Here is a 72,089-nt window from a genome sequence, read left to right as displayed (position 1 = left end):
ACACTACTATCACGGACTGTTTCCATATCGATATTATCAGCAACCTTGTTTCCAGTGATTAACAGACACGTCTGGAGGGACTGCGAGCGAGCAGAGCTGCTGCTCTGTTTATATAACGTTATTGGTCTCACAGTAATGTTACTAGTAGTTGTGACTTATAGAGAACTGGGACGTTTATTACAATTTCGGGAGAGTCTGCTGCCTTAACTTACCTTCTAAACCTTCTTCATCTCTCTCTGCTCTCTGTGCTTTGCACCACCTACATTCCAACTTTGAGAAGAGTTTTTGTTCATCAGATCTTCATCAATACAGTAATGTGCTCTTTCCTCACACTCTGGTTTTCCTGTGACTTTGCAGTAGACATTATTTTCTGTCTTCACCTCTTTATTGAAAGTGAGGAGTAATATTCACTATCTCTCCATTGCCACAGACAGTTTTAGTTGTTGTTTCTGCAACAGATCAGCTGCTGCACAGAGAATCATTTTGACTCATGTTTCTTTTAGATCTCGTTCAACTTATCTTGTGCTGTTAGACCTTAAATCCACAGAGTCCTGCTGTATGTTGGTCTCTTCTCTGCATCACACTGAGATAACAGTTACACCTGTCACCTGAATCAAGTAGGAAGCTGATGGTGAAAGTTAAAGCTGACACTATATCATCATGTTCTGGGAGTAGAAGCTGTAAAATAACCAGGCTGGATGGAAGGAGGAAGCATTTTTTTCCTCCAACAAACCAATGTTTAGAAAAATCAACACATAATATTGACACCAGCAGCCCTTTGATAAACAGCAATTATGTCCAATGGAGCCTCCATATTCAATCTGTTCTTCACCAGAAAGAAAATAATTCTTCATCAATCTTCAATAAAAACACTGTGGAGCTGAAATATGAATTTGATCTTTTTGTCCCAGCAACATAGGTGCAAAGTAGATGTCATTCATTTATCATTCTGCTCTCAGGTGTATAACCACAGATGGTTATTATACAAACAATCAGCTGGCTTTCTCTTCAGAGATTACCATTAGTTTTTCTTTGTTCAGACTCTGTACCAACACTTCTAATTGTTTCGCAGTTATCAGACCTGCTTTCACAATTATTTATTTCAGGCTAAGAGAGAAACTAAGAATCTTGTAAAAGCTGCAGGCACAAGAAGTGAATAATACAAACAAAGCTACTGCTTTGTTTTTCCTCCACACACCCTCCACAGTGTGTTCCTCTATAACCATAGCTGTGAAACTGTGTGTGTGTGTGTGTGTGTTTGTCCTTTGATGCCTTTGATGTATCAACATTCTACAGTCTGATGTCACAGGCTGCAGTAAGTGGACACACAGCCAGAGACAAGTTCAGAAGTCAAACAGGAGCAGAAACAGTTGGACTGGACAGGACTTGCTCATGATTTAGGAAGAAAGAAGCACTCAGATATTTCTGCACAATTATTGACAAGGAAGGGAGGAGCTACTGCTGTTACAAGGACAAGAGGAAACTACAGGAAAGTCCTCCAAGGTTTTCAGTAAGTCAGTACATGTTAGTTGTTCATGTCAGTGTTTAGTTTAGTTCATTTTGTGGGATGTTTTGTTCAGATGTTTGTTAACTTGATGTGATATGTTTTAAATATCTTCATATTACCAGAAAAAAATGAGATAAAACAGAAAGACAAGTTGTTGGTAAACAAGAGAACATTTTTTCTTTTTCTCCTCTGAATCTTCTAAAACACTGGACTGAACATCTTATATCAGTTGTGTCAAATGTGTGAACACTGTTACTAAAATAGAAGAAATATAGACTGTGTAACTGAGAAGTATTTCCTGCAAATGAACATCATCAGATGAGGAGCTGGGAAATGGAGGAACATGACAGATGATGTTTGAAAAATATACTGTTGTAGGAAACAAAGGAAACAAGAGAAGAAACCTTTACAAAAACAAGCTGATTTTACTGTTCATGCTGATGCTGATGTGCATTTTCACTTTGCAAACACACACACATCTCTCCTCTCTACTTTTACTACTCTGGGTTTCAGAATATGAGGCTGATGCTCTGATTTAACAGGAATCCACTGTGGCTGCTGAATGAATTTGCCATGGTCACTTGTTGTTTTAATGAAATGCTCGACTGATAACTGAGGAAATATATGACACACAAGTCTCTCTGATAGATGTTGGTATCAGTAAATGGTAAGAAATATTTTCAGCAGTCAGTGTGTGTCTGTTTAAGTATTTGTGTCTAACACATGACTGTCAGAGAGAGAGAGAGAGAGACTGCAGGTGAGGCAGAGATGAAACATAATGAGAAAGTACAAAAAAAAAACGGTCTACTTTCTGAAGTCACTGTATGTGAACAAACCATATTTGAGAACGATGAGCTGAGATTATTATTCCACATGTAAAGACTTTAATGTCATGAACTTTCTTGTCTCACAGAAAAATTTTAATGAGACAAACTAAATGCTTCATTTGGTTCTGAGCTGCTTTTACTCTTTTGGATTAATGTTCATTAGAAGGCAAATGAAGTGTGGCAGGGAGATTAGAAGAAGCCCCTCCTCCAGGCATCACCACCTCCTAATAATCTGACCAAATGCTAAAGTATCTCAGTGAATATTAGTTTGAATCATGAGATTGTTTATTTATTTATTTTAACTTTCAGAATGGTTTTTAAATCTCATATTCAGTATAAGTCTTTTTAAAGTTATTGACAATATAAATCTTAAGAAATTGATAATATTTCAAACATTTATAGTTGTGGGAAGTATATTGTAAATCTTTTCATCCTCCATGTTGGATGTTTATGTCTGTATCGGGAGTGATGATCTTTTTGAATCTGAAGAGCTTTGTTGGAATCAGCTTATGCTAAAAGTATATGTGGCAGATCTATATTGATTTGTTTCCTTTCATATTTTCAGATGGTCAGGATTTTATTTTATTTTAAGAAAGAAAAAAGTAAGAAAGTTATAACAGAAAGGAGATAATGACAGTGGTCAGCATCCTGAGGACAAAGGATTGAAGGCTTGGTTAACTCCACTTGACAGAGATTCATCTCTGTACTTCAGAGGGTCAGATTCAGAACTGATTTTCTTGACTCCATGTTTCCAAAGGAATAACTCTCTGACAGAATAAATCATTTCCTGAAGTACATGACACCATAGATGATCTGATACACAGAGAAGACTGTGAGATCCTCTGGTTAATGCACCTGTTCACATTTTTATCTCCCTTATCAATAAAATCTCTGCCTGAGATCATCTCTCCTCCATATGTCAGATCTGCTGCCGTCAGTCAGGAGAGATTCTGATATTTTTTTTTGTGCCAAACCTCATCCTACCTCCGATGCTTTAACCTCCAAATGATATTGAACTGCTTTATTCTCAAATGCAACCCTTTTAGTTTATCAGGCTCAGCACTGAACCACATTACCTTCATTATTTTCTCTGGTTTCTGTGAACAAGTGAAGGGTCATCAGATGTGACAGGTTCAGTGTGACTCCTGCTGCAGGAGGTTGTTAAAAGGACGAGATAGAGAGAGAAAAACCAAAGCTAATATCAGAGTGTGAAAGTACAAAGATGGTGTGAAACTGTTTGGAGCTGCTCGTGTTTTCTTCTCTGACATGTCAGTTTTTTAGAACAGCCTGCTCCAGACAGACATACATCATTCACCATGTCACACTCCTTCCATTTCATAGTGATTGGTTTAATTGTTCTTCAAGGGAAGTTCAGTGACTTGGAAATTCTCTTGTATCCAGCCACTGATTTCTGCTTTTCAATCCCATTTTCTCAGAGACAGTGTTGTTCTGTCTTCATGGTGGAGAGTTTCTCTGCTCACTCAGCAAAAGCTGGATCCTCCAGATGCAGGTGTATTTATACTACAATCACCTGAAAGCCCTTGGCTGCACACAGGTGATCTCCATTTATCTAATTATGTGACTTTCAAACCAGTTGGCTTCACCACTGATGATTTAGATGTGTCCTGAGTGTTTTGTGTTTTATATTAATAATGAATTCAGATCAATGTATTGAGATCTGTTTAACTTTGTCATTAAAGGGACTTTTTCTGTTTGCGAGTGTTAAAAGAAATTAAATTAAATAAAATTCCCTTTGATTCAATGTTATGTTGTTGTACAACATTGAATCAAAGGGAATTTAATTTAATTTCCAAGCAGGTGAAACGCCTGCACTTTAAATCAACAGCTACACAATGACATAAACATTTAACAGAAAAAAAGAAGAAGAAAAGTATTCATCCATTTAGATAAATGATAGATTTTAGTGACACTTTCCAAAGTAAGCGAGTTGTTCTCTCTCACACACTCCTCCTCTCTCTGTTCTTGCCTCTTAAATAAAGCTTGATAAGCAGTGGCAGTTATTTCTATGCTAATTCACCAAAGAAACACATCACACATACTTAGGTCATGAAGCTGGAAATCAGATTTCTGGCCATGAACAGGGCTCAGTAAACTAGACTTTATGTCTGGTTCAGTGTAGCTGCCTGACAAACTCTCCACTTGTTAAATGAAGTGATTCAGTTACACTGACATTAAACAGCTGTGAGCTTCAGCCAGTGGGATGTGAAGAGGAAGCAGCAGATGAAACACTGCTCTTAAGGCGAGTGACATACAGTGGCTACAGGAAGTATTCAGACTCCTTCAGTTTTTGCAGACTTCACTGTTGTAGATTTAATTTTAAATAGATAAAATGAGCATTTTGTTAATCAGTCAGTATAGATTGAAAATGGGCCTGATTCACATTTGGTTAATTATTTATTTGAAATTTATTTGCTTTTGTCACTTAACAATAGGATGAAAAAATACAGCACAGAAACTTCTCTTCACCATCTTTTAGTGGAGAGCGTGGTACAAAGTCATGTTAGGAGCCGACAATCTCTCCCTCCTTCCTCGTGTTTCTTGGAGAACCTCCCTAGTGTTTCTTGTTTGTCCCCTGTTTGTCTGTGTTCTTGTCTGTGTGTGTGTAGGCCTGGGTGTGGCTGACTTACTTTGGGTTTCCCTCCAGAGCTCCTGCTCACCTGTCTGCAATCACCTCATCAGCCACACCCTCAGCCTGCAGTGTATTAACACCACTTCTTCTCTCCACACCATGTTGTCAGTTCACAGTAGTGTTAATACTCCTGTTAATGATAATGTTTGATGTGTGCAGGTGGATAAAGCTCAGTGTTGATTAAATGGAGAAGCCGAATTCTCCCTCCACCTGCGTCTGTGACACAGAGTCTGACACTTCACATTCTACTAGTGAAGACAATATACAGTGTGTCCCACTGCTGATCACTATAAACCTCCATTTCTGTCAGGAGGACTGACACCGCCTTGGTGTCAGTCACACGTTATAGTGAATGAAGGCTTTGGGATGTTTGATCCCTCTCTGCTGGTGGACAGAGGGATCCAAGGAAACTCCATCAGGTCATACCGACACACCAAAACAACTCTGAGATCCATTGCAGGTCACTGTCCTGTTTCTGCAGTGAGCCACAAACGTGTGAGTGTTTCAGCCCAACCATATTCCAGTTGACTGCCAACACACCCAGGGTACAGGTTGAGGATGATGGTCCTATACCAATACAAAAGAGGAAAGGTCCTTTGGCAATGTTGATGGAGGAAATGGAACAGGAGGGAAGTGAGCAAAGAGAAAATGGAATGGGAGGAAAGTGAGCAAAGAGAAAATGGAATGGGAGGAAAGTGAGCAAGAGCCAATGGTGCAAAAGCCACTGACCAAGAGTGGTCCTGACGGGACTGTGACAGATCTATCTGCTGATGTAGTTCAGTGTGGAGATTGGCTTGTGGTCATTTATGACCTACACTGGTGGTTAGCAAAGGCTCTCACTGTGGACGCTCATCATCAAGATGTGGAAGTGGAATTTTTCCAACCTCATGGGCCCAACACACGATTCCATCCAAAAGGAGGTGGAAAGGATACAGTATGTGCTTCATACCATTTGACCATATTCTGGTCAAACTTGTGGGACCATCATCACCAGGTCGTTCAAGCAGGACCTATCTATTTATATAGAATGCTTTCTGTATTTTGAGACATTTCAGTTTATGGAAAAGAGACTGTAAGACGTAGCTATTCATTTATCTGTCCAATATACAGTTTAGTCTAGTTTACAGAAGAATATGATCTACATTATTTTATGAGTGGGAGTTTTATTGATAGAACTGCTAATGATTTCTTTTTTTACTTATGCTGATTATTAAGGGGTACTTTTATTAATGATAGCCTATTACTAATTTAATAATAATTTGATATTTGACGTTATGGGAGTGGGGTACTTTTAAAAATGATATTGCTTAAATGTACCTTACACATATATTCCGCAGTGCTCAGGATTGTTTTTTTTTTTTTTTTTCTTAAGCAAGAAGCCATTGACTTGAGTGGTATAAATTTTGGAATTGTATGTTGTAATGAGGCCACTGTCACGGATTAAGTGGTAGAAAATGAATGAATGGTCTCTTTTTTTTTTTTTAATTAATTAAAAAAAATATGTTTGTTAAATAAAAAAAACATTACTTTTCCTAATTTGCTTAAAGTAGACGATGTATACGATGTTAGATCTTTTGGAAGAGTATATGTGCAACATTCAGTCATTCATTTTCTACCGCTTAATCCGTCAGGGTCGCAGGCGAGCTGGAGCCTATCCCAGCTGACTATGGGCAAGAGGCAGGGTACACCCTGGACTGGTCGCCAGTCAATCGCTGGGCTGACACACAAAGACAGACAACCACACACGCACACACTCTCACCTACAGGCAAAACCCATGCATGTTTTTGGGGAGAGAACCCACGCAGGCACAGGGAGAACATGCAAACTCCACACAGAAGAGCCCAGGCCGGGGTTCGAACCTGGAACCCTCTTGCTGTGGCGACAGTGCTAACCACTGCACCACCGTGTCGCCTATATGTACAACAGTTTAAAAATTTGAATATTCAACATTTAACAGCATAAATGTGTACTAAGGATGCCAAATAATGGTTTCAAAATTCTAAATACGTATTAGAGCAAATAAAGAATAATTTGCCTTTTATTGTCTCTGATGGAGGTTGTACCGATACATTTCTGAACAGCCAAGACCTTGGTCTATAATGATAGACCTTCAGATTTTGTAAATTAAGTAACTTTTTTATTTTCAGAATTAAAACCTGTTTTATCCAAATTCCCAAGAATCAGTGGTATATATCACCATGAATGCATTTTGGTTTCAAAAGGGAACATATTGCTTGGGGTGTAGTGAACTTGACTGGGGCCACAAGAGACAAGAAGGCGTGGCTTCCAAAACCACAGTGCAAGCTTTCCAAACAAATATGCCAGAAGGTGAGTGGGCTGGAAATGTGACATCTAAAATCAATATACTCCTCATTCTAACAAATAGCGTTTTCCATTGTGGAGGTGTACTCACATTAAGCCATGCTGTGAACAGCCACTGTCAATAAAGCTGTGCTGGAATGGTGCAAGTGTTTCTTCCACTTCACTGCACAGCAAACTGGTTTGTTCATCTGAACCACTAATAGCGACTAGTAGCAACTGCAGACACAGCTAAAGGGAGGAGAATGTCATAGGTTGGCAATGGTCAGCTCTGCTACCAAGCAGGACCAACACAGTGCAATGTGGCACAGCTACCCTGCTAACTCCTGTGAGGCTGTAATGGAAATGCATGCCATCACAGCTTATGTGCTAATGGAAAAAAACCATAATATGCTACTTTTCAGGGCACCTCTGTAACAACCTTAAGTTTCTGAACAACTACCACAACATCCCTAATTCAGTTTCCACTGGATTCAGATTCAGATTCAGAGAACTTTATTGTCATTCCTTCTACTTTCAGGTACGTATTAGAAACGAGATTACGTTGCACCAGCTCAGAAGATCAATAATAGAGCTAGAGAAGGGAAAAACCACAATAAGGTACAGAAAAATAAATTACCATAAAAATAAGGATAAAAATAACATAAAAAATACACAAAGTATTTACAAATAAAGTATTTTCAGTATTTATATATACACTGATATATCTATATCTTTCCAAATATATACATTTTTTAAATATATATTTATTTATATATACATACAGCCATTAATATTAATAGTAATGTTATTATTATTATTATTATTATTATTATTATTTTTAATTAAGTTTAAAAGTGTAAATAAATAGCCATGGTTATGGTATACATGGTATACAGTATATACAGAAAATGCAAAGATATATATATATATATGCCGCACCACACAGAGATACAGTTTGTGAGTACACTCTCTATGGTACTTCTGTAGAAGGTGGTGAGGATGGGAGGGGGGAGGTGTGATCTCCTCATCCTGCGGAGGAAGTGTAAACGCTGCTGTGCTCGTTTCACCAGAGACACGGTGTTGTCAGACCAGGTTAGTTTATTTGTTAGGTGTACACCCAAGAACTTGGTACTCCCCACCACCTCCGCAGCTGTGTTGTCGATTTGCAGTGGGGAGTGACATGGCTGGTTCTTCCGAAAGTCCACAATCATCTCCTTTGTTTTATCAACGTTGAGGATTAGACTGTTACTTCTGCACCAGTCCACCAGCTGCTCCACCTCCTGTCTGTACGCTTTGTCATCATTGTTTTGGATGAGGCCCACTACCGTTGTATCATCCGCATACTTGATGATGTGGTTGGTAGTGGATCTGGAGACGCAGTCGTGGGTCATCAGAGTGAAGAGCAAAGGGCTCAGGACGCAGCCCTGAGGGAAGCCAGTGCTCAGCCTGATGACCGAGGAGGTGTTCTTCCCCACCCGGACAGACTGGGGGCGGTTGGTGAGGAAGTCAAGCAGCCAGTTGCAGAGGGTGGTGTTAAATCCAAGTGTCATCAGTTTGCTCACCATGTTCTGGGGGATGATTGTGTTGAATGCTGAGCTGAAGTCCACAAACAGCATTCTCACATGGGTGGGTGTGAGAACAGAGGAGATGGCGTCCTCTGTTGAGCGGTTAGGGCGGTAAGCAAACTGACAAGGGTCGAAATTGGGAGGGATTTTGGTGACCGTGTGCCTGATGAGCCTCTCGAAGCACTTCATCATGATGGGGGTGAGTGCAACGGGGCGGTAATCATTAAACATTGATGCCTCTGCCTCCACCTGATTTCCTGTCATCTCTCTATTGTCCATAATAAAGACATAAAAAACCCAAACCACTTAAAGATATACTCACATTCCCGTTTACACATTCAAAGCACTGGTGTTTGATCTAATTCTTCTTGCTGTAAAATCCACAGTCCTATTTCTGTGCAAATAGTAATTCCAAAATTCATCACCATTGTTAAACAAAATCAAGTGGGAATCTTCAAATGTTTGTCTTTTAGTGCAGAATTTCCTCTCTGTGTTTCCATCTCTCCACCACAGCTTTGCAAGGAAACATTAGGTGTAGAAACACAAAGAGGAGAATTTTGGACTAAAAATACCTGGAAGATAGAAACTTGATCTACTCAGACTGTTGAAGCCTCATGTTTGCTTCTTTTCAACTCTGGAAGTCAACTTTTCCACAGGACAGGGACTGTGGATTTTATGCTCCATCATTTACATTGGAATTTCTTTAGAAAGGATCTTGTTGCAGACAGTACAGACTTCCTAGAAATCCTTTCCTTTAACACAAACTACAGTGCATCGCACCAAAAAAAAGTCGGTGCTATTTTAGCAGCACAATCTTGTATTTTTCATTTTCTTTAATGAATTTACGTTCCTCTAAATTAGAGACTTAGGCCGCTGTATTAAAGTTAAAGTTTAAACCTTTTATTTGGATGCTCAATGAATCAAAACATGTTTCTTTGAAAAATGCATCAAAATCAGCATTAGGCCCAACAGGCACCATCTTTTCAAATGTGAGGATTCTAATTAATAATAATAGTGGCACAATGTTTTTTTTAGCTTGTAAATGAAATAAAATTAGAAGAGATTAGTTATGATTAGAGAGCAGAATATAGTAAACAAACTTACAACAAACTAAACTTTAACAAAATGAGTCCAATATCACAAAAACACTAAACTGAATGTTGTTTTGTTAAGAACAATGTAAGGATAGAATTTAACGTGTAGTGAGAACAAGATTAATGGATGTCAGCATATTTTAAATCGAAACCTTAAACTTTGTTCTTGAGAGCTGTGATTCGATTCTTGACATAGATCTTTATAGCCAACCAATTTCTGTCTTTAAGTGTTACTTTTTCTGCTTGAAGGCACTTATCGCAATCGCTTTTCCCAGGAACTCGACATGAAGTGATGAAGGACATCGTGTGCTTTTCCACAGTAATGATTTCCGCTTTCTCCCACATTCTCCTCTTGAAAGGCTGGCGACCTGTAAAACAATTATGATGAATAAATATTTCTGTTTCTCAATGGAAGTGCTACAGAAATATTACTTTAGGAGCAAAAGACTGTGCCTACACTGTCTGTGACAGTGCAGCACCATAAAAAAACACTGACACTCAAGCATTATTTCATCCATAGAGATAAAGCAAACAATTACAAATTTTAAAGCTTTACCTCTTCCCCTTTTTGGTGATTGGCCGTGGCATGGTCCTGGAGGGGTCGTAGTGCCTTGCTGTGGTGCTTCATCAATATAGCTCACATCTGACATTGTGGGCTCATTCTCTTCTCTCTGACTGGATGTGATCTGACTTTCTGAAAACCAGAAAGCAAATTTAAAAAAACATCATTTAAGAACTATTAATCATACCACAGTAAAAAAGACATGTTCCAAGCTGAACCCAAGAGCTACTATTCTGGCCAACGTGGATTGGTATTGGCTAATGTAACTCTGATCCTCTCTTTATTGTATATTGTGCTTTTCCCACCCAAGATATTTAAACATCTTAAGAAAGAAGTAATTAGTACCCTCAGGATCAATGCTGATGTCATCAAGGGTCTTGCCCTTGAATTCTGCCAGACGTACCTTTTCCAGAGCCATGAGAACTTGCTAATTTTAGCAAGTTGGAGAGTGCCCTCAGGAAGTCTGTAGAACTGCCGATGCACTCTTATATCATGGCCAAGAAAATCAGCTAACTGATCCAGTTCTGTGTTACTGAGGTTAAGAACTTGAGACAAAGTTCCTGTTTGTTTGTGTAGTTTTGTAGAAGTGAGGCTTTCAGGACTTTTTGCACCACAGACCTTGGCAAAGTGTCGAAGGCAATCTGAACCACGGTAGCAGGTAAAGGCTGATGGTCTTGCAACTAAGTATGTGTTCTCTTGAGGAACTCCACATTCCTGCCGTTTGCTGACAAGCAGATCCAATGCTTTCTGCATTCCTGGCGTTAAAAGCACAGGAACTTTTCTTCCCCTTTTTCCTCTTATCTCTATCCTCCTGAAGTGTTGACAGAGTTTCTTCTCCAGGTCTGAGAGTGCAACATTTGCATCTTCTTAAGGGTCTGATGGGTTTTGAGACAAATATGCAGAGAGGGGCATTTTGGACACCTCCCCTGCTCTTCATCGGTTGAACAAAATGACTTGTGTCAAAGTGATCTTGGTCAGCTGTCTCCATGTCTGAGGGCATGTCTCTGTGGACAGTTTACTTAGGATATTTTGTTGTTGCTCATCTAAATAAGAATGGAGAGCCTGGACATCTTTTGTGAATGGAAGCAACAGAGGGGCATTCCACTTGGATTCCTGGAGTGTTCTCAGTGATGCAGCTGATATCTGTTCATTCCATCTGGATTCATATACTCTACGGAATGTACGAGCATCCTTTGCTGCAGCGTGGTTGTTCTGCACATTTGCACGGCTTTCAACAAGCAGTGACATTTTTGTCAAGCTATGTCCAATTTTGAGAGCGAGACTTGGGCACTTGTACTTACTGGTTTCACTGTCAAAGCCTGCCACTTGTTTCACTGCTTGCACAACATGCATGAAATTTGCAGGTTTGACGTGGTATTCAATGGTCTTAAAGGGAGTAGTTTTCCTTGAGCATACCAGAAGCCTTCCCAACTCTCTCAGTTTCTGCCGAATGTATTCATGTTTCCCAACATCATATCCAAGCCGGTTATTCAGATGCTCACCATATTCCAAGATACAGGTATCAGATTTGACAGCAAAATAAACTTCATCTTGAACCGTGCTGTTTAACATCTTCCAAAATTCAACTTTGACACCAGGTGGTGGAGGTGCAGCAAATGCACAGAGAGCCTGGACACGGGTTTTACCAGGTTTCTGTGGACCACCAGGCTTGAACTTGCAGATCATCATGTGCTGCCAAAGGAGTTTCTTGGTGAAATAGCCATGACAATATACACAATGCAGGAAATTCTGTGCTTGAGAATCCTGTTTTGGCTTCTTACGAGGAACAAGGTCTCCAGCACCAGCATTTAATACATTATGTGCAAAGTTGCCCGTATTTCTCAAATGTTCCAGATGCATTCTTCTTTCTTTGGAGCCTTTTGGGAAGGATACAGCCTGGGCAACCTCTGGCTTATTGTGATGAGCACGCTTCAAATGTCTTGATATTTTTATGACTCCTAACTTACAGTACAAACAATATTGCTTCTTGTTATACATTCTTGACCCATTCTCCTTTTTGCAGACAGCAGATATGGAAAGTGAACTGTCAGCCATATCGTTAAGTGGGGAAGAGGTACCATCTGGAAGATTTTCTAACACATCTCCAGTCTCACCAATTCCACTCTGCTTTGAAGAGTGACCAGTTCTGGATTGTGCTGCTGGACCGGATACACTGCTTGAAATTTGCCTTTTACATTTCCTACTAGAAGTGGTTTCTTTTCTTGACGGTGAGCGTCCTCTGTTAAGCTCCAGTTCTGAAGAGCCACTGTTCAGTTCTGTTGGTGAGGGACATCCATCTCTGATGTTAACTCTGAAACAGAGTTAACTTGAACTGTGTTAAAATACTCAGCCCTCGCTGAGTGTGACTTTAAAATTTAGTTAATTTCGATATAAACTCTTCTCCAGTGTTGACACCTCACACTCAAAATGTTTTATTTACACTTTTTACAAAGGGGAATTAAAATTTATTCATGATTATATTATTTAGTTTTATGGTAAAATGACCACCAAACACCACCCTGTTGATTTTTTTTTTGCTTTTATTTGTGCAAATACATTTAAAAATTAAGTACATGACACTTTGAATTAATTGCTGCCTTAAAACTGTAAAATTTAACAGCACACAGGCAGCAAATAATGCCAATGAAAACATTTGTGAAGTTGTACAAAACACTGTAAACAACACATTACTGCATAATAAAATGTCTGCAAATGTATAAAAAACACATTTCTCTGTGGTGCATTGTGTAACTTGAGGCAGACTACTACTCACTTTACAGTTCAAGTATAAAACAGTAAGAGAACTCATTCAATTCAGATTAGAAATCAGATTATGCAACTGTCTGATACAACATAACATTATGAATCACAACCATATGACATCTGAGCATCAAACCATTTGTAATATCTTAATCTCTCCCTTTCTAGAATCAGTTCACTCTGTGTAGTGTCACTCACTTGGAAAGCATGGAAGTGATCATGGAAACAAGTTTCATGCTCAATCAAAGCAAAAAACACTTTGTGCAAAATGATTGATGTTATTTTGCTGAACAATGGTTCATGTTTTCATCAGTACCAGTGCACACAAAGAGTCCAACACGATACTCAGCTCCACAGCATTTCACCCACTGTGTGACACAGACGATGGCTTCAGAATCAAGGTGAAGAGATGCTGTTATATCTTCAGAAAAATCCAGTGTTTCAACTGAACACATTTTAACTGGACCAGACTCAACTGTTTTTAAGGACAGGCATTCCCAGTGATAGCTGCTTGATAACCTGCTTGACAGATTCCTCTAAATTTTCAGTTGTATAAAGAACTACAGTATTTGGTTCACCACTCCCCAAAAGCTTGGCTATAACTGAAGCACACGTCTTTGTTGTGAGTAGAACCTGAAGGAGCTGCTTCAGTATTTTGGAAATGAGATGAAGTGTTTCATCAGTTACAGACTGAGAATTGTTTACTGTCTCTGTGTCGTTGTTGAAAGGGATCTGGTTAGACACACTTGTGTTATCAATGGAGCTGTGGATCTTAATGAGATGTCTCCTGAATCCACAATAACTAGAGAGACTTTTACCTGGATACATGGCATGAATTCATTTGAGGTTCCTGAACAAAAGCAACACTGAACCAAAGGATGAATTACAGAGGAAACATCTCAACATTTTGGCTAAATAAGCTACTTATGGTTTGTTTAACAGCTTTGCTCTGAGCTCTTTTAATCTGGGAGATTCTTCAGTTGTATCAATATTGTACAGAGCTGTCTGCAAAAATGTGTACAGGCTGGAGAGAGTGTCATCATACTTCACACCGAAAACAAAATGTGACTTGAACAGCTCATCAAAAGCACCAAAGGATGTACATGACTGACATGACAGAAGCTTTTTGTCCAAGACAATATAAAAGGTGAAAACCTGGGTCTTTGAAGTTCCTGTGGTAAGAAGATATGGCTGATGGGTTCCTTCAGTGGTCAGGAGATGATCCTCAAGGCTTTGGGATGACTGAAACAAGAGAAACATGTTTACAAAAATGTGTTTATAAAACTCAGCAACATCTACAGTATTTGGAAGTTTTGACAAACCTTCTGAAATTTTAACAGATGATCCATTGTCTCTCCGACACTGATCTTTGTGGGACGCTTTCTTCCAGCTGGTTGTGGAGTGAGAAGATGAAGCAGCAGCAGAAGAGAAGCCATGTTGCTGTCCCACTCTGGGGACAGAGTGAAAAGTACTTTTACACTCATTATATATATTAAGTAGTGTGTTTATGATATTGCTCTGTGCATTGTTCTAATGGTTTTACTATGATCTTAAACATATACACATATAACAACTATTAATGGCCCAGTCATTATAAATCTGTGCTGGAGAGCAAAGCAATGTTCAGCCCTCACACTGAATCTTAACTGCAGACTTAAGTGGCCTATTTAGACTCAGAGATGCTTTTGTAAAATAAATCAATAAAAACACAATAAACTGATGACTGTTGGACGACTCACATAACTGCATTACTATTCTGATGATAACTGTACCTGCTTCATCAGCAGTGTCATATCCTTCATTCAGGGCAGCTTTCAGTTGTTGTTTTAAGAGAGACGTCTCTTTCAGGTTCCTGCCTCCTTGATAACTTTATCTTTAAAACTGCTGTTCCATTTTTCAAGGAACCTTGAAGCAACCTCTGCTCCAAACAGCAGTGAGAAGTCTTGCAAAATCTAAATAAAAAGAGAAAAACAACATTTTCAAACGTTTAAAATAAACCAATATTTTTACTTAAAAAAATATATATTTAATACTAACCAGTCCCATGACATCCATGAAACGCAGAAACGTGTGTAATACATCAGCTGACCGCTGTGGGTCATGAAGAATCTGCTGACGGCAGTAGAAGGTTTCTCTCATCCTCTGGAAAACTAAGTCAGTATCAGCTGTGTGGTGAAGGAGGGATATGGCTTCCATGCATTCATCTCTGATTGGCTGATCATCGTATGTTCTGGATGATGTGGGACCTCCTTTTAGCTCCACTTTTGGATTTCCGTTGCACAGTCTTCATGCACCACTCAAGAAAGGGTTAGGGCCTTTGTTGCTTTGAATATCATAGAAATGTTCCTGAAAGAAAAAAAAGGTGTCTCAAGAACAAATACTGTATGTTGCTTATATGCAAACAAGGGAGTTAAACTTACATATCATTTTTGGAGTATGGGTCTTTCAAAGATGGGAAAAGTGAAACAATCCTGAGGGCATGGAACTCTTTTGTTGCTTTACTAACAGCTCTCCTGCAAGTGAGAAAAAAGCCTCTTACCATTTTTAATTTTTTTTTTATATACATATTTTTTTATAAAAGGATACAGGATTAAGTTGAAGCCTCTTACCCTTCTTTTCCATGCATGTGAGCGACAATAATATTAACCAGTAACCGTGTGGTGGAATATTTCAAACTTCCAGTCTCTTCATTCTCTTTAATCACAGTCATCTCTGCTGGTTTTGAATTTGCTCCACATTCTAAAAAAGAAAACATTATAAACATATTTACAACTACACTTAGATCTATGTTGTAAGTAAATACATTCATCTAATACCTGTACATATTACTTGCATTTTTTAGGAATTATGTCTAATAAATAATGATTAAAATCTAGTTGTATACAAGTTGGAAAACAATTACATTTTCTGCAAGAACACTGTCCATCAAAGGCTGGCATCCAGAATCACTTGTGTCTCTGCTTAAAGTGCTTGAGACTGACAGTGTATCTGTCAGACTTGGAGAGGAGGAGCCTTCACATCCTTGCTGCAGGACACTTAGATCTGAAGATCACACACACACAAGTATAAGGCAAATAAAATCTAAAGTCCAGCACATTAAAACTATATCACATACCTGGCTGGATATTACCTGTCTCAAGACAAAACATTACCATTACCTATAACTCTGCTTACCACAAGTAGTGAGGGTCACATATTCTGTCATGTCTGAACGATCAGCCAGGTTCATAGATGCTTCAGTAGATGGGAGGTCTGAAATGCAGACAACACATACAGCTTAATATGAACTGATTAAATACTGTACTTTGGAATTCTTATCATCCACTTCTCACAATCACATATTTTTGTCTGTGTCAAGATACAAATCTCTCAAAATATAAGTGCAGCAAAATATGAATTTTTAAATGTCCTACCATCATCACTGTAGATGAAAAACACAGATCTTTGAAACATCCTCATCCACCTCTGCTCCCTGTTGATCTGTGACTTTCAGTGTTGTAGTCTCTGGGATAAGAAACTTCTGCTGGACTATACCATAACAACTCCACGTTACAACATGTTTACATCTTTATTAATTTAATACTAAACATCTGACTTGAGCCGGAAATTATTCTCTTAAAACACCGACATGCGGTTGCATTGTTGGATGGTTATTTCCAAAACAGTATTAATTACCTTCAAGATGCGCGTCGTCATGAATTTGTGAAGCTTATCAAACAGTTTGTCATTACCGTCATACAGACACATCACACGCCACAGACAGTATGGCCGACATTAACGTTTGAGTGAAAGCTAACAGCTCCACAATGGCAGCTAAGGACAGTTAGCTAACTAATGCTGCGGGAGCTACTTGCTCTAAATAATGGAGTAAAAGCAATGGGGTTACGTTCAACATCAAGTTCGCAGTCATTAGCGGTACTATGTAAGTAGATAAAGTGAGAACAATGACAAAATATCACACATTTAAAGTACTTTCTGATAAAAATCATGCTCTTACCAGCCTTGTGACGACGTTCCTTGTGCTGCTCATGCCGCGATAAAATGCGTCGTGAACTCCAGGGACAGAGTTAAAACCAGATCCTGAACACCAGGGAATAAACTCCAAAATTCAACTCGGCCTGGGTGTACACCTTAACACAAACTGTAGTCAGAGTTATAAAATAAACTCCAGAAATGTAACTCTTAAACACTTTTTTGCCTGACTCCAGATTTTAGTACTTTGTGAATTTGCTGTGTGTTAGTACATGTAGTTGTGTACAGTTCAGCTGCTGCTGTCCTTGGTGCTGAATTCACCAACCCAGCTGAATGGTCCTGAGTGCTTATTGTTGTAATTCATTTGGTATTTTTGAGAAGAATGAATATCATTAGTATGGGTTATGTTTTGGTTAGTGTTAGGCTTTCAGTTATGATGTGTCCTCATAACTATATTAAGACAAGAATCTGTGTGTGTTTGTGTGTGTGTGTTTGTCCTTTGATGCCTTTGATGTATCAACATTCTACAGCCTGATGTCACAGGCTGCAGTAAGTGGACACACAGCCAGAGACAAGTTCAGAAGTCAAACAGGAGCAGAAACAGTTGGACTGGACAGGACTTGCTCATGATTTAGGAAGAAAGAAGCACTCAGATATTTCTGCACAATTATTGACAAGGAAGGGAGGAGCTACTGCTGTTACAAGGACAAGAGGAAACTACAGGAAAGTCCAGATCAGCTCCAAGGTTTTCAGTAAGTCAAAACCTTTTTTAGTTCATGTCAGTGTTTCAGTTCAGTGGGATGTGTTTGTTAAATTGGCATGATGTCTAATCACACAAGAACTTCAGCCCAAAGGTTTCAGTACATGTTCAGTTTATGCTGATTGTATCTGTGAGATTTTCCTATTGTCAACTTAGGTTTCCATTTTTTGGTTCAAAGCATTATGGTTTGTGTTAAAGGAAAGGTGCCTATTTTTTCAAGTTTGTCTTTTGAACTTAAAATGTTCAAAAACATTCACAGGCTTTTATGTAAATTGAAATCATTTGTGGTTGTTGCTTTGGATCCTCCTAAATGATGGAGCATAAAATCCACAGTCCATGAGGCAAACATGAGGCTTCAGCAGTCTGACTTATATAGTTGAAACAGGCGTCTTTTTTATCATTTAAGTTGAAGATCAACCACCAGTGCTTTGCATGTGGAAAAGTAGTTTGCCTGCAGCCACAGATCCAGACTCTGCAGTTAGTAACATACATTAATGGGATATGAATGTGTACAGATGGAGTGTGAGAGGAGGAGAGAGGAAATCAGTGCATCATGGGAAGTCTTCCAGCAGTGTAGACCTATAGCAGCATAACTAGTGGCTCATTCAGGAAAGCCTTACTCAGCTCTGACTATAAGCTTCATCAAAAGGGAAAGTTTGAAGCCTCCTCTTAAACATGGAGAGGGCGTCTGCCTCCAAGACCCAAACTAGTAGATGGTTCCACAGTAGAGGAGCCTGATATCTGAGGGCTCTGCCTCCCATTCTCTCTATTGGAGACTTTAGGAACCACAAGTAAACCTGCATTCTGGGAGCACAATGTTCCAGGGTAGTAGGGGATGGCTGCACTGCTGCTGTGACCCAGCTTGGTAACACAGCCAGCCATTGCCAACTCTTAACATTCTCCTCTCCTTAGCTGTGTCTTCAGTAGCTAAACTTGTGTATCTATGCTGAAGATTAGAGAGAAAGCTCTGTTCTAAAACGTCTCTCTGTTTTCAGCTCTCAGGACTTTTGCAGCTTCTACCTCAGTCTCTACAGTTTGGAGTTTAGTCTCACTCCTGTGCTCCTGTTTGTACTTTGGGATATCAGCCTTATGTCACTGTTTACTGATCAATTATAGCCATATCAGAGCTGTGTTATGTTACTGATAATGCAAACCAAACTTTTCCTGCTTAACTGGGAAGAAGTTAATTCAAAGAACAGTGAAATATCACATTCAGTGTGCAGCTCACACTGTTGGTGGTTGGCGTCTTCAGACTCCCTGAAAGCTGATACAGTATTAGTTGAAGAAGGTAGTATTTTTATTTTGGATGAAACACATCCAGGTGTATCACTGTCCCTGTATAGTGTGCTGACTTTCTAAATGTACCTCGGACATGTTTTAAGACTCAGGAAGATTGTGCTTTCCAGTTTGCAGCCTCTAAACTTTGGAATAATCTCCCAGTAAGTCTGAGGTGTGTGGACTCTGTGGACTCTTTCACAAAGCAGATACAAATCCATCTGTTCAGACAGGTTTTTAGGTAACGAAGTATTTTATGTTTACACTTGTGTTCTATATCTGCTCCTCTCTTGTATTTTATCTGCTGTTCTTATTGTTTTATTTATTTGTTTCTCTCTCTTTGACTGTGAAGCAGTGTGTGACTAGATTAGAGCCTTTGTGGAGGCAGAGTGATGAGTCTGTGCTTTAAATGAAAACTGGGATTGTGGAAAAAATCTTCTTACCTAAAAATACAAACCGTTCATCCTGCTTCATCCTGTGTCCTCGACAGATTTGATCATGAGCTCACAAAGAAACTAATCTCACTTAAGGTCTCACTGTTCTGCCAGTTTACTTCTGCAGTTGAGACCAAACCTCATAACTCAAAGTGAATCTCTGAGCAGAGACATGTTCAAATATACACACTGCATATGAAGTTCAATAAGGAAAACATTTACAGTGACACTGAGGCAATAAATTCAAATTTTATACCATCAGCCTGTAAAAGAAACAGGCTGTTCTCCTGTTGGCTTTTTAATTAGCTATTGAATTTAATGTTTTATCAGTGATATGATTGTCAGTTGTTAATGTGAATCATAGTATGTTGCCTCTTAAATACAGTCACAGCAGTGTTTGTCCTTCAGAGCTGTGCAGAGGCTGAACTGGGCTGTGTCTCTTTTGTCAGAGTGAGGTGTAAAGGTGCTCTCATGAGTGTTTGTCTGCTGACTGCTGGTAGAAATGACTGGAAAGTGTCTTTCTGTCTCCTGTCAGTCCATAATAAGTCCTCCTTCAATCATTTTGACTCATGTTTCTTTTAGATCTTGTTCAACTTGTCTTGTGTTGTTAGACCTTAAATCCACAGTTTCCTGCTGTATGTTGGTCTCTTCTCTGCATCACACTGAGATAACAGTTACACCTGTCACCTGAATCAAGTAGGAAGCTGATGGTGAAAGTTAAATGACTTATTTTTATGCTGGTGTGAGAGTTTACATGCAAGTGTGTTTGTTAACTGTGAATCACATTGTGGTTAAGTTTGTGTTTGGGAGATTTCCTCCATGTGTTTATGGAAACAGATGAAGGTATCAGGTCATTCCATTATTTGATGATCTCTACCTGTTAAACCATCCAAAGCAGCTCTGCAGTGTTTCCATCTGTGTTCATGTTGCTGTTTGAGGGTTAAGACTTGGTTTCAGGGTTAAAATTGAGTTTCGGTTAGAGTTAGGGTAAGAGATAGGGAATGCATTATGTCAGCAAGTGTCCTCACAAATACATAGGTACCAGTATGTGTGTGTGTGAGTGTGTGTGTGTGTGTGTGTGTGTGTGTGTGTGTGTGTGTGTGTGTGTTTGTCCTTTGATGCCTTTGATGTATCAACATTCTACAGTCTGATGTCACAGGCTGCAGTAAGTGGACACACAGCCAGAGACAAGTTCAGAAGTCAAACAGGAGCAGAAACAGTTGGACTGGACAGGACTTGCTCATGATTTAGGAAGAAAGAAGCACTCAGATATTTCTGCACAATTATTGACAAGGAAGGGAGGAGCTACTGCTGTTACAAGGACAAGAGGAAACTACAGGAAAGTCCTGATCACCTCCAAGGTTTTCAGTAAGTCAGTACATGTTAGTAGTTCATGTCAGTATCTAGTTTATAAGTTAATGTTTTCAAATGTTTTGTCCAAATGATATGTTTGTGAAATTGGGACGACAAGTAATCCATACCCATAAGCCCAGTGGTTTGATTGTGTGCTTATCATTCATGGACAATATTGAGTTTTTTTTTAATGCTGATCATGACTGTGAGATATTCTCATGGTTGCTCATCTTCTTAACTTTTTTTTGGTGTGATGCTCTGTAGTTTGTGTTAAAGGAAAGGATTTCTAGGAAGTCTGTACTGTCTGCAACAAGATCCTTTCTAAAGAAATTCTAATGGAAATGATGGAGCATAAAATCCACAGTCCCTGTCCTGTGGAAAAGTTGACTTCCAGAGTTGAAAAGAAGCAAACATGAGGCTTCAACAGTCTGAGTAGATCAAGTTTCTATCTTCCAGGTATTTTTAGTCCAAAATTCCCCTCTTTGTGTTTCTACACCTAATGTTTCCTTGCAAAGCTGTGGTGGAGAGATGGAAACACAGAGAGGAAATTCTGCACTAAAAGACACTAAAAGGTGTTCAGAAGCTTAAGGTTGTTACAGAGGTGTCCTGAAAAATAGCATATTATGGGGTTTTTCCATTAGCACATAAGCTGTGATGGCATGCATTTCCAGCCTCACAGGAGTTAGCAGGGTAGCTGTGCCAAATTGCACTGTGTTGGTCCTGCTTGGTAGCAGAGCTGACCATTGCCAATCTACAACATTCTCCTCCCTTTAGCTGTGTCTGCAGTCACTACACTCCTGTGTGTCTATGCTGTAGACTAGAGAGAAAGCTCTATTCTTAATTCTCTCTGTTTTCAGCTCTCAAGACTTTTGCAGCTTCTACCTGAACCTCTGTGATCTGGGGTTTACTTTCACTCCTCTGTTCCAGTTTGTACTGTCAGATATCAGCCTTATTTCACTGTTTACTGATCATTTTCAGCCACATCACAGCTGTTATGTTACTACTAATGCAAAGCAAACTTTTTGCTGTTTCTTTTAAACTACGTAGATTGTTAGAAAATAAAATGTGTTTATCAGTGAGTTAGTATCACTTTATTAGTGGTTCAGATCAGTGGCGGTTTTTGGCATGGACGAACTGGGCAGCCAGCCAGGGCGGCATCACATGGGGGGGCGGCACAACCACGTGAAAAAAAAAAAAAATCTGCACGGCTAAGCGGTTTTCTATTATCTATCATATTACTTTGTGGGGAATGAGCAAATTGGTGCCCCCTGCAGCTGCAGGCGCCCTTGCCTGCTCAGAAGGTGCCATGCTCAGAAGCTGTGTGAGGAGGGCAGTTCACCTCTGGGTTTCTGCCAAATGGAATGGACAAGGCGGGAGGGGGGGGGGGGGGGGAGGGGGGGGGTAATTCAATGTACAACCACCACTGGTTCAGATGAACAAATCTGTTTGCTGTGCAATAAAGTGGAAGAAACACTTGCAGCGTTCCAGCACAGCTTTAGTGACAGTGGCTGTTCACAGCTTGGCTTAATGTGAGTACACATCCACATTGGAAACCACTATTAGAACGAGGAGTATATTGATTTTAGATGTCACATTTCCAGGCCACTCACCTTCCCAGTTTAGTATAAGGAAGCTGGTATATTTGTTTGGAAAGCTTGCACTGTGGTTTTGGAAGCCACGCCTCCTTGTCTCTTGTGGCCCCAGTCAAGTTCACTACATCCTAAACAATATTTTCCCTTCTGAAACCAAAATAAAAGTTTTGCGTTCATGGTGATATATACATTGACAATTGGAAGTTATTACCAATCATCGTAACTTATTTGGAAACTTTTGTGTAAGTACATAGGGTCATTGGTAAATCTTTGGTCTGGGCCTGCTGCTTTCCGTGAGTGTGTTTTCCGCAGAGCAGCCCGCACCTCCACTGATGTCACAGAGAGCAGTGTGTCCTGTGTCCCCTCTGTGGCCACAGCTCCTCTCTTTGAGCGTTGTTGAGCTCATCAGGGAGTGTGCTGTGGGTGGAGATGTTCATCAGGTTTTTCTCTCTGTAGTCTGTGATGCTGATGTAACCAGTAACTGCTGCAGCATTCTCCTCTCAGTCCACAGTAGACTCCTCTCTTTGAGACACCTCCCAGTCTGTGTTGTTAAAGCAGTCCTGAAGCATCTGTTCTGATTCTGCATTCCATACTTTAACAGTTCTGCAGACAGGTAGTGCTTGAGGAGCTTACAAACAAAGAACCAGAGAACAGCAAGAAATCAGGCCTCAGGTTCCAATAAAGATATTCAAACTGGCTGCAAGTGTCAGTGAAGGAAGTCAGTAGCGACACTATAGGTAAATGAACTTGATACATAAACTTGGTTCATGTCTAAGCAGAATTTTTAGGCCCTGTTTGAATTTGCTACCATGGATAGATGTCTGTTACCCTTCCTGTCTAATTTAGATGAAGTTTTGGTATTTGTCACTTTAACCATTAATATTTATTTCATTTCTTTTTCAGTCTATTTACACAAAATTATCTAATCAACTCAAAGGTTCACAGACTGAAAAGGTCCTGAGAAGTTCTCATGAAAAATGGATCCTAAATTTAACTCTAACAAATTGCACAGTCCTGAAGCACTAATCAAGTATTTGATTGGTGTGTTGGAGTAAAGTGAGACACACACACATCTTGTTTAGATGTAACAGAGCCCACAGCCATTCTGAAGAATGACACAATCAGAAAATCCATTTGGCCTTTGAGGAATTTAATTGTGTGCCTGCTCCAAATGCACACATTATGTTTCTGTTTGTTTTCTATGAAACTGTGAATATTATTAGCTGACTGGATGAATAGAACACAAGAGATATTTGTTTGTGCAGATAGATGAGACCTTAATGTGTCGACTAACCCTTATTTTAAGATGCACACTTCTGCAAGTAGTTATAGTTTGTTATGTCAGAGCAGCATCAGGTAAAACAATGAAGATTTATAATTTTATTATTATAACCACAATTACACCACGTCATTTACAGGCTCTGTGTTTCCAGTTCACCATTCACCACAATGATGTACTTTATTTCTTCATGATGACTCTTGAAAGTTTTTGAAGAGAGGAGAGAAAATTTCTTCTGTCATTTTTACCTTTTTTTCCTCACAAAACTCGTTTTATAGATTTTCATGATTCGAAGAAAAACACATTTTCTTGGTGGTCGGAGAAAATGACAAACCATCATTCCATCCATGTTCCATCATTTATCCAGAAGTTTCTATAGTAATGTGATCATTATTCTGTGACTGTGACAGGAGGAGTTCAGTGAATTGATGTGACTCGTCTGTGCTCTTTCACTGCTCATTTTAATGAAGTATATATTCCCTGTGTGTATTATGATATTGGATTGTAACTCAGCTTTACCACAACACTGTCATTGTACACCTGTATGTTTTGTTCACCGTGTTGATCCATCTGTCTTCCTGTATTCATTCTCTCACTCCCTCGCTCACTACAACCACATACACTAAATACACTAAACTGTAGTAAACTGTGGAAAAGCAAATCCATTATGTGTGAAACATAATGTGGCTGGATGATGTTCAGAGGAAACAGATTTTCTGAATGAATGAGGTAATGAAGTTTATTAACAGCAGTGGAGGTGGGAGACTGGGGTTTGTATCCAGAGTCCACTCTGTGGTTAGGTTTGGTATTTACAGCTATTGAACAATACACACAAGCTAACTTGCATACGGCCTAATACAAATGTCACACACACACATTTCATCAGAGAGACCAGCTCTCAGACTTCTAAATATTTGTATTCCTGGAACATGTGACTCAAATATATCTCAGATATGAGAGACACAGGGTGGCCTCAAGAAAACACACGTACAGATCAGACCACAAAGAGAATCAGAAAAAGCAACATAAGAGAAAACACTGTGGGATTTCAGGAAACATACACTATTACTTCCTCACCCTGTCTGTGCTCTCAGTTTTTTAAATCTTTGAAAAACCTTCACTAAAAAATTGTTTCAGTTTTAGAAAAAAGGCTCAGTAATGTAATAAAATATCTGGACATTGTAGTTTTCTTTTAGTGAAACAAACTCAAACAGGAGAAGGTTTATTTGTTTGGGACGATATTCTCGTGCAGATTTCTACACATTTTGTTAGTGAGCCAGTGTTTATGGCAGCAGGACCGTGTATGTGGATTGGACTCAAAATGAACTAGACTCCTCACATTCAAAGTAATAAAGGAACATGTACATTGCAACAGTGATGCTCACTGATGTGTTTTAATAGTATTTGGACAACAACTGAGCTCAATGACACAGAGGAATAAGTCATATCAGGCTTTGGCTTCACAGGAAATGTGTGTTAGTGAGATCAGTTCATTGTTGGTTTTGATCTTTTCATAGGAAAAAAGTACAACATCATCAGCCTTATCCTTTACAGCAAAGCACAGCAGTGGATTTTGCTGAGTAATAAAATGTCGATGTGTAATGATCAGCTGGGCTGTGATGACCAAATAGTTTCATATATTATGTTTGCATCATTTCAAAGTGGTGTTTTAAGGCTGGTTTGACACTTTATTCCTCATTGAACAACAGGATATTGGATCAAAGCGTCAAACTCTTACTGGAGTTAAAAAACTAACTGAAACTAAAGAATAACATTGTCTTCTTTTGTTCAAAGGTGCTGTTTGAAACATCCATCTATAATGGAGTTCTGCAGATCTGCTGGCAGATACAGAGCTGCAAGACTCAGATAAGAACTTCTAAGCCCAAGCCCACACTAATACAAAACACCTGCTAAATTATTTGAAGAATTATCTTGACAGGCTCAGAGATGACTTATCTCCTTCATGTTTTTTTTAGATGCTAAACCTTCAGCAGAAGAACCAGATCCCAGCTCAGGTCACTGCTGAAGACATGATCAACCTCATTTTGAAGCTTAGTTACTGAGACTCAGACAGACAGTCCACCACTACACCTTTAACTCTGCTCATGTCACACCGATCTGTCTGTAGTGAAATAAAGTGCAAGAGTAAAGATGAAGCTTCTGTTGTGTTTCTGTTTGACCACTTTGGGAGTTTGAACTGGAGGATTTTGATGAGGAGGTTTCCAAACCTCTTCTGATGCTGGTGAGACTAGAATCTCAACAACACTTCAAATAGTTTGGAGTGAATTGTTACATTAGGCTGATTTTAATGTCTAAACATGTAAAAACTGCACTTCATATCTTATGTCTTGTTTCAGGTGTGGACAGTGAACGTCAGCAATAAAATGAGGGACATTGAGGTTGAAGCCTGAATGCTCCTCCCGTCCCCAGAGGCCTAAGCTCCTAATTTTCAGTGAGTCATATTTGACACACGTTCTTTATTAACAGTCAATCTACAGTGGTTTTTATATCTCTGATATATTCTGGAGGGTTGTGAATTTGAATTTTATTGACTGTAACCCACAGACACCGTAAAATGGTCAGCACAGCTGGAAACTATGATTCTGAGGGAGAGGCAGCAGGGGGCACCCAGCACCAAAATGGTCTGTCCACAAGAGGTGGTGATGGAGGTGGATCCCAGAGTCCTGCAGGGATTCTGGGTGCTTCTTTTTAAACAGGTCTTCCCAGGCCCTCAGCAAACTGTCTGTTGGGGTCACAAAGGCCTCTTTGGATCATGTCTGCGTGGAACAGCAGGCCACCTTCTCCTGCTCCCTCAGGGATGACAAGGTCCTGTCTATCCTGACAGAGATCAGACAGACCTACCCACACCATATCCTGGTGGACTGGATCAAGAACCTTGCACCAGTGCTGCTGAGCAAAATTGTTGATGTTGCATCAGAACATATTTGTGGGATGTTTCAGGCCCAGAGCCCCGAAGTGCCGTCTCATCTGACACCTGCTGCTGAACCTCCTGCCACCACTGCTGAGGAGAAGCCACCATCCAGTCCAGGGATAAGCTCTGATTTGGCTCCAGCTCCTGCACTGCTCTGACCCCTCCTGCCATGTTGTGACCTCCACCAGCTCCTCGGACACTCCCTACTACAAGACCTCTCATCACTGCCATCCAGGATGGAGAAGGACCCAAAGTCCACCAGAGAACCAGACTCTGCAATGGTTCAAGCTTCATCAGCTCCTGTGAGTCCTCCTCTTGAACCTGTGGTCACCAATAACTCAGTAGTCAAAATGACTAAGAGGGACAGAGTAAGGTGCTTCCTCCGTCTGCTCTTTCATCCACTGTGCTGCTGCTTTGTTTCCAGCAACACCAAAACTAATTGTTTTGATGCATTAAAAAATAAAAAATAAAAGCATAAATTAAAGCATTAGTAAATTGGGGTTGTGTAAAATAGTTTCTACAGTTTAAAGTGTGAACACTGTTCTGTGATGTGGAATATTTTATTCATTCACAATTTAATGCTCAGAGCTGAATGAATTACATTTAAATTACAGCACTAAGGTTTTATGTTGTTGTTTTTTCTTCTTAACCACCATCTACTTTGTGTAAATCTACATATATTGGTGCAGAGTAATTTGAACTGCAAAACCCAAACTTTTACCCATAATAAGTTAGTAATAATAAATTATCCAGAAACAGGCTCTGTCTAAAATGAATGTAAAAAGGGAAGTGGGCACAATGTTTACTTTTTTAGTGTTTAGTGAAGATTCTACATCTGAAGTAAATGAAAAGTATTATCAGAAAAATGTATGAGACATTGCTGCATTACTACTATTACATTACATACAATGTCCTGTTTTCCAGGAAATATCCAGGATAATTTGGTTCTAATTATAATGAATGTTATATAAATGTTCCTGAAAGAAAAGCTACATTTAAATCAAAATAGATATTTGCTCATTGTTTACATGTCACTTTAAATTTAAGTCACCAGTTTACAGACTCAGACCTGCGGGAGTTTTTTTTTTTTAGATTTGTCTGGCATGAGCTGTGAGGCCATCAAATAGATTTTTTGATTTGCTCTAAACACCTTCATGATGGTGTTATTCCTCATCTGAGCCAGAGGGGGGCAGTAGAAAACAATGCCTTGCTGCAGCATGTATCGCACAATCTGAGTTAGAAGCAGGTAGGTTTTTATTAAAATACTAAAGTAAGGATGAGTTTAAAATACAGACAATGATATCCAGGGATTTGGGCAGTACATAAGGAGCTGCTTGAATTTAACCTCAATTGTGGAGAGAACAGCATGCCTAATGGTATTTCTTGAATTACAGTAATAAGATATATTACAGTTATATAAGATATATATGTGTATATATGTGTGTGTGTGTGTGTGTGTGTGTGTGTGTGTGTGTAACCAAGTGGTAAAAGAAACAAATAATAAAACATTAAGAAACCACTATCAGGGGGCAATCTCTGTAATAACATGTTGTCCATGTTTGTTTTGGACAGCAGGGGGTTTAGGTTTTTCGTCCAGGTGTGATGATGTTGTTTTGATGTTGTATTTGAGGTGCGCGTGTACATTATTCCTGGCTTTGTGTGTGTGTGTGTGTGTGTGTGTGTGTGTGTGTGTGTGTGTGTGTGTGTGTGTGTGTGTGTGTGTGTGAATACAGTGGTGGAAAAAAGTTTTCGGACACTCCATGCATTTGTGAACTATTGCATTAACAATCACTCTTAAGTTTCCAAGTGCAATTTGTTTTTGTACAGTCACAGCCACAATACTAAACCAATCCTAAAATCAGCCATTAAAAGCTTAAAATTGATTAGCTCCATAAAAATACTTAAGAAATTTGGAGTATAGTGGTACCACTGACCCACTAATGAAGATCATCCTTTTTATTGAAGACAATTTTTGTTAGGGTGCTTTGTGTCTATATAAAGCCAGCACATTTGAAAGTTCTTCAGATCAAAAATGGCTAAAACAAGGAACTTAACACAAGAAACACGACTAAAGATAAAGATTCTCAGCCAGGAAGGGTACAGCTGCCGCCAGATAGCCAGAAAGTGCAGATGCAATCCTTCAGCAGTTGGATACAGACTGAAGAAATATAAACAAACAGCTTGGAAGACAAACCAAGATCTGAAACCAAGAGTGTCTTCAGCGAGAAATGACCACATCCTGATCCGCATGTGCAGGGAAAACCACCGAATGACATCACGTGAGCTTCAGCAACAGTGGTCAAACCAAACTGTACGCAGACGGCCAGGTGAGGCATTATCTCCAGCATGTACAGTACCTACTGTCAAGCACGGTGGAGGCAGTATCATGGTTTGGGGATGTATGAGTGCTGCTGGCGTTGGTCACCTCACTGTCTGTGATGGCACATTGAACTCTGCTAAGTATTGTGCCATTCTCCAAACCCACATGCTCCCTTCTGCAAATATACTGTTCCGTCGAGGACAAAACTGGATGTTTCAGCAAGATAATGCCCCTTGCCACACATCCAGGTCAAGTAGAACTTGGCTGCAGGAGCACAATATCCAGGTCTTAGAGTGGCCCCATTGAAAATCTTTGGTGGATTATCAAAAGGTGTTTCAATGTGGAAACCAAACAATTTGGAAGAATTAAAAACAGTAATTCAAGAAGAATGGGAGAAGATTACCCCTCAACAGTGTGAAAGGCTCGTGGAGAACATGCCAGCCAGGATTAAAGTGGATTTAACACACACAAACTGACCAAGACACAAAGGAGCAACAAGACTTAAATACACTGAAGGTAACTGGCCTACTGCACTGTCTGTTCCTGCAGGTTTACTGTAATTCCTTTCAGCCTTCATCAAAGTTGTTATCTCCACTCACGTTCTTCTTTTCACAGATTTTCTTAAGTAAAACATCGAAACCTACCTGAAGACTCTGCAGTGTTATATTGAGAAACTGTTTAACTATCTGCCAAGTTTGAAGTCAGCTGCCGTCTTGCAAGGGCAGAATAGAACCCAAAAACTGACCCAGGGGCTGATCATGCCAAAGAGTCCAAATGACCAACAACAGTCCAAAACAGCATCATCTGCAGTAGAACAGGGACAGTGGTAGGTATAAAGACATATGTACAATATATATACACAAGGGGCAAGACAAATGTACATAAAGGAATGGCATTGGATACTGAATATATACATGTGGTCAATAAATAAGACAGTGATTCAACCAGTTTTAGGTAAGGGCACCATGAACCAATGTACAAAATAGAGGCCGTGTTGTATATCTACAGCAGTGCAGTAGTGAAATGGCCAGTGTGATAAGACACTATGTACTGACAGTAGTTCAGAGGGTTCATCTAACTAAACAGAGTCTACTGGCTGAGAGGGACAATGAGGAGGAAGGAGGAAGAGGACGAAGAGGATTAAGAGGAGGAGGGAGGAGGAGGAGGAGTAAGAGGAGGAGGAGGAGGAGGGGGAGAAAGGACCTTTTGTAGGTTGATCATGTACTGCTTGTTGTATAGGAGGAGCTGGTGGGAGCTTCCTGACACAAGGAGCAAAACAGCAGATAAAACACTACATAGACCATATTTAACATTTATGGGAGTAATTTGTCAACATGATTCCACTAAACTGGTGCAAAGAATAAAGAGCCTCGGTGTGTTTTAATCTTTTGAATCATAAATCTAAATGAAATTTCTGGCTCGATGAGACGAGTTCTAAACTTATGAGTAAAAAAACTCTTCCTTCTCTCCTATAATAAGGATAATAAACATCATTCATATTGTTTATTTTATAGTAGGCTAAGTCTGTAAAAACACTAAGTTAAATATGATTTAGCTAAAAACACATTAATCATGATTTTAACAAACAAAACACAACAAATTGAAACAAGTTCTAAACGTGTAAACAACACACACACACACATTGTGTGACTTCCTGTAAATGGAGAGGGGAGGAGCAGGTAAACCTGAAAGTGTTCAGTCAGTTAGTTCAGACTCCATTTGAACTAAACAGAGCAGGAGGAGGAAAACGGAAGGCTGAGGCAGGGTGAGTGTTAATACAACATTATTATTATTTTACTGTCAATAAACTGACTAAGTGGAGAGCAGCAGCGGAGCGGGGACCTTTTGGGCTTTTGGGACTGACGCCCCGAATCTCACTTCAAAAGCCCCGGATCTTTTTAAGCTTTTAATAATGATTACAACCCTGAAACAATGTTCCCTATAAACTGCATTAATACTTATTACTGAGCAAATAGCCAACAACAACAACCAAGGTGCTTAATCAAAAGGTAATGTAATTACTCTGTTTGACTGCTTTGGTGCTGCAAAGATCTTGTATAAGGCCGACGTCCCACTTTCTGCTGATCGCTTTGGTCATTGGAGGCTGCATAATCGCAGGAGTGAGACCGCTCACTGTTAATACGAGATCTTTGTTCAATACCGACGTAGAGCGCCACTCTGGAACAGATGGACTATTTGCCCAGAGATGTGAACGCTGTGGTTTCAGAAAGAGAAAGAAGACGACCGGATTACATGACCAGAGTCAGGAAAGGGATGAAGAAGTGAAGGTGTTGCGTTACATGCTGTGTGTTTATAACGCCCCTCAATCATGATGCCATCGGCGCTGACTCCTTAGTTTCACTTGAGTGAATTAAGTAGTTTGCTGTTGTTGCTAACATGGGCTAATACCTTCCATGAGGGCCGATTGACTCTCTGACTGCAAGCAGTAGTAGTTTTTTTTAACAGATAAAATACACGTTTGAATGACGAACCCCCATTTAAAAAGTATTGTTATTATCCTGCTATAGCGGAGCATTGTCTGCCAGTATGATATTTGCATACAGTTTACAGTTGACTAAGCACAGTGACCATACCACTTATAAAATACAAAAACAAACAAACAAACAGTCCTTCTCTGCAACCCTACTTTGAATCTACTGAAAGTTAGTCTCACATTTATAAGTCTCAATTTTGCCATTGTTGTTTACATAAAAAAATTCTAGAAGTCAGTTCTTAAGTGGTTATTGTTAATTTCCATTAAATAGTATTATCTTGTGCAGGCCCTGCAACTGAAAATGTAGGCTATGAATCAGAAGGGATTGTCCAGCAGGTCACCCTAAAATGGACTAGAATGCAAGAAATCGCATCTAAGAAATTCTAAATTTTCTGGGGGAGGACACCCAGACCCCCCTCAGGGCTTAACCCCAGATGTTCACAATGTCTGGCTCCACCCCAGGTGGAGAGCTACCTGTTTTTATTTCACTGTGGACTCTGTTAGTGTGGGTGTGTGTGTGTGTGGGTGTGTGTGTGCTTCTTCCTGTTCTCTCAGTCTTGCATGTGACGCTTGATCAGACTTGTGTGTCCTGATTCTTTGTGTGTCTGAGCTCACAGTCTGTTTTACCGGTTTCTCTCTCAGAAGTCCAGAAGATGAGTGTTTGTGTGGAGGAAGAAGAGGATCCAGGATCCAGCTGTCTGGCTATGAAGAGTGACTGGTCCAAAGAGTTAGATGTTCCAAACTTCAGTAATGAACCTGGACCCTCAGCCACAAAGTAAGAGAACTGCTACAAACCTGTGAACCTCCAAACTTTGGGCTATAACAATGTTTAGAGTGGTGAGGTCCTGCAGTTGTCGTCACTGCCTGTAACTGTTGTGTGACACTGCTGTCCAGCCAGGAACAAAAGGAAGAGGACCCAAATGCAGAAACAGGAGGCAAATCCAGGACGGTGCACAGGCAGGGAAACAGATAAGACAACAAACAAAAGACACCAGGAAGAGAACAGAGACTCCAGGAGATGAACCACAGGTGCAAACATGAGCTGAGACACAGATTAACTGACAAAGGAACAGGGGGCGCAACAAGACTTAAATATACAGGAGGTAATTTACAACAGGTGACACATAGCAGGATGGGCAACCAATCAGCAATGGAGAGAAAGCAGAAAAAGACAGAAAGTAACCCATAAAGAGATACACAAGGACCAGGGTTTCAAAATAAAACAGGAAAAGACAAAACCAAAACTCAAGAGACGAGAACCAAAGTGACATTATTTCAAAAACAAAAAACAAAAGTTTTACCAATACTTAAGAAACTGAACAAAAGTCCTCAAGAGTCCAAGGGTTTATAAAGAGTTTAAGCAAAAGTCCAAAAGAGTTCAAGCACTGCTGTCAAGGCGTCCAAAACAGTCCCCTTAGGGACTGATCATCAAAGATTCAAGATTCAAAGATTCTTTATTGTCAATTCGCTATATGTGCAGGACATACAGGAAAATCAAAATACCGTTTCTCCTTCACCAAGTGAGAGGTGCCATTAAGTAAAAACAAAACACAAACAAAAACAAGATAGAATTATAAAACCTATGTAAGAATAGTCAAACCTATATACAGATAATTTTCTGGTATAAATAAAATAGAATAAAGAGAAAAAAACCCGATGTATAATACAGAATGTGCAGAATGGCAGCAGCATAGTTGGCAGTAGTGCAATTTAGAAAGTAAGTTCCTCCTGGTTCTGTTGGCACATTGTATAGCACCAAATGTGGATCAATCCACTGATCAAAATAGTCCCTGAGAAATGTGATATTTCCTACCGTTTGTCTGATAAAAACTACAGACAACAGGTGTTTTAGAAAATTACTGAGCCTTTTAAAAAATTAGTATTAAAGATTTTCATCTTCAGTATAAAGATTTAAAGATTAACTGATTAAGCCCAAACAATTCTCTTTTTCTTTTTGTCCTTCCTCAATAGTGTTTTTTTTTTGCAGCAATTTGACAGCGAAGGCCTGATTCACGCAGTCTCCTCTGAACAGTTGATGCTGAGATGTGTCTGCAACTTGAACTCTGTGAAGCATTTATGTGGGCTCTAATCTGAGGCTTTCTGAGGCTGGTAACTCTGATGAACTTATCCTCTGCAGCAGAAGTAACTCTTGGTCTTCCTTTCCTGGGGCAGTCCTCATGAGAGCCAGTTTCATCATAGTGTTTGATGGTTTTTGCAACTGCACTTGAGGATACATGCAAAGTTCTTGAAATCTTGGGGATGGACTGACCTTCATGTTTTAAAGTAATGATGGACTGTCATTTCTCTGTACTTAGCTGAGCGGTTCTTGCCATGATATTGATTAAAACAGTAATCAATATCATGGCCATCCCAACTTCTGCAAAACACAACTGATTGTCTCAAACTCATTAAGAAGGCAAGAAATTCAACAAATTAACTCTTGACAAGGCACAGCTGTTAACTGAAAACCATTCCAGGTGACTACCTCATGAAACAGATTGAGAGAATGCCAAGAGTGTGCAAAGCTGTCATCAAAGCAAAAGGTGGCTACTTCAAAGAATCTAAAATATAAAACATATTCTGGTTGGTTTAACACTTTTTGTTAACTACATAATTCCATATGTGTTCCTTCATAGTTTTGATGTCTTCAGTATGAATCTACAATGTAGAAAGTAATAAAAATAAAGAAAAACCACTGCATGAGAAGGTGTGTCCAAACTTTTGACTGGTACTGTATTTGTGAATCATACCATGGAGCTAGCTTCCTCTGATTTATGACTTTATTTTTCAGAGGGGCAACAGAGTCAAGGGTCGTATGTAATGAAGCAGCAGTACTATCAACTAGATAATCTATATCTGGTGGAGTAAAGTTTAGGCCATTGCCCTCTGTAAAACTGGCACATGGCAACGGAGATAATAAAGATGGAATAACTTCCTTATATTTGGTAACAGCATTACCAGACAAATATCTATAGTAGTTAATTTTTTCCCAGATGCTGTGCAGTTCAGTATTGTAAATTCAAATGTTACTAAAGAATGATCAGATAAAACAGGGTTCTGAGGGAATACTGTCAAATATTCAGCTTCTATGCCATAAGTCAGTACAAGATCAAGGGTGTGATTAAAACAGTGAGTTGGTTTGTTAACATTTTGAATATATCTACATATCTACATGAATATTAAAGTCACGCACTATAATTGCTTTATCTGTACAAAGCATTAATCACATAGAAATTCTGTGAATTCAGACAAAAACTCTGAGTAAGCAGCAGGTGGACAATACACCACAGCAAATAGGACTGGTTTTTCTGTCTTCCAGTTTGGATGTGAGAGGCTGAGGATAAGGCTTTCAAATGTGCTATAACTCGGCTTAGGTCTGGGATTAATTATTAAACTTGAGTGGTAGATTGCTGCCACTCCTCCTCCTCGGCCTGTGCCTCGAGGAATGTGATAATTAATATGACTAGCAGGGGTTGACTCATTTAGACTGACATACTCTTCCCTCTGCAGCCAGGTCTCAGTAAGACAGAATAAATCAATCTGCTGATCTATTATCAAATCATTTACTGACAGAGATTTAGACAAGAGAGATCTAATGTTCAATAGCCCACATCTAATTGTGGTATTTTGAGGTTTAGACAATTTGATAGTATTCATTTTTTTTGAGGTTTTTATGAATAACACCTCTTGCCTTTTTTGGTTTATACACTTTTTGTTGACAGGGAGCAGACACAGTCTCTATAGGATAAAGGGAATTGTTGGAATGGAAGAAATCATGGGAGGGTGACAGCTTTAGAGAAACTGCAGAGAAGCGTGTCGGACTGCAACTCTGCCTCCTGGTCTCAACTCTGGCCCGGTGGATTCATAAAATCAGCTTCTAATAAAATCTGTTTCTAGATATGAGAGCAGCACCATCCAAAATGGGATGGATGCCGTCTCTCCTAATCAGACCAGGTTTTCCCCAAAATGTTTCCCAAATGTCTATGAAGACCATGTCGTTTGCTGATGTTAAATCGCCAAGGAGCCCTGCAAAACACAAAGTGAACATATGTATACGTATGATATAATTGGGAAATTAACCAAAGTGCAAGAAAAAGGAAGTGACATGTTGCATTATCACCAAAGCCTAGATGGCGACATTGCTGCAGGACGTCAGCTGACAGTTCCCAGAATGACTTTGTCCTCAGAGAATTTATATGTTTGATATGATATGACTAAAAATGTGTTTGTGTTTTCAGATGTCAGGACGACAGACTGAGAGCAGAGTCTCCAGGATCCAGCTGTCTGTCTATGAAGAGTGAAAGGTCCAAAGAGTTTAATCCTCCAGACTTCAGTCATGAACCTGGACCCTCAGAGTCAAAGTAAGAGACTGTTTCTAGTGTAAACTGACCTGAGGATGATTCAGTTCTCAGACGTTAGGGTTAGGGTTAAGGAAACGCTTTGACCCTACAGGGTCTTCATGAGTTAAATGGCCAACATGACAATGAGCTGATAGGACTCAATACATCATCAAGATAAAATACATTATCAGAGCCTGAAAGAATCCCAACAATCTCACAGTAATCTACCCAAACAATCCAAGAGTATCTCAGTAAGTTCAAATATTTGTTGAAAAATGTTTATGATATAAAATCTGAGAGAAAGATCCAGAACAAGAGCTGGACTGCAGACAGTCAGTCAGAGCAGCACTGTACAAAGTACATCTGTCTGCTCATGTCATTATCTCTGAAAACAGGACCTGTGGTTTGTTACAGAGTCATTTGTTCTATCATACAGCTTTGACATTTAAGATAATTAGAAATACCACAAAATGACAAAGCTTTTCTTTGCTTGTCTTTAGTTTTTATGCAGCTGATGAAAGAAATGAGCAGATTCTCAGATTCTCTTTCTTTAGTCTGACATTATTTCTTCTGTGTCAGCAGATTTTCAGCAGATAGTGGTCTGCAGGAGGTTTTAGATGAACATAAGATCAGTCTGAGGAGGAAATGTGAAAGTGTGACTGAAGGAACTGATGGAACAGGAAGGGAAACCCTCCTCAACAGGATCTACACTGAGCTCTACATCACAGAGGGACAGAGTGAAGAGGTTATTACCCAGCATGAGGTGAGGCAGCTGGAGACAGCTTCCAAGATGGATACCCTCCGTGACACTCCAATCAAGTGCCATGACATCTTTAAAACCTTACCTGACCAACAGAAACGCATCAGAGTCGTTCTCACGAACGGCGTCGCTGGCGTTGGAAAAACCTTCTCAGTGCAGAAGTTCACTCTGGACTGGGCAGAGGGCTCTGAAAACCAAGATGTCAGTCTGCTGGTTCAGCTTTCGTTCAGGGAGCTGAACCTGATCAAAGATGAGCAGTACAGTCTTCTCATGCTGCTCCACGTTTTCCATCCAACATTAAAGAAGCTCACAGCAGAGAAGCTCGCTGTCTGTAAAGTGTTGTTCATCTTTGATGGCCTGGATGAAAGCAGACTTTCACTGGATTTCAGCAACAGGGAGGTTGTGTCTGATGTCTCACAGAAGTCATCTGTCAACGTGCTGCTGACAAACCTCATCCAGGGGAATCTGCTTCCCTCTGCTCTGGTCTGGATAACTTCCCGACCTGTGGCAGCCAATCAGATCCCTCCTGCATGTGTTGACAGGGTAACAGAAGTACGAGGCTTCACTGACACCCAGAAGGAGGAGTACTTCAGGAGGAGATCCAGTGATGAAGAGCTGTCCAGAAGAATCATCTCACACATCAAGACATCCAGGAGCCTCCACATCATGTGTCAGATCCCAGTCTTCTGCTGGATCTCTGCTACAGTTCTGGAGCACATGTTGACCACAGAGCAGAGAGGAGAGCTCCCCAAGACCCTGACTGACCTGTACTCACACTTCCTACTGGTTCAGACAAAGAGGAAGAAGCACAAGTATGATGAGGGACATAAGATCAGTCCACAGGAGCTGACGGAGGCTGACAGGGAAGTTCTTCTGAAGCTGGGGAGGCTGGCGTTTGAACATCTGGAGAAAAGAAACATCATGTTCTACCAAGAAGACCTGGAGCAGTGTGGTCTTGATGCCTTGGTTTACTCAGGAGTTTGTACAGAGATCTTTAAAAGAGAGAGTGTGATCTTCCAGAAAACAGTCTACTGCTTTGTTCATCTGAGCATTCAGGAGTTTCTGGCTGCAGTCTACATGTTCCACTGTTACACAGAGAGGAAGACAAGAGAGCTGAGGACTTTCCTGGGACAAGACTACAAACACTGGGACTCAAAACCTTCAAAGTGTTTTGAAAATAACAGTAGTAGCTACCCATCGCTCGATGTCCTCCTGACTGATGCCATGGAGAAATCCATCGAAAGTGAAAATGGCCACCTGGACCTGTTTGTTCGCTTCCTTCATGGCCTGTCTCTGGAGTCCAACCAGAGACTCTTAGGAGGCCTTCTGGGTCAGACAGAGAACAGACCACAAATCATCCAGGGAGCCATCGACAACCTGAAGGAGATGAACACAGATGATATCTCTCCTGACAGAAGCATCAACATCTTCCTCTGTCTGATGGAGATGAATGACCGCTCAGTACATCAGGAGATCCAAGAGTTCCTGAAGTCAGAGAACAGATCAGAGAAGAGACTCTCTGAGATCCACTGTTCAGCTCTGGCCTACGTTCTGCAGATGTCAGAGGAGGTTCTGGATGAGTTGGACCTGAACAAGTACAACACATCAGAGGAGGGACGACGGAGACTGATCCCAGCTGTGGGGAACTGCAGAAAGGCTGTGTAAGTCCAGACATGATCTTTAACATTATCAGTCAGTGTAGATTAGTAGTGTAGTTTTTGCAAATAGACACAGTATGAAATTATTCTCATTATTCTCATAGTAGTTTTATAATTTTTTAGGTCAGCTGTGTGTTTTTCTGGAGATGTTTTCAGTGTTGTGTTTGTGAAACATAGATTTTTCAGTTGGTTGATTATTGCTGTTAAGTTTTTCTGTTTATTTATTATTAACTGTTACATTCTACATTCATTTGTTAAGCTATTCATGTTATTTTGAGTCTTTTTGTTTTCATATAAACCTGATAAATCAAATTCACATTTCAGGTGATTAAACTCTACTGAAAACATAATCATGAATATTATCTTCCATTTCTGCCAATAGATCCCCCTAAATCCTCCACACTGCTCCTTTAAAGTCTTTCCATATTTTGTGTTAAATCAAATCAAATCAGGCTTTATTGTCACTTTGCTGTACATACAACTGCAGTGCAGACAAAATGAGACTGTTTTCTGGGTTCAGGAGAGTGAAGTTAAAAAAAAATTAAAAGAAGTTAAAGTCGTAATAATTAATATTAGGTGAATACTAAAGAAAAAAACAAACACACTCAATCCCTGCAAACAGCCTCCCTCCCCCTGACCCTCCACCTAAGACCCCAACCCTCACCCCTTTCCCCCCACTCCCCACATACCTCCCCAAACATACTGCAAGATGCCCAGTGCAAGATTGTCAGTAAATGTCCACAGCAGCAGACTGTCGTTAAAGTGCCAGTGCTAAGCATTAAAGTGGCCAGTGCCAGGTAAAACACCCATTTAAGCTGTCTCTGGGTTAGTAATAGTGGATATGTCTGTGATTCGGCTGTTCAGTACTCTAACAGCTTGTGGTAGGAAGCTGTTGATGAGCCTGGAGGTTCTTCCTTTTATGCTGCAAGACACAAGTCAGAAGCAGGTGTTTTCTCAAGCTAGGCTAAGAAAGAAACCACACAAACCACCGCTCCCAAGCTTGTTTCTCACCAACGGCAGATCTATTACGAACAAGATCGACGAAAGGGAGCTGCTCGCCGCCAGGAGCTCCTACGTACGCAACTGCTGTGTCCTCGTCGTGACAGAGACGTGGCTGTGTCCGTGGATCCCAGACACTGCGGTATAGCTAGCGGACCGCTCCGTTCACTGTGCCGACAGAGATGCAAAGTCCGGCAAGAGCAGAGGAGGAGGTCTGTGTGTCTACGTTCACAACCACTGATGCACAAACAGTAAGATCCTGAACTCTTATTGCTCCCCGGACTTGGAATATATGTCCGTGATGTGCAGGCCATTCTACCTGCCCAGAGAGCTATCAGTTGTCATCATTATTGCTGTTTATATTCCACCTGATGCCAATGTTAGCAGTTCTCTCGCACCTCTCCAGGACATTATAAACAAACATCAAAGAGCTCATCCCGAAGGAGTGTTTATTGTTGCAAGTGACTTCAATCGGGCTTGCTTAAAAACTGTGTTTCCCAAATTTGTACAGTATGTACAATGTGCCTCCAGAGGGAACAATATACTGGACCGTGTTTATTCCAACATAAAGCAAGCATACAGAACTTCCCACATCTGGGACTATCAGATCACACATCACTGCTGCTCTTTCCTGTATACACCCCTTTTCGGAGGAAGACCGGGCCCACCACCAAGTCCATCAAAACCTGGCCACAGGGAGCTCTGGCTGAGCTACAAGACTGTTTTGCACGCACCAACTGGAACATTTTTGACCCCAGGAGGGGTTGATGCCTCCTCCCACTCTCTTTTGACCACCATCGGTTCGCATACAGAGCAAACAGGTCAACAAGCGATGCCGTCAGCATTGCCCTCCATACCGCCCTGTCCCACCTTGAGCAGCCGGGGAGCTATGTCAGAATGCTCATTGTTGACTACAGTTCTGCTTTTAACGCAATAGTCCCACAGATACGGGTAGACAAATTGCATGCCCTGGACTTCCCTTCCTCCACCTGTGCCTGGATTAAGGACTTTTTAACAGATCGCCCGGAAAAAACAAGACATGGCCCTTACTGTTCCTCCACACTCACACTCCTCTCTCCTGTATACCCTGTACACCCTTGACTGCATAGCCACTCACTCCTCAAACACCATCATTAAATTTGGGGATGACACAGTTGTTGGGCTTATCTCAGGAGGAGACAAGTCATGTTACAGAGATGACATACAGAGACTGGTTAAATGGTTTGACAGAAATAACTTGTTGCTCAACACATCAAAAACCAAGGAGATGGTGATAGATTTCCGGAGGAAGAGGATTGAACCATCTCCTCTCTATATAAATGGTACCCAGGTGGAGAGGGTCCGAACCTTCACGTTCCTGGGGACCTACATCTCTGAGGACCCCTCCTGGTCAGCCAACACCCTGGTAAAGAAGGCCCAGCAGTGTTTGCACTTCCTGAGACTGCTCCGGAAATGCAATCTGGTGCAAAAGCTGCTGGTGTCCTTCTATCACACAACAGTCGAGGCAGTGTTGGTGTATGGCATCACTGTGTGGTATTCTAGCTGCTCTGCTGGTGACAAGAAGAAGCTGCAGAGGGTCATCAGGCCCGCAGAAAATCATAGGCTGCCCACTGCCGTCCCTTGAGGAGATCTCCAGCTCTCGCTGTCTCTCCAGAGCTGAGAGAATCCTCAGAGACCCTCACCATCCTGCCCACCAGCTATTCAGCCTGCTACCCTCAGGAAAACGTACACGAAGCATCAAGGCCAGGACAAATCGCCTGAAGAACAATTTTTTCCTTGGGCAATAAGAACTATTAATTCAGCCCACAAAAAAAAAATCAGGAACGGTCTTGAATTTATGCATGGGTTATATTTATTGTGTCTTCCTGTTTTTATACAATTATGCTTATACAATTATGTGTGTTAGATTATGATTTTAAGGCCTTAATTATTTATATATATATTTTTTTCTTTATATTTTTATATTTTTATCTTTATCTTTATATTTATTAAGTTATTTTATTATGTCTTGGAAGGTTTGATTGGAATCCTATTCTATTCTATTTCTCTCCTGCTGTAGATGAGAGTAGAATCAGGAAACACACACCTTCAGCCAAGAACAGAGGTCTAAATTTATCAGAGCACAATGGGAGAATTCATTATTCTTCTACACATTTGTCTGAGTCAGTCTGCTGAAGCTTCATTCAGCTACAGCTGAACTCATGAAGTCATTTCTTACAGTGTAGCTGTGTTAGGAGGAGACCACTTCAGTCTGTGTGGACCACAGGAAGGATGACTGCCATCAAAGACTCTTTAAATCAACGTGTGACTGTTGGTTGAAGTCAAGAAATGTGAATTTGTCCTTTAATGTTGTTTAATTACACAAAGTTCAGGAAGAAGAAGGTCATGTAAAAACTTCAATGATTAAGAGGATTTGAGTCCAACATGTCTGATTTGATCTTTATCTTCTAATTCCAGACTTGACTGAGGTCAGCAGCATGTTATGAATCTGTGTTGACATGAATAGTTGTATAATATGTTGTGGTGATATTTGGATGATGTGTGTAGAAGGCTGACATTATGATGATCCACAATAAGAGAAGGACAAAGTTCCTCTACTCATGTTAGTGAAAGCTCATTGATTAGGACATATCTGATTGGATTAGAAATTATTTTTATCCACATGATTTATTCTTTATTCAGATTGAGTTCCTGCAGTTTGTCAGAGATCAGCTGTGCTTCTCTGGCCTCAGCTCTGAAGCCCAACCTCTCCCATCTGAGACACCTGGAGCTGAGTGACAACTACCTGCAGGATTCAGGAGTGAAGCTGCTGTGTGGTTTTCTGGAGAGTCCACACTGTAGACTGGAAACTCTGAGGTCAGTTCACTGTCTGTTACTGCTGTAAATCTTATATCTTTAATTCACAACTGAACCTGGTTTATCTTCATCCAGAACTTGAATCCATTCATCTTGAATGAATGAATGAATGAATGAACAAATGAATGAGATTTGAAATAGTTGTTCCATATTGTGACTTTTTCTTATCTCAGAATAAGAATTATTCCTTCAGTTCCGCTGGGTGTTTGGAAAGACACCAACAAATAAAATGTATTAATTAATGTAATGTATTAATGTAATTATTATAAGTAGTAGTAGTGTTAAATTGTATGTTAATAAGTATTTGTGTGACTTTGCTGCTGATTATTTTCCAAAGTTTTCCATTAAGTCCATCTGTAATTTGGGATTCACATACTTACTCCTCTGCCTCCTTTAGCGATAGTGGTATGTGTAATAAATGTAGCATTTTTGAGGCTTGGCTCTGCACCATAGAAAACCACCCCATAACTTTGCTAGCTGGTCAGTCCCCTGTAGTTGGTGCGGACCAGCCTAGTGTAGCATCAGCTAGCCGTCCTACTGTAGCTCCTGTTAGCCGTTCCACAGCCGCTCCCGAGCAGCCAGGAAGCCAGGGCGGCTGGGTGGCAGTCCAAAGGAAACATAGCTTGAAACAACGGCCCATGGTTCATCATCAACCGCTTCACATTTCACACAGATTTTCCTCAATCAGCGACAAACCCGCTGAGGAAAAAACTCTGGTTATTGGCAGCTCCATTTTGTGCAATGTGAAGTTAGAGACTCCAGCAACCATAATTAAATGCATTCCTGGGGCCAGAGCTGCCGACGAATCATATTTAAAAATGCTGGCTAAGGATAAAGGTAGATTTGGTAACATTGTTATTCACGTAATAACACCCGATTACTCCAATTGGAGGTCACTAAAATTAACGTGGATTCAGTGTGTAACTATGCCAAAAGAATGTCGGGCTCCGTACTTTTCTCACCCTCCCATGATTCCTACCATTCCAACAATTCCCTTTATCCTATAGAGAAACTGTGTCTGCTCCCCATCAACAAAAGGTGTATAAACCAAAAAAGGAAAGAGGTGTTATGAATAAAAACCTCAAAAAATGTATACTATCAAATTGCCTGAACCTAAAAACACCACAATTAGATGTGGGCTATTAAACATTAGATCTCTCTTGTCTAAATCTCTGTTAGTAAATGATTTGATAATGGATCAGCAGATTTATTTTAGTTTATTAATAAATACCAGACCTAAGCCTAGTTATAGCACATTTGAAAGCCTTAACCTGAGCCTCTCACATCCAAACTGGAAGACAGAAAAACCAGTCCTATTGACTGTGGTGTATCGTCCACTTGCTGCTAACTCAGAGTTTTTGTCTGAATTCACATAATTTTTATTATTTTTTTTGACAATGATAGCCTTAAGACTGCATTCTATTCAGTATTAGACTCAATTGGCTTCTTTCAAAAATGTTAACAAACCAACTCACTGTTTCAATCACACCCTTGATCTTGTACTGACTTATGGCATAGAAGCTGAATATTTCACAGTATTCCCTCAGAACCCTGTTTTATCTGATCATTCTTTAGTAACATTTGAATTTACAATAATGAACTGCACAGCATCTGGGAAAAAAATTAACTACTGTAGATATTTGTCTAATTATGCTGTTACCAAATATAAGGAAGCTATTCCATCTTTATTATCTCCGTTGCCATGTGCCAGTTTTACAGAGGACAGTGACCTAAACTTTACTCCAGCAGATATAGATTATCTAGTTAATAGTACTGCTGCTTCAATACGTACAACCCTTGACTCTGTTGCCCCTCTGAAAAAGAAGGAAGAAGGAAGCTAGCTCCATGTTAAAAGCATGTCATGAAAAGCTGTAAAGGAAGTAGCTATCCACTAATTTAGAGGAATTCTGCCTAGCCTGGAAAGACAGCTTCATAACGTATAAAAAAGCCCTTCGTAAGGCAAGAACTGCCTATTACTCATCATTAATACAGGAAAACAAGAACAACCCTAGATTTCTTTTCAGCACTGTAGCCAGGCTGAATATGTTCCACATATTATGTGGAACATATCCTGTTATATCCATTCTAATTTTAAAATTATGTTTAAAACCTTTTTGTTTGACAAAGCTTATAATTAGTTGTAGTTACAGTTTTAGTTATTATGACTAAACCTATAGTTAGTCACAATTATTTCTATAGTTACAGTTAAGGATAAAGCCCATAGTAGGGCTGGCTCAGGCAACTGAACCATCCCTTAGTTGTGCTGCTTTAGGCCTGCTGGGAGACTTCCCATGATCCTCTGCACACCTCTTCTCTTTTTCTCTCCTCAGACCCACTCTCACATTTATTAGCCTTTATTACATGTCATTAACTCTGTGTCCTCTCTCTCCTGTAGTCCTGTGCTTGTTTCTCTCTGGTCTCTCTTTCTCTGTACCTTTCTGCAGGTATCTCTGGCTCCGGGGCTGCATGTTCTCTGTCTGTGGTCCTGGCTCCACCCACCTGCTGCTGTTTATTGTCTACAATGATCCATTTCTAACACATTACTATGTTCAATATAATTAACAATCATCACAGCGTTTTGCTTCTGTGCTCTGTTTCCTATCATAACTGTAATCTGCTGAGCACACAGTGTCCACTAACTGTTCTGTAACCTGAATGATGGCCCTCTAACATTGTCCACTGCCAACCCTGTTTGTGTCATGTTTTATACGCTGCATGTCCCTGTCCTCCATTCCCAGCTGTCCTATCTTCCTTCCTTTTCCTCCTTTCACCCAGCCCGGCCACCAGCAGGAGGGTCCCCCATATGAGCCAGGTTCTGCTCAAGGTTTCTTCCTGTTAAAAAGGAGTTTTTTCTTTTTTTCTTTCTTGCTTGCTCTGGGGTCAGACTCTGGGTCTCTGTAAAGCGTTTTGAGACAATTTTGATTGTGGAAGAAGCTATATAAATAAAATAAAATTGAATTGAATTGAAAAATACTTATTGATTGTGTCATATTTAACTGTCATGTCTCCAACTTGTTGAGAATAAAACAAAAGATCATCATCAATGTAGAAACTCCTCATTGGTTAGCACTTGGATAAAGAGCTGCTATTTCTGCTTCACTGAACAAATCTGCGTTTGATGTTTGGCCCAGTTTTCAAATGCAGGTCTGTTAGTTTGCTGTGAGCTGCAGAGCAAACTGAGAGTTTTGTTCCTTTCATTGTCCTTTCAGCACAAATGTTATTTGACTTTTTCTTCATTGTTTCCTCTTCAGACTGAGCAGCTGTAACCTCTCAGAGAGAAGCTGTGAAGCTCTGTCCTCAGTTCTCAGCTCCCAGTCCTCTAGTCTGAGGGACCTGGACCTGAGTAACAACAAGCTGCAGGATTCAGGGGTGAAGCTTCTGTCTGCTGGACTGAAAAGTCCACAGTGTAACCTGGAGATTCTCAGGTCAGATCAAGTTCCAGTTTGTTTGAAATGACTGCAGATATTTCTTGAGTGCATCAATGCTGACTTTAGAGAGGCCCATATCTAATGATTTTCTCAGTTCATTCAATCTCATGAGTTTTTCTATTTTGTTTTAATCCAGCTTCACATATGTGGTCTCCTACCACATCCACCGTGAATACAGGACTGAGATACGCATCGTCATATTTTCTCATCTTGGATTTTGGTGGTGAATCATCGTTTACATAGTCTGAGTTTGTGTTGTTTCGGAAACATCGTATGTTTTCCTTTTTGCCCCAGTGAGATTTCTCCACTGTCCAAAGTTTGCCGAATAAGTTCCACCATGGCAACGAATACAACATTTGTTGTACATCCATAAAATCTGACTGGGGTGCTCTTACGTCAAAACATTAGTTCCGTCTGCACTTCTGAAAAAAAAAAAAAACATCCAGGAGCAATTTGTCCCCCCCCCACGTGGAGAGGACAGGTAGCTGTGCTAATGCTAATGCTAATGCTATCAAGCTGTCACTTTGCTGTACCAACAACTGCAGTGCGGACAAAATGAGACAGCGTTTCCTGGGACCAGGAGAGTGAAGGTCAACATAGAAAGATAAAATAGTAATAATAAATACTAAATAAGTACTAGAGAAGGAAAGAAAATAAACACACTCAAACACACTCAAATCCACTCAAATCCCCCTCCCCCCCCGAACATATTGCAAGACTCCCATTGTGCAAAAAAATTGTGATGTCCATAGCAGCAACTGTCAATAAAGTGCCAGTGCTGTGCGTAAGAGTGACCAGCGCCAGGTAAAACACCCATTTAAGCTGTCTTTGGTGGTGATTCAGCTGTTCAGTAATCTAACATCTTGTCTACCACAAGCTGTTGATGAGTCTGGAGGGTCTGCCTTTTATGCTCCGGTATCTTTTGCCCGAAGGTAGCTGTTCAAAAAATCCGTGGAGGGGGTGTGAGGAGTCCTTAACTATGCCCAGGGCCCTGCTCCTGCAGCGGCTCTGGAAGAGATCTTGGACAGAGGGGAGAGAAACACCAATAATCTTTTCTGCCCCCCTGACTCTTCTCTGTAAGGCTTTCCTGTCCGCCATACTGCAGCTGGAGTACCAAGTGGACATGCAGTATGTCAGGACGTTCTCCACCACGCCTCTGTAAAAGGTCCTGAGGATGCAGGTGGGGAGAGTGGCTTTTTTCAGCCTCCTCAGGAAGTGCAGTCTCTGCTGGGCCCGCTTTGTTATCACTGAGGTGTTTGTCTTCCAGCACAGGTCCTGTGAGATCTGCACTCCTAGGAATCTGATGTTCTCTACTCTCTCCACGGGGTGGCCCCTGATGCTGAGGGGAGCGTGCTCAGGCTGAGTCCGCCGGAAATCAATAATCATTTCCTTGGTCTTATCCACATTCAGCACCAGGTCATTCAGTCTGCACCAGTCCACCAGGTGATCTACTTCCTCCCTGTACATTGATTCATCGTTTGCCCTGATGAGTCCCACCACTGTGGTGTCATCTGCAAACTTTGTGATCAGGTTCCCCTCATTTCTAGCTGCACAGTCGTGTGTCAGCAGTGTAAACAGTAGTGGACTGAGTACACACCCTTGGGGAGAACCAGTGCTCAGCGTTATAGGTTTGGAGATGTTTTTTCCAACCCGAACAGACTGTGGTTTCTCTGTCAGGAAGTCCTGGATCCAGAGACATGTGGCGGTGTTCAGGCCAAGTAGGAGGAGTTTCTCCACTAGTGTCTGTGGGATGATGGTGTTAAACGCTGAGCTGAAATCAATGTACAGGATTCTGGCGTAGGTGTTTTTGTGGTCCAAATGAGTGACGACTGAGTGCAGGGTGGTGGATATTGCATCCTCTGTGGAACGGTTGGGATGGTATGCAAACTGGAGGGGGTCAAATGATGCAGGGAGGCTGGCTGTGATGTGTGGTTTGACGAGTCGTTCAAAGCACCTCATCACAATCGGTGTTAGTGAGACAGGGCGGTAGTCATTCAGGCACGAGACAACTGGTTTCTTTGCCACTGGTACCATGGTGGATGTTTTAAAGCATGTAGGAACGGTGGCCTGACTGAGCGAGATGTTAAAGATGTCAGTCAGGACCTCGGCCAGCTCACTAGCGCAGTCCCTCAGCACGCGTCCCGGGATGTTGTCTGGGCCCGCTGCTTTCCGTGGGTTGACCCTCTTCAGGATCCAGGATCAGCTGGCCCAACAATTGGTAGAGGGTCAGCCCTCCTTCTGGTTGTCGGGTTTGGTTCCTCAAAGCGTGCAAAGAAGTTGTTGAGCCTGTCAGGAAGGGAGGCGTCGTCGTCCTCGACCCTCTGTCTGGGCTTGTAATCTGTCAGCTCCTGGACTCCCTGCCACATTCGTCTGGTGTTACCTGTGTCACAGAGGTGTCGTTGGATTTTCTCTGCGTATGTGCGTTTCGCAGCCTTGATCCCCTTGGATAGTGCAGTCCTGGCAGAGCAGAGTCCAGACTTGTCCCCCGCCCCACCTCAGTTGTCATCCACGGTTTCTGGTTGCCACGTGCCCTGAAGGTCTTGGCTACCATGACATCCTCTGTACACTTTGCAATGTTGCAGGTTACCACCTCTGCATATTCCTCTATTGCTCTATATGCGTCGGGAGAGTTCGTGTACACCAAGTCCAACATGTTCTCTCCTCTGGTTTTAAAGTCCACACATTGTTTGAACTTGGAGAGCACAGTCTTTAAGTTGGTGTGATTGAAATCCCCTGCGATCACTACGAAGCTGTCCAGGTGTTTTGTCAACAGCTCACTGATGGCGTCATGCAGCCCTCCGAGTGCATCGTTAGCGTTAGCATTAGCGTTAGCGCCGGGGGGAATGTAAACAACCGCTACGATCATGTTGGTGAATTCCCTCGGCAGATAGAATGACCGGCATTTCACGATGAGGAACTGAGCCAACTGAGAGCAGTGTTTGGTGGCTAACGTGGCATTGATACACCAGTCTCTGTTGATGTAGATGCACAGGCCTCCACCTCAGCTCTTACCAGAGCTCGCCGTGTCTCTGTCCGCCCGGAACAGTGTCGTCCCCTCCAGCTGTATGGCCGCGTCTGGAACGTTGTCCTGGAGCCACGTCTCCATGAACGCAAGCACACAACAGTCTCTCCACTCCCTGCGGGTTGTCCTCAGCAAACGAAGCTCGTCTAGCTTGTTGTCAAGGGAGCGAACGTTGGAGAGAAGGAGCGATGGCACTGCTGGTCTGATGGGGTTAGCCTTTAGCCTAGCGTGTGTCCCGGCTCTCTTCCCCCTCTTTTGTTTACGCTCGCAGCGCTTTCACCTTCTCCTACCTTGGATGGCTGCCGGCGTAGTCTCCGCTAGGATTCCGTGCTGGCTTAGGATGTCCAATTTACGCTGAAGGAGCGGTTCAGAGTTTATAATGAGAAGTGGATTTACGGAGGAGAGTGAGTCTGTTTTTTAACTGCAGAGCAAAGTCACATGGTCAGTGTGTGAGTCAACAAGTAAACAGCTGTAGCCATGGTAACTGAACACAGCAGTGACAGACAGCTTAAGCTTCAAAATCCTCAGACTCAAAAATCAAGACTCAAATTTAACAGACTAAACCTAGAAACTGGTAAATGGTTGCAAAATCCGTTGCAGTCATTCACTGTAGTATCCATTATTATATTTTAATGTGCTTAGAGCCCAATGAATATAACATATCTAACTGTCCAAATACTTACGGCCTTGACTGTACATATCTGTTTATTACTGATTGTGTCATATTTAACTGTCATGTCTCCAACTTGTTGAGACATGAGCAAACTGAAAGTTTTGTTCCTTTGAATGTCCTTTCAACACAAATGTTGACTTTTCCTTCATTGTTTCCTCTTCAGACTGAGCAGCTGTAACCTCTCAGAGAGAAGCTGTGAAGCTCTGTCCTCAGTTCTCAGCTCCCAGTGCTCTCGTCTGAGGGACCTGGACCTGAGTAACAACAAGCTGCAGGATTCAGGGGTGAAGCTTCTGTCTGCTGGACTGAAGAGTCCACACTGTACCCTGGAGACTCTCAGGTCAGATCAAGTTCCAGTTTGTTTGGAATGACTGCAGATATTTCTTGAGTCCATGAGTGCTGACTTTAGAGAGGCCCATATCTAATGATTTTAACAGTTTATAAAATCTTTGAGTTTTTCAGCCTATTTTGTTTTTTTTTCCAGTTTCATATTCTTTTGAGCTCACATTATGAATTTTGGCTGATATACACAAGATCACTTATGCTTTGTTATAATGAGGTTTATATGATTAAATGTCAGTGTTAATTTCAGTTCAGTTCAAGTTTATTTATATTACATCGAATCATAACAGAAGTTATCTCAAACCACTTCCCATATACAATACCAGTCAAAGTTTGGACACACCTTCTCATTCAGTGTTTTTTTCTTTATTTTTATTATTTTCTACATTGTAGATTCATACTGAAGACATCAAAACTAGGAAGGAACACATATGGAATTATGTAGTAGTTAACAAAAAAGTGTTCCGCATGGTTGGGGTCGTGGGTTTGAGCCGCACTCCGGACGGCACCACCTCCCACGGACTCACCACCTGTGGGAGGTGCTGTAGGACTTCGGTGCATTGTGGACTGGGTGGGAGTTGCCCCCATGACCTGGGCCTCGACCCAGATAAGCGGTAGATGAAGACATGGCAAAAAAGTGTTAAACCAACCGGAAGACATATTTTAGATTCTGCCAAGTGGCCACCTTTGACAGCTTTGCACATCCTTGGCATTCTCTCAATCAACTTCATGAGGTAGTCACCTGGAATGGTTTTCCAACAGTCTTGAAGGAGTTTCCCGAGGCGCTGAGCACTTTTTGGCTGTTTGCCTTCATTCTGCAGTCCAACTCATTCCATCCATCTCAACTGGGTTTAGGTCAGGTGATTGTGGAGGCCAGGTCATCTGACGCAGCGCTTCATCACTCTTCTTCTTGGCCCTTATACAGTTGGAGACAAAAGTATTGGCACCCCTGTCAGTTTGACATGTTTTGCATAAAGCAAGGGCTTAATGCAATTTTTTATTGAAGCAAACTCAATGAACATTTCAAAACAATGATGTGATCAACAAATAGCAAGAAATTATTTTGCAGTCTGACAGAAATTTTACAAAAACATAATTGGTTGGTGACAAAAGTATTGGCACTTAGCAGTTAGTGCTTTGTATGTCCGCCTTTGGCCTTTACAACTGCTTGTAATCTGTTCTTGTAGCTTGATATCAACTGCTGACACCTCTGCACAGATATTTTGGTCCATTCTTGCTGGCAGATGGTCTTCAGTTCAGTCAGACTGGAAGGCTTTCTTGAAGCAACTGCAACTTTCAGATCTGCCCATAACATCTCAATTGGGTCGAGATCTGGGCACTGGGATGGCCACTGTAGAACAGAAATCTTCTTTTCCTTCAAAAATTCTGTTGTTGATTTTGCTGTGTGCTTTGGATCGTTGTCATGCTTAAAGTAGAAACGTCGACCCAGTAGCTGCCTTGCTGATGGGAGCATTAGATCACAAAATATTTCTTGATACATGGTGGCATCCATCATTCCTTCTATGATGTGAAGAGTCCCTGTGCCTGCACTACTGAAGCATGCCCAAACCATGATGGAACCGCCATTGTACTTTACAGTAGGCACCAGATGCTTTTCGTCCAAGGCTTGTCCTGGCTGTGTCCAAACATAGCGAGGGCTGTTAATTCGGAAAAACTCTATTTTTGACTCATCTGACCACAGTACTTTTGAGAAGAAGCTGTCAGATTCACTTACATACTTCTTAGCATACTCCAGTCGCATCTTCTTGTGGACAGCTCTCAGGTAAGGCTTTTTGATGGATCGACATCCTCTGTACCCATTTCTGCTTAGTGTTCTCTGTACAGTTCTTGTGTGTACAAATGTTCCAGATGTTTCCAAGTTTTTCCTGATATCCTTGGCTGTAAGACCATGGTTCTTTCTGACCTCTCGCACAACTTTTCTAGCACTTCTGTTCTCAATCTTTCTTGGATGTCCACATCTAGGCCTGTTTTCAACTGTAGCAGTCAGGTTGAACTTCTTGATAATTCCTCTCACTGTTGACTTAGGCATTTCAAACTTTTCTGCAATTTTCTTGTAGCTGTTCCCTTTCTGGTGGTCAGTTACAATGCACTTTCTAACTTGCAAACTGACTTCTTTAGACTTCACCATGATGCTTGGCTAGTGGGCAAGTGCAAGTTGAATAAAACTTGGCTGTCCCCCTTTTTATCTCTGGATAAAGCCATCTAACAACTACCGACAGGTGTGTCAACACTTAACAACCCTTTCACACCTGTCTGCATGATTCAGTCTTGTTAACAAAATATAAAAGGTGCCAATACTTTTGTCACCGACCAATTACATTTTTGTAAAATTTCTGTCAGACTGCAAAATAATTTCTTGTTGTTTGTTGATCAAATCATTGTTTTGAAATGTTCATTTAGTTTTCTTCAATAAAAAAATTGCATTAAACCCTTGCTTTATGCAAAACATGTCAAACTGACAGGGGTGCTTTTGTCTCCAACTGTATAGCCTGGAGGTGTGTTTGGGGTCATTGTTCTGTTGAAAAACAAATGATGGTCCAACTAAGCACTAACCAGATGGGATAGCATGTCACTGCAGAATGCTGTGGTAGCCATGCTAGTTAAGTATGCCTTGAATTTTGAATAAATCACTAACAGTGTCACCAGCAAAGCACCCTCACATCTTCCAACCTGGATTATAACAGTAGTCAAATAGGGCTGTTAACTGTGTACCAACCCTACAACTGATGGTCTCAAACACACTGACTGAGAGAATGCCAAGAATGTGCAACGATGTCATCAGAGCAAAAGGTGGCTGCTTCAATGAATCTAAAATATAAAACATATTCTGGTTGATTTAACTTTGTTGTTAACTACATAATTCCATATGTTCCTTTATAGTTTTGATGTCTTCAGTATGAATCTACAATGTAGAAAGTAATAAAGAAAAACCACTGAATGAGAAGATGTGTCCAAACTTTTGACTGGTACTGTATAGCAGGTCTTTAGCAGGTCTCTGTACTGTAGAATATTATCTACAGACCCAACATTTCCCCCAAGAGCACTTGGTGGCGGTGGCAAGACAAAACCCTTTTAGCAGGTAGAAACCTTGAACAGAGCCCGACTCATTGTGGGCAGCCGTCTGCCTCGAGCAGTTGGGTTGCAAGAAAGAGAGAGAGAGAAAGAAGGAGGGGAGGGGGGCAGGAGGTAAGGTACTATGGGCTCCTTGAAATAAGATGGTGTGTGACCATTGAGGGCTTTGTAGGTAAGGAGCAGAATTTTGAATTCTGGATTTTACAGGGGAGCCAATGCTGAGAAGCCAATACTCCAATAGGAGTAATGTGATCTGGTTTCCTGGTTCCTGTCAGTACTCATGCTGCAGCATTTTGAATCAGCTGGAGAGTCTTTAGAGATTTGTTGGGGCAGCCTGATAATAAGGAATTGCAATAGTCCAGCCTAAAAGTAACAAACACATACTTTTTCTGCATCATGAGACAGGATGTGCCTGATATTACAAAGGTGAAAAAACAGCCCGTGAAGTTTCTTGATGTGGGAGTTAAAGGACAAGTCTTCATCGAAAGTAACTTTACAGTGGCGCTGGAGGCCAGAACAATATCATCAGTCAGACTTTGAGTTCAAAAGCAGAAAATTACTAGTCATCCAGATTTTTACTCCCTTAAGACATGTCTGAAGTTTAGTTAACGCATTGATTTCCTCTGGCTTTACTGACAAGTACAACTGGGTATCATCCACATAACAGTGAAAGTTTATGGAGTGCTTCCTTTAATGTTGCCTAAGGGAAGCATATATAAAGTAAAAAGAATTGGTCCAAGCACTGAACCTTGTGGAACTCCATGCCTAACTTTTGTGTACATGGAGGACACATTGTTGACATGTACAAACTGAAATCGATCTGATAGGGTAAGACCTAAACCAGCTTAGTGTGGGTCCTTTGATGCCAATTAAATGTTCCAGTCTCTGCAGTAGGATATGATGGTCAATGGTATCAAATGCAGCACTAAGATCTAATAAGACAAGCACATAGACTAGTCCTTTCTCTGATGGTCATTTGTAACTTTCACTAATGCTGTCTCTGTGCTATGATTCACTCTCAATCCTCACTGAAAATCCTCAGATAAATTATTGTTGTGTAGAAAGTCACACAGCTGATTGGCAACTGCTTTCTCAAGGATCTTAGAGAGAAAGGGAACGTTAGATATAAGCCTGTAGTTGCATCAAGCCTGTAGCAGTAGCCTGCATCAAGAGTAGGCTTTTTAAGAAGCGGTTTAATTACATCTACTTTACAGGACTGTGGTACATGGCCTGTTAGTAAGGAGGAATTTATCATCCAGTAGAGAGGTGCTGAGTAGGGGTAAAATTCCTTGAAGGGCCTGGTGGGGATCAGGTCTAAAAGACAGGTTGATGGTTTAGATGAAGAAATTAGAGAAGCTTGCGCTGCCCACAAGTGGCCACAAGTTACAGCATCTCCTGCTTACCATTGAGCTTTTTCTTCTTTCATAGCTCTTGTTAGTTTTTTTTATTTATTAGTTCTCTCTTTTACTCCTTACCTTAACTGCACTAAGAGGACCAAAGTCACTGTTTTTGCTCTGGTCCTCGTTCTTTTATTATTATTATTTTCTTTTGCCATCCATGTTTGTGTCCGGAGATTGCATGTGTGAGGTGAGATGTTGACAGGAGGAGAGCTGTGATTAATGGACAAACCTCTCCACCTGCTGAGACACAGCTGCCCTGTACTTACAACTACTAAACAATTTAATCAGAGGATTCAAACTAAATCAAATCAGGTACCAACATTAACACAGTTACAGTCAAGACCTGAAGTATTTGGACAGTTACTGTTCTTCAGGCTCTGAGCTTCAGCACATTGAATCTGAATTAAAATAATGGATCTTACATTAAAGAGCCAAGTCTCAGCTTTAATTTGAGCAGGTTGACGTCAGTATAGAAAGAACTGTGTGGGAGATTCAGCCCCTTTAGTGGTTCAAAAGTAACTGGACAAATACACATGAAGATTTAATATTTAGTGTAAAATCCTTTGCAGGTATTGACTGTAGTATCCATTATTATTATTTTAAAGTGAATGTGCTGAGACCCCAAAGAACAAAACATGTCTAACTGTCCAAATACGTATGGCCTTGACTGTACATGTCTGTTTATTACTGCTTGTATCATATTTAATTTTAAAGATGATCATCAATGTAGAAACTCCTCATTGGTTAGCAGGTGGATAAAGAACTGATATTTCTGCTTCACTGAACAAATCTGTGTTTGATGTTTGGCCCAGTTTTCAAATGCAGGTCTGTTAGTTTGCTGTGAGCTGCAGAGCAAACAGAGTTTTGTTCCTTTGATTGTCCTTTCAACACAAATGTTATTTGACTTTTTCTTCATTGTAACCTCTTCAGACTGAGCAGCTGTAACCTCTCAGAGAGAAGCTGTGAAGCTCTGTCCTCAGTTCTCAGCTCCCAGTCCTCTAGTCTGAGACACCTGGACCTGAGTAACAATGACCTGCAGGATCCAGGAGTGAAGTTTCTGTCCGCTGGACTGAAGAGTCCACACTGTACCCTGGAGACCCTCAGGTCAGGATCCATCAACCTGTTTAGCTAGATTTGCTCATATCTGATCAGTGGAAAAACAGCCAACTTGTGTAGGATTGTACAACGTAAATTTGAGTTCTGTTGAGTTCAGCAGAACTTTCCAGACTCAGACAATTATTATTTCTCTTGTTTTTGCTTCAGTTATTGATTTTTTAAAAATCCTACAGATACTGTTCAAGGAATTTGCCTTAAATACATTGAATCTGGACCAAAATGGACCAGAACCGAGAACAAAAATATGAACAATAAAGAACAACAAAACAGACCAGCAGGTGTTGACAGAGGGTTCGGTTGCTGTGTGATGTTGTGTGTTTCTGCAGGCTGTCAGGATGTCTGATCACAGAGGAAGGATGTGCTTCTCTGGCCTCAGCTCTGAGCTCCAACCCCTCCCATGTGAGAGAGCTGGACCTGAGCTACAATCATCCAGGAGACTCAGGAGTGAAGCTGCTGTCTGCTGGACTGGAGGATCCACACTGGAGACTTGACACCCTCAGGTATGGAGAGACCTGCTGCAGCCACAGACAGTGTGTGATAGAGGAGGAAGAGCTGGAAACATTTAGTGTGTCACAGCTGATGACAGATCTCTACAGAAGTGAACCAACAGCACTTTGAGCACTCAGAGTGCTTTCACCACAACAACCCCAAAGACTTTAGATCAGGGGTGGGCAAACTTTTTGGCTCAGGGGCCACATTGACTTTTAAAATTTGACAGACGGGCTGGGCCAGCACCAGATGCATTCATATCAAACTTAAACACAGAAAAGGCATTACAGTGTTAATGCTTACATTCACTTTTAGTGGGAACAGTGTTGTTGATCACCCTTTTTTGCCAGTGCATCAAAGTCTGGTGTTAGTTTTGTTGTGGCAATTCTCAGAACAGATCTGAGGTGTTCATCACTCAACTGGGATCTGTGGGGTGCTTTGTTAGTGTTCATCACACTAAAAGTCTGTTCACACACATACGTAGAGCCAAACAACACCAGCATCCTCCGTGCCATCTTCTGGATGTTTGGAAATTTGGCTGCGCTTAATGAAGCATAAAACTCATCCAGTTTAAGAGAGCTGAACCTCTCCTTTAAGACGGTGTCACACTGGAGATCAATCAGTTCCAACTGCAACTCCTGTGGCGCCGTTTCAGGGTCTTGTGTGAAGGGACATGACACCAGCTGAAGTGACTTGTCAATTTTTCCAAAATTGGAGAACCGACGGCAGAATTCTGCATGCAGGTCGTCCAGTGATTTCCCGTATTTTTTCACACGTCAAGGGGCCTCTTTCAGCTGAGCCAGTGTGGGGAAATGAGCAAATGACTTGTTTGACATTTGCTTTGAGAATAAAGCTAGCTTGGTTTTGAAGGCTCTGACGTTTGTGTACATTTCATGCACAAACTGGTCTTTCCCTTGTAGCTTCACGTTCAGCTCGTTCATGTGTGTCAGTATGTCCACAGCAAAAGCTAAATCACAAAGCCAATCGGTGTCACTCAGCTCAGGAAAATCCTCAGCTTTCTCAAGTAGCTCCAAAAATGAGGTAATCTCCTGTTTGAGCTCCCACACTCGTTGACAAACTTTCCCCAAACTTAACCAGCGGACATTGGAGTGGTAAAGCAAGTCCTGGTGATCAGCGTCAGTTTCTTCAAGAAACTTAAAAAACTGACGATGTTGAAGACCCCTGGCTCGAATAAAGTTAACGAGTTTCACAACTGGCTTCACTACGTGGTCAAGCTGCAATACGGATTTACACAGTGCTTCCTGGTGAATTATGCAGTGTAAGAAAATTACCTCCTGCTCGGGGTTGTCCTCTTTCACTCGCTCCTGCATTCTTTTGAGCAACCCGACGTTTTTTCCTGTCAGATTTGGCGATCCATCTGTGGTAATGTTGGCGAGCGTACTCCAAGGTAGCTTGTGCCTCTTGATGACCCCCGACACGCTGTTATACAAGTCCTCTCCCCGCGTTTTCCCCTTTAGGGATTCCATGGCCAAAAACTCCTCCGTTATCTCAAAATTGTCATTAATCCCTCTGATGAAAATTAAAAGCTGAGCGGTGTCTTTTATGTCATTACTTTCGTCCAGTGCCAAGGAATATAATGTAAATGACTCCGCTTTTTTGTTTAGCTTGCTAGCTAAGTCTTCATCAATTAGCTCAACACGGCGAGTCACTGTCCTGCGTGATAAGCTAATTTTTTCAAATTTGTTCTTGCTCTCAGGACACAAGATGCCTGCTGTTTCTACCATACACTCTTTGAGAAACTCCCCTTCGGAAAAAGGCTTGCTAGTCTTTGCTAATTTGAATGTCAGCAAATAACTTGCCTTCGTGCTTGATTCTTGGATGGCAGTTTGTCGGATAAAAGTGTTTTGCTGAGCCTGCAAACTAGCTGCCAACCTCTGAGCGGTAGCCGCCCGTTCTTGCGTCGACTGGTTGTTAGCATAATTAGCATGCTTGGTGGATTCCTTTAAAACTGCAACCGTTTCTTGGCAAATAAGACATACCGCCTTTGACCGGACTTCGGTGAAAAAGTATTTAGTTGTCCATTCCTTTTTAAACACTCGACACTCACTGTCGACTTTTCTTTTCTTTGGCCCACTCATTGTTGCAGATCGCTTCATAGCAGTAGGAGAGTAATAACAGAGAGTAGCCCGGGCTCCGCAAAATCAAGTCAATGTATCACTGCGCCTACTGCGCCATCTGGTGGAACACCAGGCATTACAGGACAAGGTCAAATGCATGCAGTCATAATTATGATATGATTTGATTTGGGCAATTCTCTACCAATCTTCGGCGGGCCGGATTAAAAAGACCAACGGGCCGGATGTGGCCCGCGGGCCGTAGTTTGCCCACCCCTGCTTTAGATACATGTTCAGTGCTGACACACTAATAATTACATCCCAACAATAATAAGACCATCTACACTGCTCAGAGACATTCATCTGCCAGTGTCTCAAACCAAGGAGGAAATGAAATCAGGTCTCTTTCCTCCATGTCACCAAGATAAGGACTCCAGGTCCTTTGTCTAGTTGCTGAATGAGCAGAATAATCAAAGCATCTGTGTATGAGAGCCATGTAATGTCCATGTTTGCATGCTGAAAGAGAACGTGCTGGTCTGACCCTCCTCCTCCTTTCAGGGTGGAGCCTGGTGGAGTCCAATGGTTGAGATCAGGTCTGAGGAAGTGTAAGTGTGGTTTTCATATGATTCCTGAAAACAAAGGAGCTCACATTCAGCCATCTTCAAAGTGTCAATCAATGATCAGGTGATAGATCAATAACTGCAGCTGTGTTGTGTCTTCTTCTCTCCATCAGATTTCTGTGAACTCACCATCGACACAAACACAGTAAACAGAAACCTCAAACTGTCTGACAACAACAGGAAGGTGACACATGTGGAGGAGGATCAGTCATATCCTGATCATCCAGACAGATTTGACCAGTGGCCTCAGCTGCTGTGTAGTAATGGTCTGACTGGTCGCTGTTACTGGGAGGTCGAGTGGAGAGGAAGGGTTGATATATCAGTGAGTTACAGAGGAATCAGAAGGAAAGGAGACACAGAAAACTCTGTTTTTGGAGAGAACGATCAGTCCTGGAGTCTGAGCTGCTCTGATGGTCGTTACTCTTTTTGGCACAATAACAGAAAGACACGTCTCTCTTTCTCCTCCTCCTTTTCATCATCTTCCTCTGTCTCTGACAGAGTAGCAGTATATGTGGACTGTCCTGCTGGCTCTCTGTCCTTCTACAGAGTCTCCTCTGACTCACTCATCAACATCTACACCTTCAACACCACATTCACTGAACCTCTGTATCCTGGGTTTAGTTTCTGGGAGTCTGGTTCCTCAGTGTCTCTGTAGAGTGTAGCAGGGAGAGTCTCCTCCTGTTAGAGCTGTCCTTGAAAATAGTGGGGCGCGGTGCGATGCCGGGGGGGCGCGTGTGACCCTGGGGAACATGCTTTTTTTTTTGGGTACTAGAATAAAGTGTAATTGCACATCCACTACAGAAGGTGGCAGTGGCGCTCTCATTGTCAGAGTGTGCACAGGGAGTATAAAAGCTATGCTGTAGGCGATATGAAGTGCAGTGAACAAACCCTCAAGAGACACCATGGAAAAAGGGATGAAAAGAAATGCGGAGAGAGACAGAGGTAATGAGACAAACGAAAGTCACCTGAAAGCTAAGACGAGGAAATATGACGAAGCGTATGTAGCGCTTGGCTTCACTGTGAATACAGTGGGAGACGAGGAAAGGCCGGTGTATTTGTGTCTTAAAATGTTGGCAGCAGACAGCATGAAGCCAAATAAATTAAGGCGTCACTTAAAGACATTACACCCCAGTCACGCTGATTGCCCGCTTGAGTTTTTTCAGCGAAAACGTGCCGAATATTGCCAACAATCATCCCGCTTTGTGAATGCTAATTCAGTAAACCAGCGAGCACTGTTAGCATCATATAAGATGGTGTACCAAATTGCTCAGTGAAAAAAACCCGGAGGAGCTGATACTGCCTGCAGCATTAGACGTGGTCTCTGTTATGCTGGACGACGCAAGTGCTGCGAAAATAAAAACTATCCCTCTGTCCAATGACACTGTTGCCAAGAACAGCTGGTAGATAAACTCAAAGACAAACCTTTTGCCTTACAATTCTATGAAGCAACTGACAGGAACAAAGACTGTTTATTGCTTATGTACATTTTGACATGACAAACTCCCTGTGTGAGAATCTACTATTTTAATATGTCAGAGACAGAGCCACAGCTGAATAGCTATTCAAAATGCTGGACTGCTTCCTGACTGAGAATGGGCTAAAGTGGGAGAACTGCATTGGTGTTTGCAGTGATGGTGCACAGACCATGGCAGGGATGAGAAAAGGACTCTGGGCACTCATCAAAAAGGCCTCACATAATGCTGAGTGGACACACTGTGTTATACATAGAGAAGCACTGGCCTCAAGGCACCACATTGAGACTGAGGTTCACATCACAGACACTGAGTGAATTCTACCTGAATGTAGAGAGGCAGTATCCACTCTTAGGGCAGAAGGCTATGGGCATTCTTCTTCCTTTTGCAACATCATATCTTTGTGAGACTGGCTTCTCTGCTGTTGCTGCACTGAAGACCAAGTACAGGTCCCAGCTAAACATTGAGCAGGAGCTGAGAATTGCAATATCATGCTTCAAACCCCTCTTCGAAAAGCTGTGCACTGCAAAACATGCTCAATGTTGCCATTAATCCTGACTTCCTCATTTTGATAAAAAAAAAAAAAAATCAGCACAAATTGTTTTATTCATTTTTGTTTTGTAGGTTAAAGTGTTTTATATATTGTTCTACTGAGTTAATGTTGCAGATCAATTTGAATTTATTATTATTTATTGATTTTATTTAATTTTATTTTTCAGTATCAAATGGCAGTCAGTCAAAAAAAGGTTTATAGTTTAAATAAGGATTTTTTTTTTTTTTATTTCAGGCAAATTGATGCACTTTAAATCTTTTTTGTTACAAACTAAAAAACAATGTTCTTTGTTGTAAGTTGATCTATATTTCTTTCTTTTTTGTTGTCTTTAATGTTAATAAGGATACAGTGTTATGGAGAGGGCGCATAAGAAAATAATTGAGAAGCACTGTGTTAGAGAAACTCTCTCACTGTTGAACAGATAGTTCAGTCTGTACATGTCTGTCTCTTTCACTCACACACACCTTTTCAGATTCATGTATTAAATCAGTTTATTTGTTAAACTCTTCTAAATGATTCCTTGTAAACTTCTTCCTCTTCCAGTCCTTTAAAGATGGAAGCTGCAATTATTATAGGCTACAAATGTTGCTGACTTTTATTTTTTAAAATTCTAATCATGATCTTGTCCTTTCACATTAAAAGCATCATTGTGAACATCAGTGTTTTGTCTTTCTCTGAATCTTGGGACAACTGAGCTGATTCAGTTCAAACTAAAATGCTGCCACAGTTTATCTGAAAGATCTGAGAAAAACCAAAGATAGAAACTTGTCAAACTGTCCTTCAGAGGTTCACAGAGTTAGAAAGCTCCTGACTACTCTGAAGAGTTTGAGCCTCGATTCTATGAATTTTAAAGTCAACTTAAAAAATAAGACTCAGAAAAGATGAGAGTGAAAACCAGCAGCTGAAATTTGACTAAAACAAGAAGCTGTGAAGTTCAGTTGACATCTTCATCTGTCATTTTTACAGTGTATACAGTGTATCACCCTATTTTTCATGTTTTACAGTGAATCCTCCTGTTGGACACTTGCGTTGGCATTGGAGCATTGTGTGCCCCCCATTACACCCCTACACCTCCCAAAATGACTTTTCATGGCTACTGGTGTGAGTGCCACAGGTTTGAAGTCATTTGGGGAGGATGCATCTGTTTTTTTGCGGGACGGGTATGATGGTGGAGGACTTGAAAATGTGTGGGACTTCTGCTTGTCTTAAGGACATGTTGAAAATGTCTGTGTACACACCTGCCAGTTGTTCAGCACAGGCCTTCAGGCCTCTGGGTGGTATGCCGTCTGGACCTCGGGGGTTCACCTTCTTCAGAGCCTTTAAGACCTGTGCATGTGTCACAGTGAAAGCAGTGTCCTTAGCGTCACAGGGGGATTTTGTGAGGGTGTCCGTGTTTAGCTTGTCAAATCTAGAGTAAAAGTTGTTGGTTGAGGTTGTCAGGTAGCGAGGCGTCTCTGACCTCCATGGTGTCGGTGTTCTTCTTGCAGCCTGTGACAGACCAGATTCCCTGCCACATGCTACATGTGTTGTTTTGCAGATAGAGGCTTTCAGGTTTTTGGGAGTGTGCCCTTTTTGCATCTCTGATAGACCTGCGTAGGTCGTATCGGGCCCACTTGTACTCTTAGTTATCTCCGGACTTGAAAGCCTCACATCTTTTCCTGATTTTCAGTGGTCCAGTGTGTTGTTGCCTCTGGTGGGAAAATCCAAACTGATGGAGTTAGATTGACATGATCAAATGTTAGATTGATTTTATGAGTAGTTTCATCATGTTGAGAATATTACAGGCAGTCAAACATCTGGCTAAGTGGGATTAGATGATACCATGGATGTAGCAGGTTGGAATTAGACTGGTGTTAAACAATATGAGCCAATGAACACAAGTAGTTTGTGTTTTGAATGATTTCATTATTTACTTGTGCCGAGCAAATGAGGACTGATTGGAAACATCCACTCTGAGGAAACGTTACAGTGCAGGCAGAGGTCAAGTTCATCTGATAGGCAGTGAAAACGGAGCTCAGTGAGGTTTGATCTCCAGCAGCTGTGGATGCAGCACAAGCTGAACAAGTTTAATAGACTGGCTTTGTAATGTTTCTGTGCAAATGCATCACAAATGAAACAGTCAGAAGAGTGAATGATGAATGAAGGGATGTTACACTGCCTTTTCATCATTACCAGTTACAATAACTAGGTAGAAAAAATAATTGAACTCACTGTGCTGCTCAAAGGCTACTGACAATTACCGGCAACTATTAAGGTGGAATGTTTTCTTGCATGTTACTCAATGCATGAGTTGACGTTATGAACCAATCAATACACCTTAAATATCGATATGACAAATATGATCATTGGATTTATTGGCTCTCTCACAAGACTTTAGTAATGATTGTATAACAAATATACAGTAATGAACATAATGTATATAACTTTCAACTGGATCATGCAAACTGCAGATGTTGTGTGTTTTCACTTGGGAAACACCTTTGGTAAACAGGTAAACCTGACTGATGATGTGTCCTTTTCCCAAAGCTCATTACAGCTCCACTGAATCATGTGCAGATGAACTCTGTTTGATTTGATCACATTCCTCGAGGCACAGGCCGAGGAGGAGGAGTGGCAGCAATCTACCACTCAAGTTTATTAATTAATCCTAGACCTAAGCCGAAATATAGTACATTTGAAAGCCTTATCCTCAGCCTCTCACATCCAAATTGGAAGACAGAAAAACCAGTACTATTTGCTGTGGTGTATCGTCCACCTGCTGCTTACTCTGAGTTTTTGTCTGAATTCACTGAATTTTTATCTGATTTAGTGCTTAGTACGGATAGAGTAATTATAGTGGGCGACTTTAATATTCATGTCGATACCCACAATGACAGCCTTAAGACTGCTTTCTATTCAGTATTAGACTCAATTGGCTTTTTGCAAAATGTTAACAAACCAACTCACTGTTTCAATCACACCCTTGATCTTGTACTAACCTATGGCATAGAAGCTGAATATTTGACAGTATTCCCTCAGAACCCTGTTTTATCTGATCATTCTTTAGTAACATTTGAATTTACAATAATGAACTGCACAGCATCTGAGAAAAAAATTAACTACTGTAGATTTCTGTCTGATAATGCTGTTATTAAATATAAGGAAGCTATTCCATCTTTATTATCTCCGCTGCCATGTGCCAGTTTTACAGAGGGCAATGGCCTAAACGTTACTCCAGCAGATATAGACTATCTAGTTGATAATACTGCTGCTTCATTGCGTTCAACCCTTGACTCTGTTGCCCCTTTGAAAAAGAAGGTCAGTAATCAGAGGAAGCTAGCTCCATGGTACAATTCACAAATACGTACTTTAAAGCAGATATCACGAAAGCTGGAAAGGAAATGGTTATCCACTAACTTAGAGGAATTCCGCCTAGCCTGGAAAGATAGCTTTATAATGTATAAAAAAGCCCTCTGTAAGGCAAGAACTGCCTATTACTCATCATTAATAGAGGAAAACAAGAACAACCCCAGGTTTCTTTTCAGCACTGTAGCCAGGCTGACAAAGAGCCATAGCTCTGTTGTACCATCCATCCCTCTAGCTCTCACTAGTAATGACTTTATGAGCTTCTTTAGCAACAAAATAGTAGACATTAGAGACAGAATCCATCTCATCCTGCCTACAACTGTTAATGATGTAGGTATGTCCAGAACAGCATCTTTAGAAACATCTTCCAGTCCTGATTTGCCATTAGACTGTTTCTCTCCCATAGATCTAGCTGAATTGACTTCAATAGTTTCTAAATCTAAATCATCAACATGTCTTTTGGATCCTATCCCGACCAGACTTCTTAAAGAGGTGATGCCTTTGATTGGCACTCACATATTAGATCAAATAAATCTCTCGTTGGTTACAGGATATGTTCCACAGGCTTTTAATGTTGCAGTTATCAAACCTTTACTTAAAAAGCCTTCTCTGGACTCTGACATTTTGGCAAACTACAGACCTATATCCAATCTCCCCTTTACTTCTAAAATTCTTGAAAAGGCTGTTGCATCTCAGTTGTGTGATCATCTACATAGGAACGGTTTGTTTGAAGTTTTTCAGTCAGGATTTAGAGTTCATCATAGCACAGAGACAGCACTGGTGAAAGTTACCAACGACCTTCTTATAGCATCAGATAATGGACTCGTCTCTATACTTGTCCTGCTAGATCTTAGTGCTGCATTTGACACCATTGATCATAATATCCTATTGGAAAGATTGGAACATGTTATTGGGATTAAAGGAACAGCACTAGGCTGGTTTAAATCATATCTATCAGATAGATACCAGTTTGTTCATGTTAATGATGATCCCTCCATATATACCAGAGTAAGTCATGGAGTTCCACAGGGTTCTGTGCTTGGACCGATACTGTTCACCTTATACATGCTTCCCCTAGGCAATATTATCAGGAAGCATGGAATAAATTTCCATTGTTATGTGGATGATACCCAGCTATATTTATCTATGAAACCAGACGAAACAGATCAGTTAGCCATACTTCAGGCATGTCTTAAAGACATAAAGGCCTGGATGACCTGTAACTTTCTTCTTCTGAATTCAGACAAAACTGAGGTTATTTTGTTTGGTCCCAAACACCTCAGAAACAGTTTATCTAATCATATAGTTACTCTGGATGGCATTAATTTAGCCTCCAGTACGACTGTGAGGAACCTTGGAGTTATTTTTGATCAGGATCTATCCTTTAACTCACATATAAAACAAGTCTCTAGGACCGCCTTCTTTCACCTGCGCAATATCAGTAAGATTAGGAACATTCTGTCGCAGAGTGATGCTGAAAAACTAGTCCATGCTTTTGTTACTTCTAGGCTGGACTACTGTAATTCCCTATTATCAGGATGTCCAGTTAACTCTCTAAAGAGCATCCAGCTGATCCAAAATGCTGCAGCAAGAGTACTGACTGGAATTAGCAAGAGAGATCATATTACTCCTGTACTAACTTCTCTTCATTGGCTTCCTGTAAAATCCAGAATTGATTTTAAAATCCTTCTCCTTACATATAAGGCCCTCAATGGCCAGGCTCCTTCATATCTCAAAGAGCTGATAGTACCATATCATCCTAACAGACTGCTTCGTTCCCAGAATGCAGGTTTGCTTATGGTTCCCAAAATCTCTAAAAGTAGAATGGGAGGCCGAGCCTTTAGCTATCAGGCCCCTCTCCTATGGAACCAACTGCCAGTTTGGGTTCGGGAAGCAGACACCCTCTCTAATTTTAAAACGAAGCTTAAAACCTTCTTATTTGATAAAGCTTATAATTAGTTGTAGTTACAGTCCTAGTTATTTATTAAACTTATAGTTAGTCACAATTATCTCTATAGACAATGTTACAGTTAAGGATATAGCCCTTAGTAGGGCTGGCTCAGGCAACTGAATCATCCCCTAGTTATGCTGCTATAGGCCTAGGCTGCTGGGGGACATCCCTTGATGTACTGCGCACTTCTTCTTCTTTCTCTTTCTCTCCTCAGATCCACTCTCAAATTTATTAGCCTTTATTACATGTCATTAACTCTGTGTCCTCTCTGTCCCGTAGTCCTGTGTTTGTTTCTCTCTGGTCTCTCTTTCTCTGTACCTTTCTGCAGGTACCTCTGGCTCCGGAGCTGCATGTCCTATGGTCCTGGCTCCACCCACCTGCTGCTGTTTATTGTTTACAATGATCTATTTCTAACATGTTTTAATGTTCCATTCTGCTACAGATAAATATTTGATTAATATTCTTTGCAAACTGCAATGTAAATAATTACCAGTCATGACAGCTTTTTGCCTCCGTGCTCTGCTTCATAATTCTAATCTGCTGAGCACACATTATCAAATAACTGTTCACTAACTGTAATACAAATACTGACCCACATTGTCTGTATTATGCTGCATGTCTTTCTCCCCCTCTCCTCCATTCCTAGCTGTCCTGTCTTCCTCCTTTTCCTCCTTTCACCCAGCCCGGCCATCGGCAGGAGGGTCCCCCATCTGAGCCAGGTTCTGCTCAAGGTTTCTTCCTGTTAAAAGGGAGTTTTCCTTGCCACTGTCGCCTTAAGTGCTTGCTCTGGGGTCAGGCTCTGGGTCTCTGTAAAGCGCTTTGAGACAATTTTGATTGTGGAAGGCGCTATATAAATAAAATTGAATTGAATTGAATTGAATTGAATTTAAAAGCAGAGAAGAAAACTCAGACAGCACAAGTACAAAGCAGGATAATGGATGATTTCTTCATTTATCTTTTTTCAGTTACCTTGTAAATGTGGAGATACTGAAGCCTCCGTAATGTTTGATGCCTGAACAGAGGATATTTTCTTTTTATTTCCCCTCCTGGGTTGACTTTCATGAAGCCTCTCAGCTGTCCTTGTTAGAGGATGACAGAGTGGGTGGAACGCTGAGTTACTGTACCTGTGTGATTACAATGACACTCAGCAGTTGATGATCACTCACAGAGTCAAATAAGTAGCAGGGTGAATGATCCACACAACAGAGACTTGGTCTGAGCTCAGTTCAGGTCTCAGAGGCAAATGCTGGCTCTGGATCCACAGGAATAATCACTAAATATAACTTTGTCACTGTGTTTAAGACGTCACAGGTAAATCTTTGTTTCTTTAAATATTTGGCTTTGACCCAGAGTATTTCTGGCCTTCAACTAAATTTTGGATGTAAGTGTGAAAATGTTCAGCTCATGTTGTGACAGTTGGTCTGTAAAGCTCTGATGATCCAGTGTTTACACTGTGATAAAAGCAGATTTCATTTGGGGCAGTTCATTTCTCTCTGTCTCTGACGATGCTGGGATTGAAAACAACACTTTGCTTATTCTTGGATCAAAGACAAAATAGTTGAGGGAGAAGATGAAGAAACAATGTAACTACAGAAAGTAAGAGTTCAACAAAACAGCATCAGGAAACGAAGGTGAGAAACAGGAAACACATCTGTAACCTACACATCTGTCCTCAATGACTCTGCATCAGTTTGTCTCAGGATGGACAATCCTGAGACACCACTCCTCCTGCCATCAGGCATCTCATCTTAAAACAACCTGCTACAGTCAATGTCAGTCTGTTTATATTGAACTGTTTTTATCCCAAAGCTTAACTGAGGCTGCAGAGGCTCATTTTGTGTTGAGACGTACATCAGACAATCAATCATCAGACAATGAGACAATCGTACAATCAAATAAATATCTACAGAAGTGAGCTGCAGATAGATGGAGCCATACTTGTCCCTCAGCTTTACATCGGTCTGTGGACAGTAAACAGGCGTCTTTTGGATGTGGATCAGCACCATGGACAGAGACAGTGCAGCACCAGAGCACAGACATGGTTTGACTCTGATGGTTTCACTAAAGACACTGTTTTAATCACACGAGTGAAACCACAAGAACAAAGTGGTTGGATCTCCAAACACAGCTGATATTTTGGTTCATGTATGTGCAGCAGAAAAAGAGCAGAGTAAACAGCTAAAGACAGAGTTAGAACTGAGCAGGCTGATGTGTGTAGAGTTGTGTGTTCAACTTGCTGCAACATTCACATTTCTACATTCAAGACTCATAAAAACTATTTGCTAAAAGTACAAAGTAAAGGAAAAGTGATGGGAAATAATGTCACACAGCTGTTTAACAAAACACCTCTTTCTTCAGATGCTCTGTTTGAAATAAATGAGACAGGAAACACTGAGAGTGTCTGAGGTTTTCTAGAAAGCAGTAAACTGACAGATGACAAACAGTAATGCTGAGGTTGACTCAGTCTGTTGCTCCTCTCCTTCCTGCTCTCATCCTCACTGCTGCCGTCTGAATGTGACAGGTGGACTTTGAACTTTTCTTCTCCCCTTAAGGAGCTTAAATGCAGTAACAGAGGAGACATGATGGTGGGTGTAACACAGAACTTCACTTTAATTTGATCTCCAAGTGGTTTTCATTCAAAATATGTTATTTCACTGAGAAGGAATTTTTCTTCCACAACAACAGATGTGAGGCTGTTGATGGATTTTGTGTTTCATGAGTTTGTTGAGTTTGTTTCTCATCACGCAGCTTTATAATATATTATAACATCATATTATGGATGTTTTGCACCTTATTGTAATTCAAAGGCAAGACACACAAGATCCATAAAGTTTCATCCAAAATAAAAATACTACCTTCTTCAACTAATACTGTACGTCAGCTTTCAGGGAGTCTGAAGACGCCAACCACCAACAGTGTGAGCTGCACACTGAATGTGATATTTCAGTGTTCTTTGAATTAAACATTGTGATTTTTGAAGTCCTCATATTAAAATGTGAAGTTGAAGGACCTGGAAAAGTAAAACACAAAAGTATAATACAAACCCATTCAAATAGGATTTTCCATTGTGGTGGTTGTAGACACATCAAGTCATGATATGAATGGTCACTAACACTCAAACTCAAAGTCAAAGTCAACTTTATTGTCAAAACCATATGTACAGGTCATACACAGGTTTTGAAATTGCAGTGCTCCCTAGGCCCACAGTGTTACAGTAAAGTAGTAAGATAAATAATTAAAGACAGTATAAACATAAACAATATAAACACACAGTTCCATCAACAATACACAACAGTATAAACAGTATAAACATATCTCAGTAGTTGAGAAGAAAAGACCTAGTTGAGAGGAGAGAGACAAAACTCTGTGTAATTTTTTTGCTCAAATTATGTAATTTAAACAGTAACAGGGTTATATAGCAGCAGCTGGAGGTAAGTGCCGGCGCAAGCCAACTCACTGATAACTACAATCAATATTCCTACAACTTTTTCCCAGTTAAGCAGGAAAAGTTTGGTTTGCATTATCAGTAACATAACACAGCTCTGATATGGCTGTAATTGATCAGTAAACAGTGACATAAGGCTGATATCCCAAAGTACAAACAAGAGCACAGAAGTGAGACTAAACTCCAAACTGTAGAGACTGAGGGAGAAGCTGCAAAAGTCCTGAGAGCTGAAAACAGAGAGACGTTTTAGAACAGAGCTTTCTCTCTAATCTTCACCATAGATACACAAGTTTAGCTACTGAAGACACAGCTAAGGAGAGGAGAATGTTAAGAGTTGGCAGTGGCCGGCTGTGTTACCAAGCTGGGCCACAGCAGCAGTGCAGCCATCCCCTACTACCCTGGAACATTGTGTTCCCAGAATGCAGGTTTACTTGTGGTTCCTAAAGTCTCCAATAGAGAGAATGGGAGGCAGAGCCCTCAGATATCAGGCTCCTCTACTGTGGAACCATCTACTAGTTTGGGTCTTGGAGGCAGACGCCCTCTCCATGTTTAAGAGGAGGCTTCAAACTTTCCCTTTTGATGAACCTTATAGTCAGAGCTGAGTAAGGCTTTCCTGAATGAGCCACTAGTTATGCTGCTATAGGTCTACACTGCTGGAAGACTTCCCATGATGCACTGATTTCCTCTCTCCTCCTCTCCCTCTCCATCTGTACACATTCATATCCCATTAATCTATGTTACTAACTTGGCTTCTACAGGACATGGACTGTGGATTTTATGCTCCATCATTTAGGAGGATCCAAAGCAACAACCGCAAATGATTTCAATTTACATAAAAGCATGTGAATGTTTTTGAACATTTGAAGTTTAAAAGACAAACAGTCCTGTCCAGTCCAACTGTTTCTGCTCCTGTTTGATTTCTGAACTTGTCTCTGGCTGTGTGTCCACTTACTGCAGCCTGTGACATCAGGCTGTAGAATGATGATACATCAAAGGCATCAAAGGACAAACTCTCTCTCTCTCTCTCTCTCTCTCTCACACACACACACATTGTTGTCTTAAAAAAAGCCTGAAAGCCTAACACTAACCAAAACATAACCCATACTAATGATATTCATTCTTCTCTCTCTGACTACAGTTTGTGTTAAGGTGTACACCCAGGCCGAGTTGAATTTTGGAGTTTATTCCCTGGTGTTCAGGATCTGGTTTTAACTCTGCCCCTGGAGTTCACGACGCATTTTATCGCGGCATGAGCAGCAGAAGGAACGTCGTCACAAGGCTGGTAAGAGCATGATTTTTATCAGAAAGTACTTTAAATGCGTGATATTTTGTCATTGTTCTCACTTTATCTACTTACATAGTACCGCTAATGACTGCGAACTGATGTTGAACGTAACCCCATTGCTTTTACTCCATTATTTAGAGCAAGTAGCTCCCGCAGCATTAGTTAGCTAACTGTCCTTAGCTGCCATTGTGGAGCTGTTAGCTTTCACTCAAACGTTAATGTCGGCCATACTGTCTGTGGCGTGTGATGTGTCTGTATGACGGTAATGACAAACTGTTTGATAAGCTTCACAAATTAATGACGACGCGCATCTTCAAGGTAATTAATACTGTTTTGGAAATAACCATCCAACAATGCAACCGCATGTCGGTGTTTTAAGTATAATTTCCGGCTCAACGGCGCAGACGCAGCTGAAAAGTCAGTTTTGGCTAGCATGCTAACAGTTGAGCTTATAAACTGTAGCCTTGCTGTTTCGAACAGCGGTGAGAAACGTGTATTTTAACAGTGTGTAGTTGGGATAAACTTTAACTTGAACATGTTATTCTCAGACATGACATTTTCTTCCTTTATGTCAAACCAACATGTTGATCAAAGTACAACATGGAGGGAAGAAGAAGTACATTAAACTGGAAGAGGCTTGCTTCTCAGATTTTCTCAGTGCAGGTAAGTCAGATGTTTAGTATTAAATTAATAAAGATAGTAAACATTTTGTAACGTGGAGTTGTTATGGTATAGTCAACAGGGAGCAGAGGTGGATGAGGATGTTTCAAAGATCTGTGTTTTTCATCTACAGTGATGATGGTAGGACATTTAAAAATTCATATTTTGCTGCACTTATATTTTGAGAGATTTGTATCTTGACACAGACAAAAATATGTGATTGTGAGAAGTGGATGATAAGAATTCCAAAGTACAGTATTTAATCAGTTCATATTAAGCTGTATGTGTTGTCTGCATTTCAGACCTCCCATCTACTGAAGCATCTATGAACCTGGCTGATCGTTCAGACCTGACAGAATATGTGACCCTCACTACTTGTGGTAAGCAGAGTTATAGGTAATGGTAATGTTTTGTCTTGAGACAGGAAATATCCAGCCAGGTCTGTGATATAGTTTTAATGTGCTGGACTTTAGATTTTATTTGCCTTATACTTGTGTGTGTGTGATCTTCAGATCTAAGTGTCCTGCAGCAAAGGTGTGAAGGCTCCTCCTCTCCAAGTCTGACAGATACACTGTCAGTCTCAAGCACTTTAAGCAGAGACACAGTTTTATTGTTTCACTTTTCCCATCTTTGAAAGACCCATACTCCAACAAGGGATATGTACGTTTAACTCCTTTGTTTGCATATAAGCAACATACAGTATTTGTTCTTGAGACAGCTTTTTTTCTTTCAGGAACATTTCTATGATATTCAAAGCAACAAAGGCCCTAACCCTTTCTTCAGTGGCGCATGAAGACTGTGCAACGGAAATCCAAAAGCACCTCTTCATCCC

The 72,089-nt window shown here is 40.9% G+C and overlaps 1 protein-coding gene across 1 annotated transcript; it reads left to right on the top strand.

Moving 5' to 3' along the window:
- Nucleotides 1–36,703: 36,703 nt before the first annotated feature.
- On the top strand, nucleotides 36,704–60,660 carry LOC121191499 (NACHT, LRR and PYD domains-containing protein 3-like; the record flags this gene model as incomplete). The annotated part of the gene is made up of 7 exons (XM_041052667.1): nucleotides 36,704–38,439; nucleotides 42,118–42,291; nucleotides 45,543–45,716; nucleotides 49,578–49,751; nucleotides 55,177–55,350; nucleotides 55,689–55,854; nucleotides 58,677–60,660. Coding segments are annotated over 7 exons (3,123 nt in total), but the record flags the coding sequence as incomplete, so codon positions are not given.
- Nucleotides 60,661–72,089: the final 11,429 nt, after the last annotated feature.

Source organism: Toxotes jaculatrix, chromosome 13 (genome assembly GCF_017976425.1).
Source record: "Toxotes jaculatrix isolate fToxJac2 chromosome 13, fToxJac2.pri, whole genome shotgun sequence".
Classification (NCBI taxonomy): Eukaryota; Metazoa; Chordata; class Actinopteri; family Toxotidae; genus Toxotes; species Toxotes jaculatrix.
Note: the sequence above shows the minus strand (reverse complement) of the source record. Positions and strands in the feature narration are given on the sequence as shown.